Genomic DNA, 72,089 nt, shown 5'->3' with positions numbered 1-72,089 from the left:
GTCCTTTGGACATCTAACAGTCCTCTCATCTCCCCTACCATGTCTTCCTTTCCAATCTACCCGTTTAATTTTTCCTCGTTCTCCCCCACAACCACATCTCAAAAGCCTCCAATCTATGCTTATCATCTAGCTTCAATGCTCAGGTTTGAGTGCTATACAAAACCACACTCCATAACAAGTTTTAACCGATCTTTTTTCGGAACATTCTCACTCAACATCCCTGTCAACAGTTCCCTTCTCCTTGTGAAAGCTTCTTTGCCAAACGCAACTCTTCTTCTGAAGTCCCAACTACTTTCGCCATTTTGGTCCGAAACACTTCCGGTAAACAGTTCCACCTACTCTAGTTTTTGGCCTCCTGTTTTAATTCTTGCTTATCTTAGCCTTCCTCTCCACGAAAACCTAACAACCTTTGTTTTCCTTAGATTGATTCTCAACCCATAACTACTCTACTAACTTTCCAGTGCATTCATGAATGTTTGCAACCCCTTGGCTAACTGACAAACTAAAGCTTGGTCTTCAGCAAAGCTAACTAACTTTATGAATTCTCCTTCTACTTTCATTCCTATCTCCAGTTCTTCCCATGCCTCCTCAATCATTTCCTTCCCATAAATGTTGAAAAAGCCTAGGCGATAATGAAAACCCCTGTCTTGCCCCTCTTCCTAACACTGCCTCTCCATTCATCACTTATATCAGAAGTCTGAGACATACAGGTCGTGGATACGTTTCCCATCCCTCCAATCTACTCCTATTATCTGCAATACATTCATTAATTAAACTCAATTTACTCTATCAAACACTTTTTCAAAATCTACAGAACAGACCAATACATCCTTACTGTACTATAGGTTTAATACACCATCCCCACTACTGAACCCCTAGCTTATGAAACGGTTAATATTGAGATATGCAGGAATTGTAATGAGATAAGTACAAGATTTTACGGTTTAAAAACAGAAAGTATACAGCCAATAATGAGTGAATATTTCCTCTAACAGACAAATTGTGTTGCATATTGTCAGAAATATAACATCAAGGATGATGCTTCATTCAACAAATGGAAATGTGCTTTCATAGCATATGGGGATCCTGTTAAGCTCCATTACGGAGGAGAAAAAACTATATGTACTCCATCATGAGTATATGTACTTTATTACCACTAACATATGTGGAAACATCTCCCTTTTATGTCTAATGTGAAAATTCATTTTTTGCCTACAGCAAAAGCACAAATGAAAAAATTTTTAAAATTTGAGCTATATAGTCAACATATCTCCTGTTTTTTTCATTTTTTCCCTTCTTAACATTTCCATTTCATATGCTAATTTAAAGCATTTGCAACAGATGCAAGTACATAGGCCTCACCAATGTCTTCCAGTATGAGTGTAAAAACAATGAAAAAACAATGTTTTATAGTTGAAAACGGGGTCACAATTTTCACAATAATAATGATTTTATCCTCAGATGCGAGCTATCATTATGAGAGGAGAGATGAACTGCTAATTTGCAACAATTTCAGAGTGTAAAAATCATTTGCCTTGACCGGGATTCGAACCCGGACCCCTTGATGTCCGCCCAAGTGCTTTAGCCAACTAAGCTATTGAGGCATCCTCTTAAACTTTCAGAGTTTATGAGGACACCTCGATAGCTTAACTGGCTAAAGCAATCGACCGGACATTGAGGGATCCGGGTTCGAATCCCAATCAAGGCAAATGATTTTTACACTCTGAAATTGTTGCAAATCAGCAGTTCATCTCTCCAGGAGCAGTCAAGCCTGCAATTCAAAGCATGTGGGTCCCTTATTTATTTTGGAGAAAATATCAACAATTCATCCCTAATGATCAGGGAGCAATGTGTAACACAGCTGGACAAAGCAATTAGCTATACAACCAATTTCATTCAATGCTAATGCACAATGGGGACTCACCAAGCCATACATGCTGATGGGGGGAGTGGCCCTGTGAGCAAGGATCAGGCACTTGAACTCCTGATTCTCCTGTAACCACTGGCACAAGAAGGCACCCCATCACCACAGCTGCAACAAAACAAACAAACGTAAAAGTAATTACTCAACTAGACAATTCTTTGCGGAGTATCCTATCAGCTGAATTTAATCCGTCCGGAAATTAATGTGTTCACCATCCCAAATGCATGATTTGTATCCACAACACATGGTGCATGCCTTGCAAGGCTTCCATGTCATGAACTTCTTTGGAATGACTCATAGAAACACGATTATTGGTCATGGCTTCATATATATCCTCCCGCCCTGACGTTAAAGTATCTAGGAAAATGTCTCTGATTTCAATCTTGATTTTACAAAAAGTAATCATCTATCAAGAAGGAATAAAAGACGCTTAGACATTCAAAGGAACTATTGATCAAATAACAGTTTGGCCTGAGAAATTGTGCCAAATAAAGGCTTGCATACTCCGCCTGCATTACTGCATGACATATGTATGACAAATCACATGGAAGATCAGGCTGTTCACAGTTACTCCAATTCCAGACCTAAATCAAACTTTGTGATGGAGTTGTTCAGTTCCTATCAGTGATGATTGCATAAATTCAGACATCTTTGAATCAAAGCATGGTCCACATCTACTACACCAATGCACAAATAACGAAGTACCTAGCATTAAAACTATTCATCTAGCAAACTGGTAGTGAATGCTTCTGAACTGGTTTTCTATGAGATGTCTTTGCTAGCTGTGAAGCCACCCCATATGGAAATGGCAACAGTGATCGTCAACTGAAAGCCTCCTCCGATGAAGCCTATGTTGCCACAATTGTAGCAGAGGGAAGGCAAGACCAGAGACCACATGCTGAATGCTGTCAGAGGATTGTTCCTCAGGTGGTGTGAAGGTTGCAAGAGGAAAAATCCTCAATTATAAAACATGGGAAAAGACCAAATGAGAGCCAACCAAAGCACCAAAGAAACCAATAAGATTAAGCATTCGAACTACAACTTGGACATGGATGCTACATCATTAGTGCTCTTGGTTCTATGCAATATTGCACCAGTCATTGGATAACATTAAAAATCCAGTCATTGCAGAACTGTAATGTTATGGAATTTAAGTATGAATTTACTGCTACATCAGAAATTTAAAGAGGTGGTAAATGAAAAACAAGGAAATATTGTCTTCAGGGTTATTTACCTAAATATTAACCCTTCCATAGGAGGGAAAAACTCGGAATACTCAAAATTTATACATTTAAGACATAAAATTCAAGCATACTATAGGTCATAACAGAAAATCCCCATAGTTATATTCCCAAGCTAAATTTATGACCATTTCAAAAAGCAGAGCCAGTGCTTCTCTTCAAAAGACACCAATGTCCTCAGGGAAGAATTTTTATTCTTAAAGGGAATTCAGCCAAAGAACACATCCAAACAACATTTGCTGGTCATTTGAACTTAATTGTCCATGTACAACAGATCTGATGTTCATGATTACAACAAGATTAGCATATTTGAGTAAGCCAAAATCTCAAACTAATTTTCATAGACAATTTTCTATGTAAAAACAATAAGCACAGTAAAGGTTTTCTTGCCTGCAGTTCAATCCTTGACCTTCCTCCATCCCTGCCTAAAGGAAACCAAGAGGGCAAAATGACAGCATGAGAAACTCTTTTAAGTTGTGCAGGAAAGAAAAACACCCTGCCATTTTAAAGAAATACATGGTATGTGCAATAAATGCGCAAACTGGTGCATTTTGGCGGCCATGGCACCAACTATAGCCCCGCCCACTAGCGGCGCTAGTTGCCTGAGACCCAATGAGCAGCCGTCTGTGCTTGGCAGATCTTCAAGCTGTGCGTATGGTGCCAGCTATGCTAGTTTCTGTTGTCCTTGTTTTTACTGTTTGTCAAAAATTTAAATTGATGGAATCATGGAGTAACAAATCAACATCAAGTATTTTGGTGAATTTTGGTAAAAGTTATCAAGATATCACTATAAGGTTGACAGCTGTTTACGGTGATAATTCTCAGAAGAAATCATCAGTTTTCAAGTGGGTTAAGCATTTTGAAGATGGCCGACAAGACGCCACAGATGATGCAAGGCCGGGACGACCTTCAACCACCTGTGTTGACGACAACATTGATCGTGTGCGGTCCCTTTTCCTCACCGAACGTCGAAAAACTGTCCGAATGATAGCCGATGAACTGAATTTAGGAAAATCAACAGTGCACACTATTTTAACCGAACATGATGGATGGATCCTTCACCATGACAATGCACATTAACATTCAGCATTGATTGTTCGCCAGTTTCTGGCAAAAAATTCAATCGCCATCCTCGATCATCCTCCTCATTCGCCAGATCTCACCCCCTGCGACTTTTTCCAATTCCCAAAATGCAAAAATGTGATGAGGGGACATCACTGGGAAGAGGTGGACACAATATAGCAAGAAATGACAAGAAAACTAAAAAGCCCAACTGCCGAGGACTTCCAAGGGTGCTTTAAACAGAGGCAAAGAGGATGAAATAAGTGCATAGAAACAAATAGAGAGTACATTGCAGAGGAAAAATTTGATGTAGACTAAATTTTGCAAAATAAAGCTTTTTATGACCTCAGTTCGCCTATTTATCAGACAGACCTCGTACAAATTTATTGCAACAGGTTTCGATACAGTGCGTCATCATGTCGAAACCTATCACAATAAATTTAAATTTGGGTGGAATAAGCAGAGAATTATTCCATCCTACACGTCATGAAGGAGTTTTACAAAGTTATGCCTTCCACTATTGCAAACGCTGAAGTATACTTCCTCCTCATGATCAAGCACAAGCAAAGAACCCAGGTCTGGCAAACGCATGTGCACCTGGCACTTAACTTGTTCTTGTCCTCTTCTCCTTCCAACAGCAAAATTCTATGAGGTAAAATTGGCAACAGTTCAATTTAAGCCATAGGCCATTGAGATGATTTCCACTTGGGAACCAATGGCAAATATTTCTCTCTCCTTATCAGTCGATAACTAAAGGATCTAGTTGAAAATCAGGGGAGGGCCAGGAGACTTTTAGAACCCACACTTTTCTCTGGGCACTGAAACCATTATTCTTTAAACCCATGTTTTTAGTGTGGTGTGTGTTTGCAGAACCACAGATCTTGGAACCTCACATTTGACATACAGGGTGCATTCCAAAAGTAATACAATTAAATTTCCTGCACCGCTCCTATTGGTTGGAGTGGGATTGAACTACTTGGAGTAGGTGAGAGAGGCACTAAGCTTTGCCGCAAAACCGGTCTCAGTGCTCTCCAAGCTGTGGAAGTGGCAGGACGTCAGTTGTTGTAAACCTCTCTGCGCCGACCATGTCATGAAAGACCAACCCAGCGGAAATTCCGAGTGAACTTTTGCAACGTTTTGAAAATGAACCTGATTCTTTGGACAATGTCTTCATTGGTGATGGAACCTGGGTTTTTTAATACAACCCAGAAACAAAACGCCAAAGCACTGAGTGGCACACCAACCAGTCCTCAAAGTCAAAAAAGGCAAGAATGAGCAAATCAAAAGTGAAAACAATTCTCATTGTCTCTTTCGACAGTAAAGGAGTGGTCCATAAGGAGTTTGTTCCTCAAGAACGGACAGTTAACGCTGCCTAATACATGGATGTGCTGGAAAGACTCCAAAAAAGGGTCATTCAGGATGAGAAAAGACATCTCCACTACTTGGCAACTCCATCACGACAACGTACTTTGCCACAATGCACTACGAGTCTGCGAGTCCCTGGCCAAACACCAGGTGCCAACGCTGCCCCACACCCTCTCCCTATAGTCCTAATGTCGCCTCAACAGACTTCTTTTTGCTCCATCAGATTAAGGCAGCCCTGAAAAGAACCCGTTATTTGTCCATAGAAGAGATCCAATCAACTGTGAAGAAGACCTTGCGAGAGGTGCCCAAAGATGCCTTCCAGGGCACATACCGATCAAGCAGAGTCGCTGGAAAAAATTTGTAGAGGCCGAAGGACAGTACTTTGAAGAATTTCAAGTGTCTGTGCAAATCTATTCAAAAAATTACTAAAAAAAATAATTTAATTCCTTTTGGAATGCACCCTGTGCAAAACCATGCTCCATATCTCAGTTTTGATGAACCTTTTCTTAACATCCTTACTCAACATCCCAGTCATCTATTCCCTAAACCATGTGAAAGCAAGCCTCTTTGCCTAGCGCAATCCTCCTTACATCCATGACATTTTGGTCCAGAACACTTCCAAGATAGGAAAAATGTCCCACCTCCTCTAGTTAATGAACTCCTACATATTTCTACATGTATTCTCACCTTCCTCCCCAAAAACCTCACAACCTGTTCTCTTTAACATTTATTCTCAACCCATTGCACAGATTTTCTAATGTACTTACCAATGCCTGCAATTCCTTGACTGACTGGGTAACTAAAGCTTCATCATTAACAGTTCGAGACATGTACAGGTTGAGATAAATAAACCTCAAAATTTACAAACCAAAAAAATATATCCTGACTGTATTCTATGTACCTCTTTACTGATAACATCATCATCACTATGGCATCACTTATCTTAGACTGTTTCCATGGAATTTCTCTTCTTACTTATCGAGTCCTTCCAACGATCTGTACAGCACACCAATTTTGCCCTTTCTTTGTAAACTTTCCATTTCTTGACACTGGATCTTCCATGAAGGTGAACTCGTCCTATTGTATACTGACCTCAGTTTATTATTCAACTTTTGCACTCACTTGCTTCTATAATTTCCTCCTTTCATCTACTTTCGTAATCATTTTGTATTCAATCCATGGTTCACTCATCCTTTTCTTATTTGCTGTTCCTATAAGTCTGTTCATGGCTTTCAAAATTCCTTTTTTGATATTTTCCCATTTTCCTTCTATAGTATTCAGTTTCCAGTCATCATCCATAATTAACAGACTGCTGATACTCTTTTTTGTCATTGCTGTTAATTCTTCCAAATTCTATTTCTTACACTGTCTTCCCTGTTTTATCCTTTTCAATTTGATGCTACACTTCATTATTACTAAATGGTCTGAGTCCGCATCTGCTCCTGGGAAACTTATCGAATCAATCATACTGTCCCTAAATTTGCGTTGAAACATAGTAAGTCTCAACTGATCTTCCTGAATCCCTCATGTAAACCTCAGCCCGTTGTGGTTCCTAAACCATGTATATTCCTAATGATTAACCCATGTCTCCTGAAGAACTCCTTGCTTTCCCCTGTTATCTCTTGACCTTAAACCAAAATCCCCCACCTCATCACCATCTCTTCCTTTGCCTACCATCGCGTTCCAATACCCCATAACTATCAAATGTTTCCTTTCCGGAATAACAACAGTTATTTCCTCTAATTGATCATATACCCTATTCCTTTAGCCAAGGGGTTAGTTGCTGGTATAGATCTGAATAATGATAAATTCGTTCGCTCAACTTTAACTTTACTCTATAATTTTCACTCCACTAATCCCTGCTATCCTTCCACCACATCTCTAAAATAACTGTTTCCTCGCTCATTTTATACTTTCAAGTTTTCCCACTTTCAACATCATCCCAACATTACCATTCCCTATTCTGTTTGGGTGTCTTCTTAGCCTTTGTTGTCAATTCTGCTGTGCAAAGATTTAATTTGATGACAACCATGGAAGCCTTACCTTTCCTGCTGCCAGGCATGGCAATTTCCATTTTAGGTTCCATCATAAGTCCTGGAATAAACAATTGAGGTGGTTTACCGTTGCCTTTCTCTATAGTGTTTTTAACAAGACACTATTACTCAAATGGCCACCTCACTGAGGAACAGATGCAGCATGAACTACCTTTCTTCTGGTTCCAACCTATCTGGCATGGGTGACCCTATCAGGATCTGTTATAACTGCTCATACCAACACAGCTTATAACTCCCAAGCCCATTCCACCATTTCCAGGTTGTAGTCCATCAGGAGGGGTTAACCCCTCAGTGCCTTTCTCAGTACATGGTATATCGCAGTCGGCAGGCCTCATTTGCGGATCATTGTATGCTGTATGCCCTGCTCTGCTATCTCGGTTTTGAATTTTTTTCTGCAACACCAATGGATTGATATGATCTTCCTATCAAATTTCACTGGAACCATTCGTGCTTCAATCTTTCTTTTGGTTTCATCATAACAGTAGGGAGGGCAAAAGGCCTCACCACTGTCTAGTCTCAGTTGTTAGATTTCTTTCTTGAGAAAGAGAAGTATAAAAGCCTTGTGTATAACCCCCATAATTGATTCCAAGAGGGATAAGCTTTTTTTTTTGAGTGAAGATGAATTAGAGTATTTAGCAAAAGATTTGGGCAGAGAAAGGGAAGTGAGCACTGGATCTGATAATGCAAGTTCAAGTGAGGAAGTTAGGTCGAGAGGTACTTTGTTGAAAAGATAATGCCGACTGAGTCCAGGCCCCAGAGAAGATGTCAGGTGTGCTCCGCACGAGGTAAAAGGAGGGATACACGGTGTACTGGTGCTCCTACTGCCTATGTATTGAGGATTGCTTCAAATGATATCACACAAAACTGAACTTTTAGAATGGAGGTTCGAAACTTTAAGGCGAATAAAGAAGTGAAAATATAATATTTTACGTAAGTAAAATTTTTACTAAATAAATGAAGCAATTTAACATTCGGTTAATTTTTTTTAAACTTTATAATGAATATTAAAAAGATATAAATTATTTTTTGCGATGCTGCAGACAGAGATTCGAAAGAAATTAAAAACTGCAAGTACGGCCCAAGCATTAAAATTCCTGCATGGGCTAGAAGGGTTAAGAGATTAGGTAGCCTTAAAATATCACCAGCTAACAAGAGATATCAGTAGAGTAACAATATAGTGATTTCAGTATCCAACAAAAAGCCTCCTTTTTGGAATACAATACTAAGATTGCTATTCACCTGAACTGCAATTAAAATTCACTAATTGACGATGGGAGGATATGCCAGTCCAGGGGGTGAAGCGTTGGACAACTGACCAGAGGGTCCAGGTTTAATTCCCAGGTATGCCTCTGGGTACCCTCAGTTTCACCCAAGCTCTGTGATTATTTGGGCAACTGATTATCCTAGGAAACTATAGATGGCCCAGGGATTGGAACCCACCCCCCTTCCCTGCGTGAATTTCACACACCTTCGGACTTAGTACTGGGTGAACTCTTTCATCACCTAAAAAATCTACCTTCGGGTTGATTACTTTGTGTATAGTTTAATTGAAGATGATTTACCGGGAGGAAGAGTCAGAATTGACACACAGTTTGGCAAATTTAAAAAAGGTTGTTTAGTATTAACGGTGTGTATGCCATAGCTGGTCATGTCTTGCGGTAGCAGACAACGAATTGAATCTCAAAAGAAGCTGGACTCCAATATAAAAGGAATGGGAATAAAAAATATAACATTGGGGATCCAAGACAGGTTTAATCGAATGTCAAATCCACTATCAATACACAATAATCAATGGAATGATGTCATTGTGGCCACGTTATCAAAAATAAGTCAAAACAGTGCAGTTGGTGTAATCTTGTGCAATAAAATGTCGGCTAATATATTTTCAGTTTTAGAATATCCACTTGTCTTTATGCTTAAAAGAAATTGTCAAGGCGCATCCAAAGAGATGAAATAACTTAACTCATACATTCTCTTATGACCAATGCATTGAGATCTACTTGGTTATCATTGCTCAGCAATTTACTTCTCATTTTGGACTTCAGTGGGAAGGAGACAAAAAGAGGATTTACCAAAATAATTGTAATTATGATGAGTATGTACCTCAAATTGCAACTACATGCACTTGAAGGTGTATTTTATTATCAGTACTTTGATTTGGTTATGAAAAAAATATTAGCAAAATGATTGCATCTACTTACCTTTTTTTCACGAGAGATAATGAAATGTAAGCGCTTTGTACTTGAATATCCACTAAATGCACAGTATGCAATACTACAGCATCGATACATTAAATGTAGGCTGTATTGAAAATATGCCATATGATAATGGAAGTGGGTCATATTCATATTCAACTAAATTAATTTTTTAACTTTGATTTGAATCGTTCGAATGACATTCAAATGAAATCTGAATTCAAAGCATTCCAGGTCCCAAGGAGATGGTGAAATGCACAGTACCATAAGGACCACTACTGCTGGTATTCAACACTTTTTATAGCTGCTGATCTCTGGAGACAAAATCAATCGAAAAATTGCAGATTTCGAGATAACCAAAATTTAAATTCTTATTCGCTCACGTGTGTTGTTGGCACCAAAAATTAACTCAAATGCTGCCCTGCGGAAAAGACATGGTCCACATCAAGTTGATTTGCCTGTTAATTACAAATGGGCAGAGCTTGAGACAGGCACAGATATGTGTTTAGCTTGACCATAAATTAAAAATTCAATCATTTAATATCAATCTTTATGCAGATGTTGATGATTTGTAGATCATTCATAAAGAGTGACCACTTGTAATGAGTGACTAATGCAAGACTACAGTGGGTGCTAGGCTTAGGCCTTACTGTTACCAATTTAGTTTACAAGTTAATGTTAGAGCAATGAACTTTACTTCCATTATTACTTGTTATACCAATATCCTCATTCAAAGCTGCATTCGTTATATAATATTTTCGATGTGTATGGAAACTAATGATGGTTATAAGAGAATTAAGTACATTTGATGAGCATGTAACACAGGAAAAATCTTGTTTGAGGTATCACAACTTTCAGCAGCTCAGAAGAGATTTGTACGCAGACATCTTTTCTAACAGACCTGAATATATGCCATCAGTTTTTTTAATTAGGTGAGCCCTGAGATTTTCAGCAATACTCATTAAATGGAATCAAAATCAGTGTGCATGAAATACTTCTTGTATTAATGGTCCATGACATTGAAAAGGCATTGCGTCACAGGGTTCCTTGAGTAATGCAGACCGAGCCAACACAAGGCAATGGGTCCGAAAGAACATGAAGCACAGCATATTCACTGCCAAGAAACAATGCCCAGATTGAAAAGCAACAAAAAAATCAGCTCCTACCGTGAACATTGACGATTTAAAATAAATGTCATCTTGTTCAGCATGCATTTTTTATCTCAATTGTTTGATAATTTCTATTTTGCCACTTTATGTACTTGAAATTTTGTAGGCCTACCATTTCTCAGCAGTCAGTACACTTGCTTGAAGAATTTTCTGAAGAAAAAATCCCACTGAACTGTTGTAATAGGAATTTATCTTTAAGTTTACAGGTTGATACAAAACATTAACAATTAAGTGCATCCATATAAGGTTACCACAATGGAGGCACAATTGCAATAAAGAAATATACTATTTATAATTTAATATAAAAATATAACATTTGACATACCTTTTCAATTACAATAAAATGATAATCAGACTCATAAAATGGTGCCTTTGAGAAATTAACACCAAATATATATTTATATTCAAATCCCGAAGTCAGGTTCGTATGTCTTCACATAGAAGATACACCTGACCATGTGATTCAATTTGTTAAAATTAATCTTCAAATTATGATCCTAAGCATTAAACAAACTCCTGGAATAGGATGTATAATCTCAAACAGGAGGAGGCAAAACCTGCAGAACACAAAAAATGTTGTTCACCTTAACTAAATGCCATCTCCTAGTTTTTCCTGAGAACAGGGTTAATGGTTTTACTCACCCCCTCACCTCTTGCTCCTCTCCACTCCACGATAAGATATACATCCTCTCCACCACTGTTTGCTGCTTAACTAAACAATACAAAAACAATATGGGCTTCTCAAGAAATGCAACTCCCACTATTCTGCAAATTCAACGAGCCATCCCAAGGGAAACGGGTCCACTAGTGTTTCGATTAATTTCTTGTTTTCGCTTCAGGCAGACTGGTTTTCTTTTACTCCTTAAGAGTAGGCTAAATAGGAGAATGACATGACAAGAGAAACAGCCTCAAAATGCAACAAGGAAAGAAACACATGGGACAGCACTTTCCTGAAAGGGAGAGAGCTCACCTTGGGTGGATTTGTCGGGGTTTTCCAAATCTGGGTGCTTGAAGAGAGAGTATTTGGACGTGTCGTGGATCTGGGAATTCCACACCCTGTCGCATTCCTAATGACAAGGTCATTTTAAAACTCACCCATCCAGTTTGCAAAAGCACTAAATAGTAACATGAAAGGTGAAGTTAAGTCACATGTGCTTTCAAAGATGGCACCGATAATGACCAACCACGTCAAATCCGACAAGTTGATCTTCAAGTGAAGGAAATTGATAAAACAATGGCAATATTACCAAATGGTTGATAAGGGTTCTTTTGGGACGTTCTGGACATGGGTATGGCTCTTTTTACTTGGGAAAAATTTTCCAATCCTAACTAATTGGAATTCCTCACTCATGCATTTAGTTCATCACACAATGGGAAGAATAAGCTCATCCGAGAAAAAAAAATTGAATGATAATGGCACTGACAATGTAGACAGAAAAATATCATGGACTTCATTTGCCTCAGCATAAAAACATTTCAAAAACAAATGAGGACAGGCCACCCACCCTCCTGCAGCCAACCGGGCTGTATGGCACTTGCTGAAACTTTAATTCATTGTTTCCATCCCATCAACTAGCAAACTGCTGCTCCCGACTCCATCACAATGCTAACTAACATAGACTTTGATCAATGACTAACAACTAATGAAGAATAATTGCACTCTCTTCCACCTCCATCTCATCACGAACTTCCACCATGATGGCAGCCAGTTTGCCCAAATGATGATACAATAAATGTGAGCATTTACTTCAACGTATCAAAAAAATTCATGCACTCCTGCTAAATCAATTCTTAAGTTCCACGTGGAAGCACCACCTGCATCATGTTACATAGTATAATAAGAGCATTGAGTGTTACTGAAGGCTTTCGTCATGTGTCATCACGTTCATTCTAAATTACCCAACTGAAACACTGAACTTGATTAGTTTGGGAAAAGGCATTCTACAATGCACATTCACTAATTTTAGTTTTTTAATTCCCCCCCGTAAAGGAAACGGGAACATCACACGAAACAATAGCTACACGTGAATCCATGCATTATTTGAGAGACGTTTCGGAAAATGGAACTCTGATCTATCTCAGTCCAATATGGGGAGAAACAATTGAATTTCAGAACCACAACTGACGTGTGTAATCCTGCACCACCCATTTAAACCGTATATCCCAGCAATTTTGTGCTCTGAAACACGTTCCTCATGAATTATTCACCATGGACTGAGTCACATCAAGGCTCTGCATTCATCGAAAACTTGTTAATGCATGGAAATGAACCCAAAAGTGCTCTATCTACAGTCTAAACCACCACCACCACCATTTCAATGGCACGCACCAGAAGATGCCACAAATTGACTATTGAGATCAAGGCATTTTGATCATCTACTCAAAACAATTTCCATGTACTACTACAGGACTACTGTAAGGACTACTCGACAAATTAAGATAACTGAAAACTAGGGCAAAAGGAAAAGACAAAACGATTCTAATCACCTCGACCCATGACGAAGAACTTCTTGCTTCATAACCAGCACACCCACTTCTCTGACCTGGCTCTCACAGTGGAATGTTTTTCCTCCTGCACTATCGAACCCAATCCCTGTGGTCCCTCAATAAATGAATGCAGGTGGCACTTTAAGGGATTAACGCAAAGGTTCAATGAGAACATTTTGCCTACAGGCTGTTCATGTTCTTCCAGTATCGTGAAACTTCTACTCCTTCCCAGTGATGAGTTTTCAAGTCACTGAAGAACCTGAAATGAATAGTTCAATCAAAAATTTAAGTCCATAATTGAACAAAGCAATCGGGCAAGTGGCACATGCAAAATAATCAACGATAGGCAACAATGCAAAACCTCAACATTGTTATATTTCAACAATGTAAATCTCAGTTACTGTGTGCTCCGGCAGAAAATTATTTTATTTCAGCTTGTTTGCAAAAATTATTGAACCAATTGTGGTTTATACTCATGGAGTTTCAACATTATATCACATAACCATAATGCAACTATTTCATGGTGTAAAAGTCATTTGCCTTGACCAGATTCGAACCCGAATCTCTTGATGTATGGCTGAGGGCATTAGCCAGTTAAGCTATCGAGGCATCCTCTTACACTCCGAATTGTTGCATTGTAATGAATATTAGCAGATGCCTAAGTCAACAGTTACTCTTGCGGCATCTCCTGCATTTTCTTGGAAATTATTAATTACATAACTACATTGATCAAATAAAAATCTGTTCCTTATAATCCAGGATTATCTGTGATTTTCCAAATGGTTGAATCATATTTACTCACAAGTGAAATTTTGAATAACCAAAAATGTAACAAACCAATATAAAATTCAACTAATACTTCTTTTTTCCAAATCCATTCATGTTCACTCCTTGATCTTGAATGTCAATGTTTGGAATATAGCTTGATGAATAAAGCAAAATCCAAATCTGGAGCATTGGTCACAAACCGGTGGCTTTAGAGAAAATGTTGGTGGTCCACTTAGAAATTTCAAACAAGAAGCAATAAATATCACGCTCATGAATACACAGTGAAATGTCATAATGTGGATGTAATTTGTTCCATGATCTTTCTTGTCAAGCAAAACACTCGTTCAGTGAAATAACTTTTTGCACATTATTTAATGTAAAATATGAAAATGTGTTCAATACAAAAAAAAATAATAAATTATGTACAAGGTTTACTCAAATAAAATTACGCATGCATTGTTTAGGATCGTGGATCACATTCACCTTTTCTTCTATTGTGGAAGTTACTGAGTAAGTTGTCTGCTTCCTTTGACTCAGGGTCTGCCTCTTCACCATGCCTCACAATACCTAGGATGATGGTTCTTCTCGCCAACTTTTCAAATCCTTGTTTGGCCACTGATGATCCTGACATCTTATTAACGAGGTCGGCAAAAATCACTTCCCCCTTCTTACAATTGCAATTGCTTTTCGCTAATCCATATGAGAACCAACCTTTCAACATCATTTAAAATGCATAACCATTACTTAGAAACCCTCATCACTCTATTTGAAGCATTTCTCCTTTGTCTTGTCTTGTTCTTAAAGAAAAGGCCAATCGTTGATGTAGAACGAATGTTAATGGGCATACTATATCAATCAGCCACCGTCACACCTTGGTCCTGATTTTCAATGATTTTACTTTTCATTTCTATTGCTATTATTTATATTTATTCTCTTATGGCTTTCTTCTTACAGATTCATCTACAGGGTCAATTTTGACACTATGCACAAAATATTATTATGAATATTAAGCTGCACAAAAAAATCACCAATATTATGTTCAAACACATGTTTGGAAAAATGTGCGATCACTACCGATGCTAAAATGCTGGTGGAACGAGTGTCAGAGAAAAATTGCAGTAGCAGGCGTGTAATGAATCTGGGAATTAATTCCCTCTCCTCGTCACTCATTAAGAGAAAAGTTGCCCATTAAACGAGTCATTTTTTAAACCAATATTTTTGCTGCTTATGTGAATTACCTTCTGTCTGAGGTGCTCGTTAAGCAAGGTTTCACGGTGCACCTGGATAATCAACACATATGGTGCTGCAGGAGAATATTGCCAAAATATTGAAGTCATCAAAGTAGTATCAGAAATTAAAAATATGAGGAGCTTTCGCATTACTGTATGGTTCATTTGAGAAAATTGATACGGTGGGAATGGAGCACAGACAGGTGCTAATGTAGGCATTTTATTCAATTTAAAACAAGACCACACTTTTAAACTTAATTATCCTTAATACTTGAATCTTAGAACATGTTTGGTGTGCAATTGCTAACATTAATTGGCAAAAACCAAGAGAGATGACAGAAACTTTGATGGAAAAGTTAGACCACATACTGGACACTAATTTCTAAATTTGCTTCAACAACACACAAAAGTAAAAGAGGGATTTTGTTTCAGAGGCCATTTCCTTACTGAAAGTATGCCTGAAAAGAGGCAACATTTGGAGTCAGGATGCAAGACAGGGTATCCTAAAACAAGGCAAGACAATGGCAATCTGAGGTTGCGGAATAAGCAAAGCGAACCTAAAAAACAGCAGAGGAGAGAGCATTGCCCAGTCACAAGCCAATGAAGAACCATCTCAATCTACTATTTTGTGCAAATTTCAAGCAGCGATGTGAAAATTAAAGTGCTGCTTGTTTAATATTCTGAAACTTCTTCAATTGAGTGTTAAGTCCACAAGAGCAGGTTAAATGTGATTTGTTTTCTGCATATCGAATTCACATCCCAGGTTGGTTCATTCCACCATAGAAGAAAAGATGATTCAAGATCCTAAACAATGTATATACCTATAATTTTTTTAAATAAACCTTAAACATAAAATAATTATTTCAACATGAAACGCACTATCGTATTTTACATTCATTTATATGGGAAAATTGTTTCACATTAAGAGTGAGTTTCTGGAATGAATGAGGCTCATTAAAGGAAGTTCCAGTATATAATTAGTCCAAATATGACGGAAAAAACTTTAACCCCACAGATCAAACATAACAAGGGCTAAGGCCTGTACATATTTTCTGGTACATCTCACACATGAAGTCTTCAGGAGACAATGGCTTTTATGCCATTCAAGGCAACATCCTCAAATCAAATCTAATTAAACCTGAGGATGAATACCCAAACACAATAAACGAGTCTAATCGGGACATACTGTGGAATTCTTTGAGAGCTCAATGGAAATAGACTTCTGCCAAACTCACATCTCTTTCACTTGCTCCAACGCCTTCTCCTCAGCTGGTGTGAAGGGCTCTGCATTCTTCCCAGCCTTGCTCCCAATCGCCAGGCTCAAATTGGACGAGAGGATGTCCTGGTTGTTCAGCCCAACCAAATGGGTGGCTGGGCCCTTCACCTCATTCAATGCGTAGTACACAGCCAACCGCCCCAGTTCCACACCTGCCACCTGCGCAGAGCAAGGGAGAAAACTCAATATGATCCCATCACATCAACAAGAGACAAAAACAATCCCAAAGTTAATTAAAAGATGGACGGAGATACCAATGACACAAGTTTTCTCTTCATCACAAAATAAAACAAATATACAAAGAGTTCATGAAAGCCTCAAAATTGCACTGGTTGCTTTAACTACTACCCCAGTCACTCGGGCAATAAGTCTGGGGGAATGCACCTTAACACAAGCTACACCAAGAAAAGGAAAATGAAAGGCTATGAGAAGCAGAGGTTAAGTCTTCATTAATTTCACGATAAAAAAAAGAAAATGGCATAAAAAACCAACGAGCAATGCGTGGAAACCTTTTCTGAAATGAATATTACTGAGAAAAGAAAAAAATGGGAAGTCCAATTATGAGACAAAAATGTGATGCAGAGATCAACCTGCCCGCAACTGATCCATGGAGAGAGGGTACATATTGGCTGTGATTTTTCAGCGATCGACCAACAAAACCTTAACTGCAGGTTTCCTGATGAAACAGCTCTTCTTATCCTCACTTGGGAATTTGAATAAGTTTGATATACAGTGAATAGTTCATTGAAACATTAGCAGAGATGGAGGACTGAACACGGATAAAAACCTGAGATGATTTCACAAATAGAATCAATTCTACTTAGCTGTGACTCACTTTGATCCAAGGTTGAAAAGGAGTGTCTTTCAGAATACATATCTACAAAAGAGTTTTTGCTTCAAGCCAAAAACCAGCCAATTCAAGACATCAAAAGACAGTGGAACATATCCCGATGAAAGGAGTAGCATAGTCAGAAGGTTTGCGGGTAAAAATTATTCGGTCAGGTTTTAGAAAAGGGCACAATGCCATTTCAGTGATGACAACATCAGCAGTAATGAACACTAAATATAATCAGGATATCTTTGTGAACTTCGTGGCTTTGTGAAAAGGCACTTCAAAAAAGAGTTTAAGAGTGGGCAAATTTATGGAAATATTGCAGAATATGGGTATTGACTGAAGAGGATAGGCAATTTATTCAAAACCTGTATTTGAATCATACACACAGGCATAGCAATGAGAGGGCATCTGAATGTGCAATGATGCACAGGGGAGTGAGACATGATTGCCCATTATCGTTGATACTTTTCAACATACAGTAAAACTCTAAATTATTGGGGAGTGAATTATCAGTTTGGTGGATTATCCTTGCTATTCTCTCTTCCCAACACCACAAAATTTAGAATAAAATTAGAATTGTAAAAATAATTAAATGCTTTGAAATTTTTATGTAAATTTTTCAAATTAGAAGTTTGAAATACCTTTGCTTAAGTTTTCAATTTTACAAAATTAAAAGTTGTCAGTAGAATTTTTTCTTTTAATTGTACTTTATTAATTTTCGTACCATCCATTCATTCCCATTATCATTTCCTTCATATTTCACTAGCCCTAAGAATTCCATATTCTCCTTTAAGATGAGCAAATATATAGTTTTACTATGCAACAAATAAGTCATTAACTGCCTATACTCCATTATTTTAATCGGTGTATCAAATGATGAATACCAATCCATATCAGTGATCCTTTGCCAGAGAATTCAATGGTTTGAGGCTCTCCTTTGTGTAAATTCATGATCACTGAGTAAATAAACTTAGTATTTTTTCACACAAAAAAATCAATTATATCTGTATTACTACCAGTTTCGATGCATAGACAACATATTGATACTTGATGATGTCATCTATGCAGCAAAACTGGTAGCAGGATACATAAAATATTTTAGTGTAAACAAAATACTAAGTTTATTTATTCAGTGATCCTTTGTCAATCATTAGTTTATTCTTGGCTATGTGACTGCAATGAGCATGAATCATGGCATCAATTACACTAAGTAAGCCCTTCAACCCAAAGGCTGAAGTAATTAATTTATTTATTATTTATTTACACAATTACGTTGCAATTAGGCGAATTTCCTGGTGGCAACGGTGAAAGTTAATGTGACAGCACCCAACACTTTGGAGTGAGGATGCGGAAATGGAATGGTCATCTACTTCGCTGGTGCTTCAGTGCTCTTGAAGTGGCCATTGGCATGCACCCCAGCAAGCTTAAGGCTATAATTCAAATTCTGCATCCTTAAATAAGAATGGGGAAGAAAACTCCAATGGCCGTAAAAATTAGTTGCCAATCTCTCGTCAGACCAATTGTTATGTTGGTTTAACGGGAATCAGGTCAGGGAGCAACCACAACCTCTCAACCAGAATACCCTCTGTGGTGGTTTACGGGAAATTAATCCGCGTCAGGGACCAACACACAGCCACACGCACACTATCCTGACTGAAATCCTTCACGAGGCTGTGAGACCCTGTTAAAGAATTTCAGATGGAGATGGAATTCTTCACGAGGCTGTAGAGTAGACCCCGTTAAAGATTCCAGGGTATTCTCAAGCACACGCTTGGTGACTGGTACAGACCAATCACACACACAAGCACTCAAGAAACACACACTCACACACTCAAAAGGGCCCAACTTCTGGGAGAATCTGGACACAGGTAAAGAGCAACTAGGAAATGCATCCTTGATTTCTCATGCTTGGTGGATTGCCAGTACACTTGTTTCAGGGTTGTACCAAGAGAGAGAGAGAGATGAGGCACATTTATGAAAGAAACTGAACAGGAAACACCCCCAAATTGGAATCGATTTTCAACTTTTGAATTGCTCAATCCTGGTTCGTGGCCAGGAATTGAGGAATGGTTGATTGGAATTGTCCCATCACTACTACCATACTTTGTTGGGGACCTGGTAAGGCACATGAGCATTCCATTGAATTTGCTTTGGGTGCATTAGATGTCCCATCAACACTGGACCAGTGCTCACCTTACAATATTCAGCGGCCTTCCTGCAAGCTTCTCTGATCTCATCACCAACTGGGTGCCAGTCTGGGGGGCCTCCATTTGTCAAGAGACCCATCCCTGTCAAGGCTGCATTCACCACTCCGAGGCCTTTGGACTGTGGACATAGGCCAAAGAGTAAATTAATATGTACATACATTTTATTCCCTGAATTATGCAGCTGATTCATCCCAAAAATGCTCACAAGAAGCTGAAAATTGCTCAGAGTAGAATCCTAATGCATAACACAGCTGGCGACCATCAACATAAGTGTTACACAAAATCGAATTATATATTTATTTAAGCCTTATTCCGAAAACAGCACTTTTTGGCCTTAACATCGCACTATTAACAGTGACAACAATGGAGACGATTACAAACACCCAAACCCAAGGTGCAGGAAAAGCCACCCAGACAGGAATCGAACCCACGACCCTTGGATTGGCAGATGAGGACGTTACGCCACCACCACCGAGGACAGCAGAATTATGTAAAAATTGAGATTATTTTCTATGATGATAAATAATTCAACATTTTCATGTACTATCTCCACATACCTTGACAATAATTCTGCACCATTAAACATTTTGACACAACTTTTAAATTGCTTCTGCAGCATTAAATAATAGTTTAATCATGAATACCAATTCTATTTCAATACGTGAAAACACACATTTAAATGGCAAAGTAAACTGGCTGAAAAAATTCTCAGAACTAATTGGCAACATTGCCGTATCTGGAATTTTTTCAGCAGAAATAAAAGAACATTAAAAAACTATTGAATAAGAAAAAAGTGAAAGCTAGAATTTGTAATACATTAATGGCATTATAAACTATTGGACTATAAAATAGAAAGCAGTTTATTCAGAATGAATTCTCATCTGCTGCCGAAATTCCATCCAGTTTTGTCGTAAGCTTATGCAAAAACAATTTTATGCTTCCTCTAATGACCAAAATAGCTTTATGTAAAATTCTTATACCAAATTTATGTGATTTAAAACAGTAATTCCAAGTGAATACATTATAAATTGGCTAGGACTGCTTGTTCAACTGCGTAAAATCCAATTTTTCAGTATATCATGATACATTAAACGAAGATTCAACTGTTAACTGAAAAATGTTTACTCCAGTACATAATTAACATTTCTGAACTGGTGTATCAGCTGTGCCATTGAAAAGTCTTATTATCAGTAAGGCAAACAGAACTTCGGTGGAAATCATAGAGAAGAAGCATCTTTTGTTAAGATGTTCTGACCATCAAATATAACCCCCATACTTTTAGAAATAATGTTTATACAAACTATCTAAATGCCATATTCATTAAATATTGCTTCCAAGAGTAGAACTGTCTAAATTGACGGCTTCACCCATTCATTACAGATGTGACAAGCAATAAAAAAAAACCATAAACACAGTAATCAACCCGAAGGTCGGTTTAGTAGGTGACGGTAGAGATCACCCAGTACTAAGCCCTATACGGCGTGTGAAAATTCACACATCAGGGTAGGGGGGCCAGTTCCTTTCTCTATGCCGGTTATGGTTTCCCAGGAAGTCCTGGTACCCGGAAAATCAGTTTTTAGCTTGGGTGGAGCTGCCGTTGCCCAGAGTGCCTTGCCCGGGAATCAAACCCGGGACCCTCCGGTCAGCAGTCCAACGCTCTACCCACTGGACTACCGTGACCCACTATCCATAGGCAATAAAAATGTAATATAATTTTTTTAGTATTCGTATAAATTTTGTTGCCCCATAAATCCAAACCAGTTATTTCTTGTTTCAATGATGGCCATTGAGTTACTGGACTCAATACGACATCATATTTCAAAGTTGACATTTAGCACAAAGGATTTGTGGCAGAGCTGCTTCTGAATGATAACTCATTGGATTTATGGTGCTGTTGGAGACATCACCCTAAAGTATTTCATGGTAAGTTCACTGTGGGTTCGGTCATTTCCACAATATTGGAAAAACTGTCTCAAAATATATTTCTCTTCAGATGGTTACATTCCATTACATTTACAGCTTATACCTGATCTTTTACTATTTTTAATCAGTTACTCACTCAAATATCTATGTTTTACTGCCAAAGTGCATACTAATTGAGGTCTAAATAATGAATACTCATTGGACACCCAGACTTAACAGGGTAGTCGAGGCAGTCACATGCAAAGCAAAACCAAAGTATTTACAAGACAGGCCTCAACATGGAATGCAATGCAATACCATACTACCATACAAAGCAGTTGGAAGCCACAGAAGGAAAAAAAGGGTGATTGGGGCCGGGGAATCGAACATTCGTGAGAGACAAAATAAATGGACTGTAAAGGCAGAGGCACTAATGACAGAAACTTACAGTAGACAATCAATAAAACTAACCTCAAAGTAAGGCATGTACTCCTGCAAAGTATCGTCAAAAAATGTGGCCCGGGTGTAGCACAACACCATTTGGATGTTGAAAGGGGATCGGAGGGAGTCATTTAACTTGAGCAGCTCCTTCAGGGTGCAGACGGGATAGCCTGTGATTCCAATGTGGTGGGCCTTTCCCTCCTTCACGACCGCATCCAAAGCAGGCAGAGTCTCACTCAGGATGAGCTGGAGGCTTGGAGAGAACTCCACATCGTGAACCTAGAGGCAAAAAGAGTTCCACTTCAGTTTATAAATTCAAATTCAAGGTAAAATGCCGGGGATAGAGAAAAATTTTAAAAATTTAAAACAATTGTTAATTGGAACAGTAAACCGGCAAAACTTTTCAAGCCCTTTTTTAACATGATAAATTCATTCAAGTAAAAGATGTAAATAATTAATACAATAATTTGATTAATGTATTGTGTAATTCTGTATGACCGCTTCATTTTTTATATTTCTTGTTGATTGGGAAACTTATGTTAATGAGATGGGGATTTTCTTTTTTTTTGTGTTAGAGATTGAAGTTTGGAAGTTTCCTTTAAGTGTATTTTTTTCCTGACTGATTTTATTGGTTATCCAATGTGATATTGATTGGATTTGAGATGTCATGTTTTTTTCCAAGGCAAGTTTGATAATAATACTTTGGACTTGTTTGCCACCTGACATTGTCTATCTACACACTTGAGTTTTAATAATAATAATAAATCTATCCCTCAGTCTTATTCAAAAGGGCACCATTGCACAAGCACAGAAATCTTACACAAAAATGCAAACTTACACCCTTCTGGAGAAATAAAGAGTATAACCCTCCTTTACACTTGGAAGAGTGGAAAAGGAAAAAAAGGGTTAATCAAATGAAATAATAATTCACGGGAAATGGTAGCAAACTCATGATCAAATATTACATGATTTCATTTTAGAACTACAATATTAGATATAATTTCAGAACTTTATGCAAAAAGTGATGGGTCTCTGATTCATGACATTGATAATTGAACAAACCTAAGTTAACAGATGAGGGTAAAATAGAAACTTTACACTTCCACAATAAAGATTTAATATTTCATGACCATGCTTTCAGCGCTGTGCATTATGATCAGGGGATCTGATCAGGGATCATCATTAGGTCGCCTGATGATGATGCGACGCATTGAAACCATGGTCGTGAAATATTAAATCTTTAATGCGGAAGTGTAAAGTTTCTTTCTTACCCTCATCATGAAGGAATTCCACTAAGTTAAACCTGAAACTGTTATGTTTATCAAGTTAACAGAGTTTTGAGTAACAACTACCACTAATACGGGAAACAAAAATAATCTATGCATGCATTGCATGCCTTGTTTTCATAAACTGAGAACGAGAAATCATTGTTAAGGACAAATGTATAACAAAGGTGATCACATACCTAACATTTTAACAAAATACATACCAAGTGTAATATAAGATTTTAAAAAAAACCACTTGGGAGAAGAGATAAATTTTTTGGCAGGACTCAAACTTTGAAAAACTCACTGAAAGAGAAAACTGAAAAAAGTATCTATAATAATATCTTCATTTACCAATGTTGAGTTCAGCAAATTAAATAAAAAGTTCCATAACAGGAAGCTAAAAACAAGTCATTTTTGGGTCACATGTGGAAATGATTAACTACAGGATCAGCTCCAAAAAGAAGTTAATGACTTTTTCCCACTGATGTATACAGCTGGAGCGGGGTAATTTGTGGCGGGAAAAGTGGTGGAAGGCCTTGGGAAAGCAACACAACCCATGACAGTTGTCTGCAGGTCTTCATAGTTTGCACATCGCTGATACACTGGACCCCTGTTTGAGGGTCGCATCAAGAATTCATGATGCCACGTTTCATGGAGCAATGATAAACAATAATAATTTGCATTTAGCGCAGAAAATCAGGTTCGGAGATCATGACCAAGGTTGAAGATACTTATGGAAATAAAGCAATATCCCAAGGAATGAATGGTTTTCCGCTGGCATGATATATTCCGCGAGAGCAGTAAGGTGGTTGACAGTGTAGAATGCCCAAGACACCATCCATCAACAACACAGTGTGACGAAAATGCGCAAAAAGTGAGAGAGATTCTAATGCCGATCGACACCTGAGTGTCAGAATGTTAGCAGAAATGTACAATATTCCAAAAACAACAGTGTAACACATTCTTACAGAACATTTCTTCATGAGAGAGATGTGTAGCAAGATGGTCCCAAAAGTTCTATCAAAAGACCAGAATGCTGCGGAATCCCGTGGTGGCCAGATTTTTCAGTGGTATCCCAATCCCTACTTGAGATGCTTTGTGGAGAGCACTTTTAAGTAAAAACGCCATCCATCAGATCGGCCGTTATACATCCTACTCCTACCATATTGCCCACCTATCCCTACGGGTGCAAACGGCCCCTGCTGTCAGTTGCCTCCCTTAATAGCTACTACTAGAAAGCTGCGAATGACAATCTCAAGTAAAAGTGGCCATCTATCATAAGCAAATTAATCGCAACCATGAAATGTACTCCTATTGTTGAACAAGTGAATTATTTGCTTCCTGTAGCATTAGAAAATCATGATTTACAATACCATAGGAGAAATGATGAATTGTTCAAACATAGTAATAATAATAATAATATTTTCATGTATTTCCTGAGAAACTTGCAAGGAAAACATGTTTTTTGGCAAAATACTGCAGTGCATCCAAATTATGACTCTAAGGGAAACTATCCACACGATATGGTGAGACTGGTTGGATTAAGAGGACCTCAATTAATTAGTGATGGTTTACTATATTTAGTCCCTTAGCAGCGGCCATACTAGTGCCATTATAAGAGTCAACTCTTCGAAAAATAATTGATTTTATCTTCAAACAAAAGGCTTCTCAGGCTTGCTTGTTGTTTTAAGTTATATCCTCATGAGTAATTGTCATAAGTGATTACATGCAAAGAAAAACTTAAGATGAATTCTTCAAAACATGTGAGATAAATGGGAAAAGGGTGTGAGATAAAACAAATAAGAGAGATCACCATGAATTATTTATACAGAAATCAAGAGCAATTTGAATCTTTTCACCTTCATGACAACAAACTAGAGCAGATAGTCAAAATGATTAATGAAATCATCTAATTAAATGAAAACGTATGATTAAATATCTTTAAGATATCCATCAAGGGCAAAAGTTAGTCCAGGGAAAGTGTGTTGGACAACTGACTGGAGGGCCTGGGTTCATTCCCCATGCACCAGATCTTCCCGGGAAACCATAGGTGGCACAGGGAAAGAAACTGGCCTTAACTTGATGCGTGAACTTCCCATGCCATTGGGCTTAGTATTGAGTGAACTTTACCATCACATACCAAATTGGCCAGCATCCAATCATTCATTAACCTAATCCTCTGAAATTCCAAGAATAGAGAAACACCCCCAATCTTCCACGTTTCAAACGCCATTGGAGCAAGCCACAAATTTCAATAGTCCAATCAACTCAAAGATTAGCACTGAATGGTTGAGGCCTTAACTTTGTAGAATTCCATTTTTAACTCAGGAAAAATACTATCTTTGCTTTCTACGAAATAAATTTTATTGGTCGACTAGTTTCGTTACACTGTAACATCCTCAGGACTAGACCTCAGGACATCCTCAGGACTAGTCCCGAGGATGTTACAGTGTAACGAAACTAGTCAACCAATAAAGTTTATTTCGTAGAAAGCAAAGATAGTATTTTTCCTGAGTTTTCAAAGATTAGTTTTGAAGCTTTGGATAGTTTACCCAGAAGTATGTCTCATGGGATGTGAAATTCACAAGTCAATAGGGTTTGAATATCCTGGTGAGAGGGGGCAGATGGGAGGGGGTGGCTCACTCCTTACCCTGGGGCACCATATGGTTTCCCACGGTTTTATTGACCACCAAATCCCACCATTTTGATTTTAAATCTGGTGGGCATCACCCAGGATTCAAACCAGTGCCTTTCGGTCAAGAACTTAACATCCTCTATTCAATACGGTTTACCTTCCTTTATTAGATATTACATATAGAGTAATGATCAAATTTTAATATTATCTTTCAATTCAACCATCAGCACAGTCTGGCACCTCTAATATAAAGGAAAAAAGTCTTCGAAACATGGGTCACAAGTGGAAACAAAAAACATATATTATGTGAAACACACATTCTGCATTCCATTGTTATGGGACATCACAAAGTTACCATGACACATATTATCTCTTTCAGACTAATATTTTAGACCGTAGTGACCATGACATCACAATTCACATAACACAAGGTATCAAGCACTCTTTGAAATTAGATATCATGCATAAAACTACCCTTAATACTCGCATATAAGCCAGATTATGAGATATGCCAGCAGTTGTGATTATATTGACCTAGTTTCTATCTCACCAGGATCCCTTAAAAAAATGTTGTTAAAAATATCTGAAGAATTTTGGAATGCTAATTATTGCTGAGTAGATATCTGTATATGTCAATAATTTGTTCCCAATGCCCATTGGGCAATTTTTCTTAATCGATACAACAAGGTCTAGTTAATAACTTCTATTAACATTTATCATTTTGTACCATCATCTGGCCTCTAACATATACTATATTTCTAATACTCTGTTTCCATTTTTTAATTTTTGAATATTATTAAATATTGACATTTTGCCTACATTAATTAACCTAACTAGGCATGTTTGCATACCTGTATACCATGTAAAAATGTCTTTCATGTATTGCAAATCAAACTTCTTCTTTAATTTTAATTTACATTCTAACTCTCAATTAAAAGCATGTAACTTTATGTAATTTGTACCAGTTTGTAAATGTTTTATTATAATTGTGGATCCTTTGTATGCCTTTTTCCCTTTCTTCGTGTAAAAGGGTTATTCCCATTACATAAGTAAATAAATGGACACACTATAAAATTTATACCACAACGCTGCCCTTGACAGTAAACCGCTGCTGTGAACTCTCAACCTCTTTACGATAAGCATTGATTAGCATTTGTGCAAGAAGATACAGCCAGCCATGAAAAACATACTAACCTGAATTATGTCCACATATGGAAGACCTAGAAGTTTGAGACTCTCATTGACACTGCATACGGTCTTCTTGGCGGAGAAATCAAACATCTTCTCGGTTATTGGTTTGTAGCGCCCAACTTTAGTCGCAATATAGTAAGCATTCCTTGGAACACCAGCGAGTGCCTAAGATCCAAAGACAAAAAAGAAATGATTATAAAAATCAGCTTAAAACTGGAATTAAGCCATCCAGAGCCAATTTTTATAGCTACCACATTTTTCACAAAAATTTTGATGATATCAAAATAAAAACAGAAACTAAGCATAGGATAAAAATTTAAAACTATAATAACCCCATGGGGTCTTCAGAGAGAAGATTGTCATACAGCTTGATGAAGTTTTTTTGGGTCTTCCAATGGGTCAGGGGTTCCATGTTGGCCGACGATTCTCTGCTCACCCAAGCACCGCCCCCAGCCTCATCTGCCCGGAGGACAATGCTTGAGTCGAGCGTTGAAACGTCAACCAACAAGGGACCCCTGACCAGGTAGAAGACCTAAGAAAACTAAGCTGATACGCCAGGAAAGTACTCAATCATACTTCATCGTCCCACAGTATTGCATCTAAATGAATTCATGGATATAACTTCAAAACACAGAAACAAAACGGTTTAATGACATTTTGGCCCTGTTATGTTGAACTTCTGAAATTCTACAATGAATAAACATTTGGCATACATGTAGCTCCTTATTTTTCAATATAACAATTCAATTTTCTTCATAATAAGTGTTAGCAGTAAAATATTTTCATAATTTTCTACCAATTCAAGTATTTTGTGGTAAATTCTAACCTGAAAAAATCAGGGTACATCTCATGTGCTGGGAAATACACAATTGAATGGTTCTGAATGGAAACAATTTTTGTATGTTTCCACTCCATTAGAAATAAGTATCATTTAATCAAATTATTGATGAGGTTTCAATATCAGTTTTAAAGTGAAAAACCTAACGAGCTGCTATTGTACGGAAATAAGGGAAGGTGGGCAAAAAGTCCTCAATAATCAATTTTGATTTGAACATCATGAATCACCGGCATTTTGCTAAAACCTTCAACTGTCTTCTCCGCTCGATCCCCAGCAATTATCCAACTTATCCCCTGATTTCTCTGGACTTCCCTCTTTACCTTCTCCTGGCTCACTTCGACTTCTCTCATTGGTTTTTACTTGAGACATATGTATGAACCATTTGGTCTCATCTCTCTCCCAAATTTATGACACAGCACTAATTTGACTTCTCCCTGTCTATAATTTAACAGTTGAATCTGTTATCAAGTGGCAGACAGGTGAGCAAGCAAGAGCAGTAGCTACTGTCACAAAAATATCAATTCATTTTAAGTGGCACGATACACCACATTTCATGGCAATGGTTTCTTCTTTAGTACTGAAGTGGTGTACTTTCTTCCAATAATTCTTGCCAAATTACAGCCAAGACGAGAAACGCAACGATTTAGAATATTACTGCAACAACAGAGTGACGCTCACGATTGCTTTGGAATGGATGAGCAGGATTTCAAACATTTGTTCCACATTCCTAAGAATAGAGCTCATCTTGTGGAATAGCTAAGTCCACATGCATTCTTATTGGATAACCAGTTCACGTGCAGGTAATTATTCCTAATTCATGGAGTTCAGCAAAAGTATAATAAACTCTATTGATACTAATTCATGTCTTTCTTACTTTAAATTAGATTCTGATTGTCATTCAAGTTTTTTACCTCTACCTCCTAAAACTTCTACCAGAGATTTGTTGCCCAAGATTTATATTTTGCAGTTGGCTATGCTGATTTGAGCAACTGCACCGAAAAAGTGAGTAATGCAGAAGCATAAGTCTTGACTTCGAGGCTCATAAAATTCCCGATAACCTCTGGTAAGGGGCATGCAAAAACAGGTAACTGGAAAGGACAACAGGCATACATTTAGTTGTAATATTGTGTATTCGTTCAGTTTGATAATTTATTCATGAACACATATTGAAATCACACCACAGGAAAATTTTAAAAAGACTGCAATTCATAGATTCATGGAGGCGAGGGGATTTCCAGGTGTGATTGGGTGTATGGATTGCACTCGTATCAGAATGGATAAAATGGCTATAAAGGAGGAGGTATATTTTAAAAACCACTATCATTTCCATTCCCAATATCATTGTTTTGGGTCCACAGAACAGTGTGCAACTGCCTCCACTCAGACTCCATTATTCCTTTGACATCGGTGCAACTATAATGATACCCTGCGTCACACTGCAAAACCTAATGGTTATTTGCATTGAAGAATTCCCAAAAATTGAAATGCCACCGTTTCATTTTGTGGATCAGGTTGTGGTAGCTGAAGGAAACGATGAAGAGATTAGGAGAACTGTCGTTCAACAATATTTCAGTTAATTCCAAGAAACTGCAGGAGATGCCACGATGACAGCTTTTAACAGAGTCATCCACAAAGTGTTCATCACAATGAAACAATTTCTGAGCATAAAAATCATTCGCCTTGACCGGGATTCAAACCTGGATTCCTCGATGTATGTTCAAGTGCTTCAGCCAGTAAAGCTATCGAGGCATCTGCTTACACTCGGAGATTTTGGTGGCTTTAAAGGAGCAAGATATTGCGATGAAATACCATACATACTATGTCACATGCATTTGTAGTCATGCACGATGTGCCACAGTCCACAAGGTTAAAGTCAACTTTCAAACACTAGGGGTGTTTTGCCTTCGACAAATTTCAAAGAAACTCCAGGAGATGCCGCGACAGGAACTTTTAATGGAGTCACCCACTAAATATGCATTACAATGTAAAAATTGCAGAGCATAAAAATCATTTGCCCTGACTGGAACTCGAGTCTCCATCCCTTGATTTCCGGCCAAGTGCTGTTGCCAGTTAAGCTACCATATTTGAGCTAATTACGATTGGCAATAAAACAATAAAAAACGGCAACTTTTTCCCTGCATTATTAAACAATTTTTGACTCATTTCACCCTTCATATCATTTACTCATCCTTTCATTTGCCCGGAAAAATTCATCTTGGGTCTTTTAGCAGGTGAGAGTCTGAATTCTGGCTGATGTTTTAATGCTCAACTTGGGTATGGTCTTCAGGTCAAGGATACCAGAGTATCAAAACATTGGGTGGACTGACACACAATGATGGCTGTAAACGATGGATAGATGCTTAATAGTGCCAGTCATCAAAAGAGGTCATTGTCACTGTGACCATCATAATTGCACACCGAGTTAGAGAAAAGACTTCCCCTTGGGAAAGAGACCCATGGATTCCCAGGATTTAAGGGTACACCTTCCGCATGAAAACCATTACACCGAGTGAGTCACACACATCAACCAAGGGACACTGGGAAAACAAGACACCCTCAATACTTGGGTGGCCTAGAAACTCGGAAACCGATGTCGTGGTAGACACCACTGAACCTAGTGGCTAACTTTGACCAAGATTTTGAAGAAACACAAGCCCTTTGAAGTGAATCATATGCTCACTATGTTCAACCTCTTTAAACTTACTAATTTCTTTGTAGGTTTAAATTACTTACTAATGTGAATAGATATTCAGAAGGTCTACCAAATGCGGCATTAAAGTTTCACAGTTGTAACACCCACGGCTGTCTATTTTGTCATTTAATGATTTTTTTAAGGAAATCAAATAAATTAGTGAATGCTTTTCTCGTGTATGCTTTTTTCTCAGGGATATCTGGGCATTCACATGACAGGATTCACGAAATATCATGGATTCATTATGTACTTCCTAAAAACTGCTGTGAGGCATGAGAAAAGAATTTAATCAACAGGTTTGTCATTATAGACTTACCAGAATTAAGCAAGACTTCAAGAAAAAGATGGATAGTTATAATTAAAATAATAATACATTTTCCCCTATTTTATAACCACACAGCACATTGCATTTCCCTACACTTAGCATGTTCATGAGCAATAATTGGAGGAAATTGCCATTTCTATAGTCCTTGGAAGGAAGAGGGGGAGCGGGTAAGGTGGGAATGGAGGATGGATTTCCCGAATACAACAAAGTGCCATTGGAGAAGGACGGTGTTCTTATCGAGGAGGCTAATGAGATAACAAGGTTTAACGGAGCAAACGAAGAGGTAAGGCCTAACTGGGGACAGGGAGAAAAACAAAGCATTTGTTTTGGAGGATACTTGTGGCCAACAAGAGGGCTGTATTTTCGCCTTTTTATGTGGATGGCGATTTCCATTGACTAATGTCGGCAGCATCTCGATAAAAATACAGTAGCGGTCACCCTCAAAAAGTCACTTATGGAAGTCGGGACATAGGACCAAAATTTCTAGGGCAAACACATTGTGCTCCTTCATTATCATTTTGAACGATCTGCCAGTTTGGGGCAACATGCACCGAGTCACACTTTCCTGCTTGGGTATGTTAAAACTGAAAATCCTGACAGAGAATGTTACATTTGTCCTTGTTAGTTATCAATAGTGCACTATGTACCCACTTTGTTTTTGAAAAACTACCACCCTTGGAGCTCCGACGCAATCTCCAAATTAAAAATTTCTCAACTTCTACCACACCCCAACTTCCACCTTCCTCGTCTGGCCCTCACTAAAAAAACTCGTTATGTAACTTCCACCCCTTCTCGCCACTTATCCGCTACCACTGGAGGCACCGGTGCAATCAGCGAAACCAGCCCCTCTCTCTCTTATTTTCAACTTTCTCTCCTCCTCTCAATACCAAGAGCTACATAATCGGTGATTTTCAATAATTACATTGCATGAGACTATACCACAGAGCAGTGAAACGTGCTATGCCACGTATCAAGGGTGGAAAATATAGTTATTGTTTTAATACGGTTTGTCATAAGAAACCCCAAATGAAAAATGGTCCTATCACTCGAAGAGCGATAGTCTCCGCTACAAGCCCTAGAGGAGTACAGTGTGCACATATAAAAACGACGACGTTAGTTAACTACCAACATATTTTTTAAAAATTTATTGTCAATTTATTCAATTGCGCTAGAAAAAGAAGAACTACTCGCCCAAGAGTAGTTTTCTATCTAAAAGGGTGGCAACTCGTTCATTATGTTACGCATAAAGTTATATTTATCTTACTTTTCCAAGGATTGCCTCAGATTTCCCGTCGCCGTACCATGGCGCAGTATCTATGTAATTGACACCTTTGCGTAAAGCCTCCCGGACTGCCTCGATAGCTTCCGCTTCTTCGAACTCCCTACAAGCAAAAGTAAATAGCAAATTCTTAGTAACATAATGCAAGTTTGGCTTTAAGTTTACATATTTTCAGATGAGGTTTGATACTTTATTTCATCTTATGACAGCCAATCGGGTTTCAATCGTGGAATTATGAGTATTAAAATTGAGAACTTTACATTTACGGCCAGTGGCGAAATTTACGCACCCATAAAAACCACCCAAGGCTCCTCCTCCTAGGCTGAGATGAGAAACAACTAATCCAGTTTTACCTAATGTCGAATAACGCATAGCTTCAACAGCTTCCACATCGTGAAAACCTTCCACATAAGTGGGCGGTAACATTTTTCCTGGTACAAATATGTAAAGCAATTGCAGGAAAGCACTTAATAAATGCCCGTTGTGGAAATATTAAATGCCAATCAACGTTAGCTAAAGAACGACACAATAAAAAATTTTACACGCGAAGTGTACAAGCCATATATAAATATTTCTGAAGAAACAAATGAATTAAGAATGAATGAAAAAGGCGCGCAAATGCAATCAGACAACCAACGATCTCTTAAGATGCCCACCGAGTAGCATTTTACGGAGGTGGGCCAGCAAGAACATCTGAATTTCGATTTTCATCTGTTCAAAAATAGTACAAAACACCTTACTTGATGTAGCTTTCGAATTGAATTTTAGAGCCATGGTATTGGTTAAACATTTCGCGAATACGTGGCCAAAACGTCTTTTCGCCAGGTATTAGCTAAATGTGTCTCCAGTAACCTTCATTTGCTAAGCAGTCAGCTGATGGCTGTTTGTCATGAAATGCGCATAGAGGTAAATATTAGGTTCAGTGATTGAAAGGATTGTGAGGAGTAAAATAGAAAAGGGAGTTTCTAATGCTTTGATTTTACCCCATATGCAAAGGAATACCAAGCAGGATAATGAATTGAAACGAAAACTTATTTACAAAGGGGTAAATAAAAAAAAGCCCAAAATAAACGATTTTATTGGATTATCACATTTGAGTGTCGACATCAAGTAACTCCAGGCTAGAGGAACAAGAATACTCCAAAGAGACTCCATAAGTATGAAATTGTTTTAATTCAAGGTCTCGTTGGGGTAGTTGGTATGAAACAAAATTTAGAACTAATATTCGATGTAAATGAATCGAAGAGACCGGTTCGAATCTTGCCATGAGTGTTAGCTCATGGCTGGATGTGATCAACCAGAAGTAATGAAATCAGAAGTACTATGTAACTGCGGAAACGGTTTCCTAGCTCCTTCCTGTCGGGAGAAAATTTTCAATGAGTATTATATATGTACATTCATCGCTTGGAAGTAACGGAAGTCGATCGCAGCTTAGAAACTAGTGTCTAAGTAAAAACTTATCGTTCTTCGTTATAGCTTGCCAAAATTCTATCCTCAGACAACGGGCCAACATTTCAAACATTTTTGATTCGCTTTAATATAATTTATAATTTTCCATGTTCTCGACAAATGTAGCAATAGAAAGACAAGATGAAAACAAAATGGAACGATTAATAATTGCCAGTGCCAATAAGACAGATTGGCAAGAGAAACTAATGGAATATCTAGTAACTCAGTGAGTCATTCCTCACTCGGGAACAGGTATTTCACCAGCTAAGTTGTTTGCCATTGATACTAGGGATATAATTTTATCATATTAGCTCCCCACCTAATGCATCGCGGGTATTACGAACCGTTTATCGCCTACGGAGATTATCTCTCCGCCGGCTGCAGGATTCCGTCCGAAACGAGTCTCACCGCTCAGGAACTGGTATTTCACCGGCAGAATTATTTTTGTTGGTACTCAGGAGATTACATATTTCATCAATTCCGATTCTGTTAACTCCCTACGTAATGCGTTGGGGAGTTTAAGAACCATTTATCGCCTGAGGAGATTCTCTCTCCGCTGGCGGAATGATATCGCCAGAAAAAAGTTTCACAGCCCAGAGCGATAACGAATTGATTTAGAGATCTGCCGAGTGGTGTCATACCACCGGAAATGAGTCCCGTCGCCAAAAGCGATTACAAGCAGGTTTTAGGCAGGGTACCACGTCGAGCTATCCCTTCCTTTGGCTCTATTTGCATTAAGTCTGCACTTTGTTTACAGCGGTGGTCTTTTCTTGACATATTCAGAGCATTTAATATGAGTGTAGGAGGGTTTTAAACACAATTGTAGGACGTAGAAGTTCCCCTGTTCCCTACAGCCTCTAAATTTCCGTACCAAAACGCATCGGTGAGACAACTCTTTGCGGAAGGCGCCAACCTCGCAAAGCCCACAGCGGCACCATACGTTTTTAAACCGACTCGGGTAACTCCCGAGATCTTTCAATGGGTCGATATCTTAGTTCAACGAGGTATTCTGGCGATGGCCAGGCCTTCCTGCGCTTTTCCCCTGATCGCGATTCCAAAGGCATCAGGTGGTACTAGAATCATTCAGGATCTGTCCGATTGGACCAAATACTATAACAAACCAAAGTTTTCTCTCAAGGACGCCGCCAAGGCACTTGAAACTATCCCAGAGGGCTCCTTCCTTATCAAATTGGACCTCACTGATGCGTTCTGGCAAATTCCAATTCATCCGACGCAACGCCACTTCTACGGCATATTCGTTAATCACGAATATTTTCAATGGACCCGTTTACCCATGGGGCATGCCCTGGCACCTGCAATCATGCAGAGATGGGCAAGGGCGGTGGCACAGGAAATTTACGATCGCTTTCACGTGCTGATGATCGCCTATCTAGACGACTGGCTGTTCGTTTTCCCGCCTTCAACGGTCCAGCCTATCAATGAGATACTAGCCTTTCTTCAAAACGACCTGGGTATAGTTATCAATTTAAGAAAGAGCGTCCTAAGGCCCACTCAACGACTAAAATACCTGGGAGTAAATATCTGCACAAACTCAAGGGAATTGTCCCTGACGAAAGGAACCCTTGATAGAGTAAAATATATTATTGATGTCGTGCCCAGACTCAGGAGAGCGGATTTCCCGAAGGCATTAGGATTCATCTCCTGGTGCGTCTATATCCTCCGCCCCCCATACTTCCTTATGTCAGACCTAGCACGCCGCCAAACCAAGTGGGCAATGGAATTATGGGAGGCGGGGATATGGAGGAAGAGAAGGCGGTTTAGCAGTATTAACTTACAAATAGACATCTTTTCCGACGCTACTCCTTTCCAGGCAGCCTGGACCATTTCGCAGTATGGAATTCAGGAGATTTGGGTATTTGACGAAATGTTACCTATATTAGAGGCGGAAGCCTACGCTGCCTTAATGGCACTTCTACATGCCGGACAAATCTGTCCAGAAATTTGTTCATTGTTCATTTTCTGTGATAACACAGCTGTTGTATATTCAATGCAAAAAGGGAAGGGTGCACTGTTCCGCAACCCGGACCTAAAGTATATGTACTTGAAAATAATAAAAGAAATGTCACAAGTTGTGACCTGGCAGTACATCTCCACCGCCGACAATCCGGCCGATCGTCCGTCTCGGACCGTCCTTCCTCCCTATGCCAGATCGGCCGCCCATACGGCGGCTGGATGGATATATAGAAGGGACGAGGCCTGAGGCGGCAGTCGGTTGGAAAAGTCGGTCAGGAGGTGTGCTGCCAGATCTCTCGAGAGATCAGCACGATCGCGATCAGGCGATCATCAGCACGTGAAAGCGATCGTAAATTTCCTGTGCCACCGCCCTTGCCCATCTCTGCATGATTGCAGGTGCCAGGGCATGCCCCATGGGTAAACGGGTCCATTGAAAATATTCGTGATTAACGAATATGCCGTAGAAGTGGCGTTGCGTCGGATGAATTGGAATTTGCCAGAACGCATCAGTGAGGTCCAATTTGATAAGGAAGGAGCCCTCTGGGATAGTTTCAAGTGCCTTGGCGGCGTCCTTGAGAGAAAACTTTGGTTTGTTATAGTATTTGGTCCAATCGGTCAGATCCTGAATGATTCTAGTACCACCTGATGCCTTTGGAATCGCGATCAGGGGAAAAGCGCAGGAAGGCCTGGCCATCGCCAGAATACCTCGTTGAACTAAGATATCGACCCATTGTAAGATCTCGGGAGTTACCCGAGTCGGTTTAAAAACGTATGGTGCCGCTGTGGGCTTTGCGAGGTTGGCGCCTTCCGCAAAGAGTTGTCTCACCGATGCGTTTTGGTACGGAAATTTAGAGGCTGTAGGGAACAGGGGAACTTCTACGTCCTCGTCTGCCTCATGGGTCTGGGTTGGCTGTTCGTTTTCTTGAATTTCGGGCGCGGGGGAAGCGGCCCGTGGCCTAAGTCGTTCGGGATTTGTTACTAGATCTATCTGTGTAAACATATTAGACAATTGGTCCTCGCCGTCAAAGAGTTCGTCGTCGCCTGCGGGTGGTTCCTCCGGTTCTGGTGATGTGTCGCCGTGTACACTGGGTTCACTTGCAGGGGTTCAATTCAATTCAAAAAGGTGTTTATTTATCCAGGTTGTTGTACATAACATTTATAAGCAACAAATAACAAATAACAGGTAACAATGTAACAGTATATATAAAAACAGTAAGTTGTACAACAAACAAGGAAGCCCTGTTTTAGGCTGTGCGCCTCTTCAGGGTCTAAAAACTGTTTTATAATGTCTTTCGTTCAGCTATTGCATGTATCTTTTATCTTTTCGCGGGGTAGCATTGGCCTGGCATTCACCCTAGGCGAAGGGGAAACCCGAAAAACCCTTCGCAGGCCGCCATAAGGAAGTCCGTAACAGTTATGTCCATAAATAAATAATAAATAAATAAATTAACATGAATGTAAAATATAGTATAAATAGTATAAATAAATAAATAAGTAATTGTCTTTGTTTAAAACACATTATTCACTGGCACTTTTATCACTACACTGCTGTTTCCAATTGCGGCTCTTCTTCAGTCCCTTGTTGTTTTCTCCGTTTCGTTTTCTTTCGGAAGAGTGGGTACTCCTCGATGGGGCGTAGATTCTCGGGCACTGGTAGAATGCTGCCCAGTCGATAAGGTGGTAGGTGTGTCTCTTCGTAGTACAGGTGTAGTTGGTCGCTTATTATCCTTGCTGGGGAAATTAGTTTCGTCTTTGGTCGTTTCCCCAGTACTGCGTTGGCACTCTGCATTATTTCCCCTAGGAGAGTTTCGTTGCAGGTGGCAATCCGGTTTGCAGCTCTGGCGCGGAGACGGCATAACCTGTGAAGGATAGGTTCAGTATTAGAAATTAAGTATACGTCAGTACTAGGATGCATGGGCGACAGAAGATGCAGCTGCCTGAGCACTCTCCTTTCCAGGGCGGCCCATATGGTCATATGAGTGTTTTTGAAGGGAAGGATTGCTAGCGCGGCGTATTCCATAACAGGGCGGACAAAGGCCCTGTATAGGAGCAGGCAGCACTCCGCAGAGACCCCCTTCCCTCTCGCCCGGACTGCTCTCAATAGGCCACTCCGACGACTGCATCTCGACCATACATCCCTGATGTGTGCATAAAATGTAAGGTGTCTGTCTAAAGTGACCCCCAGGTATTTGACGGAGTTGGACGTCGGGATTTGTTGCTGCCAGAGCCCAAGTGTGGGTTGTCGCAGTCCCACCATCCTTCGGTCTAAGTGACTCGTAAAGATGACAAGGGTGGATTTTTTGGGGTTAGGCCGTAGTCGCCACTTTCTGAACCATTCTTCCAGTTTTTTAGCTTGTTTCTGGAGGTGTGCCATTGCCGATTCTGGTGTCCGTGCCGGCGTCCAGATGGCCGTGTCATCCGCATATTGGGCAGTTGTTACGCCCCGATTCCTTGTGGTATCTGTTGGCATGTCCCAGCAGTAGGCTGCAAAGAGCAGCGGGGACAGGACTGTGCCTTGAGGCACTCCAGCTGAAGGAAAAAAGGGATTGGATAGTGTACTGCCCACCTTCACTCTAGCAACCCTATTCGACAGAAAGGTATGAATAATTCTTGTTAATGAGGGAGAAACTTCTGGCATCGTTGATAGTTTGTACAGGAGTCCGTTGTGCCATACGTGGTCGAACGCCCTTTCGATGTCCAGGAAAAGTGCTGCCATAAATTTCCTTTGATTAATGGCCTCCGCGGTTTCAGTGGTGAAGAGTGCTAGGGGGTCTCTGCGTGCATCTCCCGGGCGGAAACCATACTGGTGTTGTGGTAGGATGTCTTTGTTTTCAAACACTGATTTCATTCTTGCTACCAGTATTCTTTCGAACCATTTGCCCAGGTTACTAGTAAGACATATTGGTCTATAGTTTTCCGCTTTCTTGGTGTCCTTCCCTGGCTTGGGCAGCATTATTGTCGTCATCTTCCGCCATTGTAGTGGGTAGTAGCCAAATGTCATTATGCCGTTGAATATTTTCAGCATAGCGGCATAGCATGATGGCGCATTCTTGATATGCCGGCTGGTGATTCCATCTTCCCCCGGTGCGGTGTTTTTCCATGGGCGGGCGAAAAGTACATCGTCTTCGTCAATCTTTCCTGTGATGTCATCTTCCTGGTTTGCGACGTGGGTTGGCTGTAAGGAGTACGGCAGGTTGGCCAGATGCTCTTCCACCATGAGTACGTTGTCTTCACGGAAAAGGTTGTCCTCCAACGGTTGGTATACGCCGTCAAGTACCCGGCGGAATTCTTCTGCCTTCTCCATAGGCGTGGCTATTGGTGTCCCGTCGGGTCCAATGAGGTTGGTTGTTCCCGTCCTTTTTTGTCCGGTCAGCACCTTGAACTTGTTCCAAAATTTTCCACCGTCCCTGTAATTTAAGGTTTTGCACGCGTTCTCCCAGGCCGTTTCCTTGTATTGCGTGGTTGCCCTGCGAATAATGGCGTTTGTTCTATTCCACTCGGTTTTTAGTGATGGATCTTTCGTTCTTATCCAATCGCGGTATAGTTTCCTCTTCCCTTTGATGAGGGTAACTATGTGTTGTGGCAGAGGGGGGCGTGTGGGGTTTATGGTTTTGGTGGGGAAGTCCTTCCTTGCCTCCCGAAAGGCATCTGTCACCGTGTCCACAGCAGCGTCGATGTCCTCTGCGGATGATGGCTCCGAGATGTTTGCAGTTGCCCGGCCGATGTATTCGTTGAAGGACTTCCAATCCACCTTCGAGTAGTCTGTCCTGGTGAATGTGTGCCTGTGTGTTCTTTTCGAGAGTAGAAACGGAAAGGAAAATGGTAGGTGGTCTGAAGTTATGCAGTCATCTACCGTGATGTCACCTAGGAGGTTAAGGATGTCGGGTGAGACAATTGCGTGGTCCGGGAAGGATGCTCCGCGGCCGATGAAAGTCGGCGTTTGTATGTCAAGTCGTATCATATTATGTTGTTGTATAAAGTGCTCCAACTCCTGTCCTTTAGCGGTTGTGATGGAGTCTCGGAATGATTGGCTTCTGGCATTTAAGTCCCCTAGGATTATGTATGGTTTCTGTAGGGATGTTATGTGTGAGAGGGCCTTGATTGGGAGACGGTCGTGCGTTCTTGAATACAGAACCCCCACGATGATTTTTCTTTTATCGACAGTGATTTCGGTGATGACTCCTTCATTTTTGTCTTCCATTGGCTCTGGGAATTGTAGTTCTATTGTTGGTATGTCATCTCTAATGAGGACAGTAACGCCGCCGGATCCGGGTTGTAATCTTGGGGTGCCGAATTCCTGAAACATGGGAATGTTGCATTTTGAGTTAGGTTTCAGGTAAGTCTCCACCAGCCCCATGATGGAGACTCCCTTAGACCTTATATGTTCTTTAAGAAGCGGCATTTTCTGCCGCACAGCACCATGTATATTTATAAAAGACACCGATGAATACTTATCCATGGCGGGCGACGGCGGCGTAGGAGACGCTTGGGAAGACCCTGTTCCCGGAGTACAGTGGAGTGACTGTGACTCCCAGGATCGCTTCTGCAGCCTCCCGGATGATGCGGGCTGTGAGGTCTCGGTTTGCGGGATGTAGGTTGGCGTTGATGACCGTCAACATCCTCAGGAGGTCCCCACGCGTAACCGGTCTCTGTACTTCCTCGTCGTCCGTCACGGATCCTATGATGTAGGAATCAGCGTAAATTGGGGCCGTGGTTGCTAGTGACGAAGGGAGTGCGGGTCTTTTTGGGCAGGCCCAGGCACCCGCGTGGTGGCCACCTCGGCAGTTGGCACAGCGCAGGACCTCTGCTTTGCAGTCGGCGGCGCTACTTGCGGGGGAACACTTTCGTCACTTTCACTCTCACTCGCCTGTAGCTCCTAAACTCCTCTGCTAAAATGTAAACAGGATTGTTCAGTATAATCAGGTGAAATGAAAGTAGCGATATTGGTTCTTCAGAAATATCTCATGGACTAAGACCTAATAATTAATTTTGTATAGCGATGACTATTATTTTATGCAGCATATATTTATTAAATTTCAATACTTAGCATTTAATGTGTTATTATAAATATTTTACTTTTCATCGCATTCCTGCATTGAGCAAAATCGGAAATTGTGAGCGAAGCAAAATGTTTATCTTAAGAATAAATTCGCGAATGGATATATGCACGCAGAATGTATGAATTCTAAGGAAAACACTGTATATACCCTAACCTGTTAATCATGATGTGAGCTGTAAAAACAATCCAAATGGAATTACCAAGGCATTCTGTGGCTACTAATAAGTGCATTTATTAATGCCTTTAAAACTCATGTGATTATCAATTATTCAACACGGGGATGTAATGGTCTAGAGGCAAGATAGAACATGATGAGTTGTCAATCAGTGGACACGTTTAACCTAACAGATGCATCAGATAAGACACCCAACTTTGTGAGTTCTCGGTACCAGCCATATCCTGGGAGAGGACAGGGAATAACACTAGCATGCCTTATCATACGTTTTCGCATGCAAATTTCATATACCATTCTAGCATTAGTGCGAGAATTAGGAGGAGCTTTAGCCCCGCTTCTGAAACCACAGTTTCAGTACTCATGTCCATGGTTTTATTGTCTTAACTTCCAAGTAAATAGCAAAAATCGCAGGATCCCTTCAATTACTGCCCAATTAACAATTAAGGAAGAACAAAGGTTAAATTACAGCCATTAAGTATCATCAGAAATTAAAAACATTTATTAAGTCACAATATGCAGGTAAATGGAATAAAAATATTTTTTCCGATGGACCCTAAGTAGCCCAAGGTTCAACACTTATCATTGGAATTATGGAGTATTGAAAGAAAACAATTTCATAAATGTAAATAAATTTAATATGCCAATCAGCTAGATTCATTTTTTGCCATTCATTGTGCTGTAAAAATTGTGCCAATTGTAGATTGTGTTCCCAGTCATTGCACGTCTGACAACCTGCAATAACTGCAGTGATCATCACCAACTTACATACAATAATTCAGGTACAAAAATCAAATGGTAAATAAATCACATAGACATTTGAGAAATATAACAATCCTGATAATTATATAATAAAATGCATATAATGGTCATTTATAAGAAAAACAAACAGCACGCAATACGTTTTGGTACACTTGTATGCAGTATACATTAATAGAAGATCAAAATGTAGTCCGTTTATATGTGGCCATAACTAATAGAGATCTCTTCTCGGGGCTCGACTTTCCATATAAAGCATTTAGAAACAATCCTGTGAACACGAATGTGGTCCCCAGCCACTGATGCATCATAAGCGAGTTGCCAAAGAGTAATAGAGACCCCAAAACTGTGAAGAACTTCCTGGTGGTGGTTATGATAGAGCTTGGAAGTGAACCGAATTCACTGACAATTACTAAGATAAAGAATTGGCCGAAAGCACCAGCGATCGCCAGTGACGCAAGGTGCCAAGCCACAGATGGATGTCGACCAACAAAAGCAGAGAACGTGACAGCTTCTCCGGTGAAAATCACAGCGGCACCGACGAACAAACAAGACCACTTGTTAACGCAAAGCAACATGTTCCAGGACCGAGTTTCGTGCTCTGCTTTCATTCGATCCTGAACAGCACCGGTCAGGCCATCCATGGCAAGGGAAGCCAACAGTAGCAATTCACCCACTCCAATCCCACTTTCGTTCACAGGTCCTGACTTACAGTCTGTTAACATAAAGATAGCCACGCCTGCAATAATAAGGACGATGAAGATATATTTTCGGAGGAGATACCTTTTTTTGCCCAAAAGTACACCAAGCACCATCACTGGAATAGGTTTGCATGATTTAGCTATGACTTGAGTAGGATAAGTCACCCACTGTAGAGCCATATTACTGCACACCATGGCCAATAAAAAGGTAAGAGCACTCGAGGAATAATAAAACGTTTTCGTTGTATCTTCTCCTTGAGGTTTTATCAAAAGTATTATAAAACGGGCGAATAAGTAGTTGGCTACGCACTGCACTAATACCAGGCATAGAGTATACGTGAATCTCTCTTCCTCCTCCCCGTTTATTCCGCCGTATTTACCGCGAGTGATTCTCTCCTGGAGCACCCCAAAATAGAAGTGAAAAATGAATATGCCAACTGCCGATATTATTAACTTATTATTTTTCTCCATCGTCGGAAGTATAACCGGCGGACGGGATTGCGTTAGTATCAATACCGGCGCATGTCATTTACTTTTAAAATATATCCGTTCGCGGCTGGGTCAGCAAAACATTGCAGACGAAATATATAAGTGGCGCCATCATACATAAACAATAGGAAAAGTTGACAATTGAATGTCGTAAAAGACGGGCAGAGCCGAGTAGGTGGGATTTCAATGGGAAGATAAGAGAAGTCATAATTATTGGAAGATAAGGTCTTAAGAAACCGAGGTATTGTCGACACAATTTAGGCGTGAAATTTGCTGCCTACGCTAGAAGTAACGTGGAAAGCATTTCTTCAGATGCTTCCCCAGCGCCCGACACCAGTCCAAACATTATTGCTACGAAAACCTCTTATTACTGTTGAATTGATTGAAGATTTGGAAAAATACAAGGATATATATGAAAAAGTGTCACTGGTATTTCTCCTTTATTCTGATATAGGTTTGGCTCTTTAACGGCTAATAGCTGTAGAAGCTGATCTATGTCAAATCATCTGTCGTCGGTAAGTGAAATCTGTTTACTATCGCACTGGGCACGAGCATCGGCCAGAGGACGTGGGAAATATACAAGTGAGGATGGAACTTCACTTTCATATGAAAACCAATCTGCCTTAAAGGAAGCGCTTTGCATCGCCCAGAGCGTTTTTCGTCGTGAACATCTTCCCAGCTTTCCTCATAGGCCTTTAACCCCTTCGAAACTTTGAAGTAGGGCAGAGGAGAGTTCCCGTAAGCCTCACGAATTATTTTGTTGGTCTTCTTAAAAGATGTTTACAGTTTAGCACAAAACTTAGTAAGTGCTTAACGTTGCTCGATAGTCGAGTCCATTTTTCTCGTGACATGGTCGCCGCTCAGAGATTTATAGTAACGGACGCCATGCCGCTTCCACAGCTTGGAGAGCACTGAGATCGGTATTGCGGCAAAGCTTAGCTTGCCCCCCACTTACTAATAGTGGTTTGATCCCACTCCAACCAATAGGAGCGGCGCGGGAAATTCAATCGCATTACTTTCGGAACACCCTGTATATTTCATGATATAAATTCCGATCGACGAGGATTTTTGATGTATATCATTGATCGAAAATCACAATATAAACTAGTTTGAAACATTTAAGGTGTATTAAAGTAATATGGAAGAAATAAAGATGCGTGATATTCCCAAATATTTGAAGAAAATTGGTTGTAATAGAATATCTGTAGTATTGACCAAATATTTTTAACGATATGCTAAATCATTTGAATGAATCAAGACCTCGGTGAGATGTAAAAACTAGGTATTTTCTGAAAATATGCACACATACACACGAAGGGCAAAACATGTCCTCTAAAAATGATGCCCGAAAGGATTACTTTGGATGAAATGAAGGATACCAAAATAGATTTTCCTAATTCCTCATCACCCAATTTCACAAGGCTGAGGTCTTAGGCGGTGGCTTACAGGTTATATATAAACAAAATAAAGAAGAAAACAACTACATCTATGGAAAATTTTGGATGCATCATAGATTGGCTGGTCAACACTAACTTTAAGGTGCTCTTGCCTAAGTAAAAATGGCCCCTTGTTCAATAATCACAATGATGGTGGATACCAAAAAATATGTGCATTTGAGGCTCTTAGTAAAATTATTTTGTTGCCTCCACCGGTGAATGATTACATTGGATGCAAACACGATCAATTAATATAATTCAAAATTTCAGTAACACTAATTAATATTTTGTTAATCCCTTTACAATTGAACCCAAGAGCACCAGTGCTAACTCATGAAAATTAAACAAAGCTGAAAGAAGACACCAGGCAATCACTGAAAGTCTGAAATCATCGAATTGATGTTAAGCAATCCTGCCAAGATTCTTATTTTTATTATTACCCTCTAACCATTGAATAGATAATGTTATGTTATTTCATCGCTGAATTTTCTGCCTTAGCACTGGATAATTATTTTAATTAATTTCCAATGTCAACATTTGATTAAGGGAACTTTCCTGTTAATAAGCCTTCGAAAAATCATTACACAGCAACAGAAGTAATTTCCAACAAAAATTCAGAATTTTCAGAGGAAAAAATGAAGTTATCTTTAAAAACTCAGAATTTATTAGGGACTATTCATGCCACAAACAAATGTGGCATACATCTAGGATTTGTGAAGAAATGATTTCATCCACTCTTTCCTCAAAAAACATTTGAATTCAAGAGATAAATGAACTAAATTCTGTTCAATGTCAGTCTGATACATTTTGGTTGTTTTCCATAATGACATTCAAGCATTATGCAATAAGTGGCTGCAATCCATGCGGTAAAACAATATGATCATTCTTCACATAAACAGGAAGAATGATCAGGTTGCGGTTGGCTGGTCAACGGATGGCAATGATTGAGAATTTTCAATTCTTTACTTCAATAACTCGCAACGCCTATGTAAATAGAAAAATTGTTGCTCTGTCATTAGATATATTCAGCTAGAGCATGCACATATATTTTTTGGATGAAGTTCTCCCAAATTCAAAACTAGTATATAAAGCTGAAAAAACTTCTTCAAAAGCCTTAAACAAGAAACAGTTGTCAAGGCAGAAAAATAATGAAATAGCATTTAGTGTAACTGCATCTCTGGGAGAACAGAGGTACAATATCTTGCAATTTTGTAAAATCAATGCCACTGCATATAATGCACCAAGAATTAAACTGCAATAATGTAAATTGACAAAATGAAAATTCAAAGAATATTAATTCTCTAGGTTGAGTACTGTGGGCACTTGTAGCCAAACCAATAAGGTAATAAAAAATTGTTTGTTGCATTTTATATGAATTCTGAGGAAAACTCTGTTTATTTCCTAACCTAATAATCATGATGTAAACTTACTAATTAGGGTGCTCATCAATCAATATTGCCAATAGAACTCTAGTAATTATTAATTATTCAACATAGGGACGTAATGGTCTAGAGGCAGGATAGAACATGATGAGTTGTCAATCAGTGGACACGTTTAACCTAACAGATGCATCAGATAAGACACCCAACTTTGTGAGTTCTCGGTACCAGCCATATCCTGGGAGAGGACAGGGAATAACACTAGCATGCCTTATCATACGTTTTCGCATGCAAATTTCATATACCATTCTAGCATTAGTGCGAGAATTAGGAGGAGCTTTAGCCCCGCTTCTGAAACCACAGTTTCAGTACTCATGTCCATGGTTTTATTGTCTTAACTTCCAAGTAAATAGCAAAAATCGCAGGATCCCTTCAATTACTGCCCAATTAACAATTAAGGAAGAACAAAGGTTAAATTACAGCCATTAAGTATCATCAGAAATTAAAAACATTTATTAAGTCACAATATGCAGGTAAATGGAATAAAAATATTTTTTCCGATGGACCCTAAGTAGCCCAAGGTTCAACACTTTTCATTGGAATTATGGAGTATTAAAAGAAAACAATTTAATAAATGTAAATAAATATAATTAATTTAAAGAATAAATTTAATATGCCAATCAGCTAGATTCATTTTTTGCCATTCATTGTGCTGTAAAAATTGTGCCAATTGTAGATTATGTTCCCAGTTATTGCACGTCTGACAACCTGCAATAAGTGCAGTGATCATCACCAACTTACATTCAGGTACAAAAATCAAATGGTAAATAAATCACATAGACATTTGAGAAATATAACAATCTTGATAATTATATAATAAAATGCATATAATGGTCATTTATAAGAAAAACAAACAGCACGCAATACGTTTTGGTACACTTGTATGCAGTATACAGTAATATAAGATCAAAATGTAGTCCGTTTATATGTGGCCATAATTAATTGAGATCACTTTTTCTTGGGGCTCGACTTTCCATATAAAGCATCTAGAAACAATCCTGTGAACACGAATGTGGTCCCCAGCCACTGATGCATCATAAGCGAGTTGCCAAAGAGTAACACAGACCCCAAAACTGTGAAGAACTTCCTGGTGGTGGTTATGATAGAACAGGGAAGTGGACCGAATTCACTGACAATTACTAAGATAAAGAATTGGCCGAAAGCACCAGCGATCGCCAGTGATGCAAGCTGCCAAGCCACAGATGGATGTCGACCAACAAAAGCAGAGAACGTGACAGCTTCTCCGGTGAGAAACACAGCGGTACCGGCGAACAAACAAGACCACTTGTTCATGCAAAGCATCATGTGCCAGGACCGAGTTTCGTGCTCTGCTTTCATTCGTTCCTGAACAGCACCGGTCAGGCCATCCATGGCAAGGGAAGCCAACAGTAGCAATTCGCCCACTCCAATCCCACTTTCGTTCACAGGTCCTGACTTACAGTCTTTTAACATAAAGAGAGCCACGCCTACAACAATAAGGACGATGAAGATATATTTTCGGAGGAGATACCTTTTTTTGCCCAAAAGTACACCAAGCACCATCACTGGAATAGGTTTGCATGATTTAGCTATGACTTGAGTAGGATAAGTCACCCACTGCAGAGCCATATTACTGGACACCATGCCCAATAAATAGGTAAGAGCACTCGAGGAATAATAAAACGTTTTCGTTGTATCTTCTCCTTGAGGCATTATCATAAGCAAGACAAAGCGGGCGAATAAGTAGTTGGCTACGCACTGCACTAAAACCAGGGATAAGGAATACGTGAATCTCTCTTCTTCTTCCCCGTTTTTTCCACCGTATTTACCGCGAGTGATTCTCTCCTGGAGCACCCCAAAATAGAAGTAACAAATGAATATACCAGCTGCCGATATTATAAACTTATTTTTTTTCTCCATCGTAGGAAGTATAGCCTGTGGACAAGACTGCGTTAGTATCAATACTGCCACATGGCAATTACTTTTAAAATATACACGTTTGCGACTGGGTCAGCAAAACATCGCAGACCAGATATGTAAGTGGCGCCATCATGCTTACAAAATAGGAAAGGTAGACAATTGAATCACGTAAAAGTTGGGAAGAACCGAGTTAGTGGGGTTTCAGTGGGGAAATGAGTAGTAGTGACTATTGAATGATAAGGTATTAAGAGACTGAGGTATTGGCGACACATTTAAGGCGTGAAATTTGTTGCAAACGCAAGAATTAACATGGAAAACATTTCTACAGATGCCTCCCCAGCGCCCGACACCAGCCCAAATATTAGTGCTGCGAAAACTCATGTTACTGTTGAACTGATAGAAGATTTGGAAAGAGACATGGATATATATGAAAAAGTGTCACTGGTATTTCTCCTTTATCCTGACATACGTTTGGCTCTTCAACGGTTAATAGCTGTAGAAGCTAATCTTATGTCAAATCAGTTGTCGTCGGTAAGTGAAATCTGTTTACTATCGGACTGGGCACGAGCGTCCACCAGAGGATGTGGGAAATATACAAGTGAGGATGGAACTTCACTTTCATATGAAAACCAATCGGCCTTCGTGGAAGCACTATGCATAGTACAAGATTTTAAATCTGTGGCTCGCATTCGTTGTGGGACTCGGTCCGATGGTCTTGCAATCCGCGAGTTGTCGATAACAACACCTGATAAATATTTTGTGAATCACTCGAGAAATGTCCTTTATAGGGTATGTGAAAGCCTTAGTCCTTCCACAGCAGTGAACCTAATAAAGCAAGTTGAGAAGGAGCGGACAGATCTTGTACGCCCTTTTCATTCTGATGCCCGTCTACTTGAAGTTTCTTTACTTTTTTGGGCATCTCATCATTTTATTGACATTCATGACAATATGCATGTGGATATTCGAAATTTGAGTCGACATTTATTGGTGAGTAATAATTGTATTAAAAACAATGTTCTAGTCAATTTCCCTGCATGTCACTTCATTATTGCTATGAAAATATGTTGAAACTTGTGGATCAAATAATATATTACTGCTTATAAAAATAGATATCGATAGGTGATAAATGGTGCAGTAATTTTCACTTACGAGCTGTTTCGTTAGAAATCAATTACAATAATGAATTCTTGGATCCTGAATGAATGCCTATGGTCATGAATTGATTTTACTGGTATTGATAGTGAAGTAGATTGTATTTAATTCATTAACATTTCTTGATTATGGATTGAATTTCCATAAAATTGTGTTTATACACAACACTTGACGTAGCTAGAACACCTATTTTTTCATTGATTTAAAGGCAGAGTGAAGCAGTTAAGCATGTAGTCTCTCATTGAATAATGCATAATACTCCCTTACTAATGTTTGAGCTAAAATTTGCGACATTCGCTCATGATAAGGAGACCAAGATGTGCAATTTTTTAACTTAATTTTTGGAACAATGGCGCTTTGTATTTATATTTCAGTATTGATGATTTGCGAAAAAATCTACTCAAATCTTATTGGGAGACCCATGATATACATTTCATTTAAGCCTGTTTGGTAAATTGTTACAGCCATTGGAGATACCATTTTCTCTTATTAATTTTTTGTTTATGGAGAAATAATTTTGAATGTCCATTGATCACAACCGATTGTGTTTTTTCATATGATTGAAATATTGGTTAAATTTTTGCAGATGCTTGGTGAAATAGGATTGGCAAAAATGCTTGATGTCCAATGCCCTTATGCTATAAAACCTGACCGAAGCATAATGGAAAGATCAATCTCCGAATCTGCTGCCAGTCAGCTACCAGAGAGCAACAGAGTTTGTGGTGAAAAAGCGGGATCATCTTTATCCATTGTAATGGATGACCTTGCTACGAACATTGAGACAGTAATGGGAACCAATGTTCAGAAGAGGCCTGACACTCACAGAGAGGCACTCAAGGACACCATAGTAAAAACATCTGTCAGAGAAAGAATGGAATGTTACAAAATGGACCCTAAGAACATGGGAACTTGTTTGATAATTAACCAAAAAAATTTTTACAGGGAAAGGAATCCATATCTGAGGGTAAGCACTAGTTCTTCGTTGTTGAAATTTCTCAATATATACTAATGTTGAGCTTAACGGGGGGAATGAATACCTTTGGATTATGATTGAGGCACAAAACTTAGATTTTCCAATAAATGTGAAACTCCAATAGCCGTAAACAGTTCACCTTTCTAAACAAAGTGAAAATGAAATTAGTTGGCTAGCGTTAAGTTAATTTTCAGCATTCTTCTTTACAATGCCACATTCCCATGACTGCCACTCTTCTTTTCTCTGCTGCTTCCATCATCATGGTAGATCATCCTTCTCACACCTGGTGAAAATAACACTCCCAACCGGACTCTAAACAATTTGTTTCCGTAAGTCTGTGCTAGGACTATTTGCTCTTAGTAATTTAGTTGGATGGAAAGCCTCCTCAGCCATTCCATTTCTGCTTAATCCTATCCTGCTGCCTAGGTAGCAAATTCCACCACTTGTTTCAGGGCAACTTTTCCATGTCTTACTTTGAGTTTATTTTACCCTTCTTTGACTGCGAACCATTGCCTCCATTTTTATCTTGTCTAGCTTGGTGTTTTACTTTTCAGCCATTTTTCCCTATTACCTAGGAGTACTCTTGCATGGTCTTCTTTCCGCAATTTAGTTATAGCTATGTTGTCCTCAAAACACAGCATTCTTAGCCTTTCTCCATGTTTTGGTTACCACATCTTATCTTGCCCTTGATGTTGTTAATAGGCTTCTCAATGTAAGCATTGAATGTGAATGGTGATAATGAGCATCCCTGCCTTGGTTCTTCCTTTATTTTAGATTCTTCACTGCTTTCATCGTATGTATGCTCCCTGATCTCTTTATAGAGCATGTAACGTTCTCCTGTCATGGAAGTTCATTCCAATTTCCTTTAGGATATGTGGCATCATATTCCAGCACACTCTATTAAAGTATTTCTTCAGATCAAGGAATACAATATAGGCACGTCAGTTGATCTATCTTTAGCTCTATTTAGTTGATCTATCTTCTGAATAGTTAGTTTAAGGGCAATAATGGCTTCTTTTGTTCCTTTACTGCTTCTAAATCCACATTGGCTTTCCCTCAAATACTCTGTTGCTTCCTTCTTCAGTATATTATTATTGCCACAATCTCCGATACATGAGTCGTCAGATTGATTATTCAGAAGTTTGCATATTTTTCTGCTGTTTTCTTTTTTTGGTATAGGGATGTTACGTTCTTAATTTCAAATTGTGTTTTTACTCTTATACATATATTTATATTACATATTAGGTTGTGTAGGCCCATGTTCTATCTTGAATTTTTCTAGTGCCAAGGTTGTATCATTGATCCCTAGTATGTGATATGCCCTTCTGTTGAGTGCAAAGTCAATTTCAGACCAAAGGTTATAGTCTCCTGTCTCATCGTTGCGAATGGGAGGCTCTTTTTGCTTACCTTTCTTTTCTGTGTAAAGTTTCTGCAAACAGATGTCTGCATCTTTTTACTTTGGCTTCTTCTTCAGTAAAAAGTTCACCATATCTATATTCACACTATCATGAATGACATTGATATTCTTTTTCATTCGATGAAATACTGGCGCATGTTTTTTATAAGTTTCTTCCACTTTTCTCTGGACAAGGTTACACTGCTTTTCTATGCACAGGGTGTTCATCCATTCTTCTCTGGCATTTCACACTCTTTTGCTGCTTTCATTTGCCAACCTATTGTGACATATCAACCCTTCCTCAAGTCTTGAAGTTGTGGTACTTTCTTCTCTCTTCTATTCAGTCAAATATGAAGTTAGTGAACCATGGTTTCCTTTTAACAAATGTCCTTCGGCGTATAGTTTTCTTCATGGCCACCAAAACTCCAGTCTTCATTTCTCGCTATCCTTCTTCAGTTGATCCTGTGTTATTATATTTTTCCAATTACTTTTCTAAATTTTATAATTAATGGTTTCTGGCGTAACTTTATGGAACCGATTCATTATAAATAAATGAAAGGACTAACTTTGTAGTTCCACACGAAAACGATTTATTCACACGAAACCTGGGTCGTGTGAATAAATCGTTTTCGTGTGGAACTACAAAGTTAGTCCTTTCATTTATTTATAATTTCTAAATTTTGTTAACTCAGAAGATGTTTGAATGAGTTCCACCGAATGGAACTAGTAATTGTTAAAAAGTACTTGTGAACTGGAAGTAGGTAAAAGTATTAAGAAGGATGGAAAGGAGATTCCCAATACTTAAGGGATATGTATAAGGCATATATATTTGGATTATGGAGGATCAATTTGTATATCTTTGTAACAAATTTAAGGAAAGGTAATTTTTTGATCCCTTCTCATTTAGAAATACATGCTGATGTGTGCGCATTACATAATTAAATGTGTACGTGTTACTTTGATTTTTGGTTGATGTTTTTGCTGTTAGATAAACAAATACACCTGTTGCATTTGGTTAACCTCTGAATAAGCAGTGAATCCTTTTAAAAATTTTCATTTGACCACTTTGCAATTGCACTATATGTTTGAATATGAAATTATCTTATGATTGATACCCTTATTTGGGTACTTCTGTAATTGTTATAACAGAATCGATAGCTTAGCTCTGATGACCAGATCAAACAGTTGCTTTGAATTTGTCAAAATTCCATAATGTCTGTAGGAAAGTGAAAAACAAGTGCAGTGCTCCTGCAGAAGGTCTGTGGTGAAACCTGAGTGTAAATGGTAGTCAACATGCAGGTACATCAGAGGTTGACTTGTAATAAACAGTTTAAAACACCTCCAAACACTTTGAGCTAACCAAGGTGGGCTTGGCATCCCATCCAAGAGGCAGTAGTAATCACAAAGAGTGGCGAGTACTGTCCCAGATTTCATGATAAAAGATGTTGTTCTGATTAAAGAAACTTTGCAGTACTTCATCAGAGATAATGGAGACTGCACAGCGATTGGAAGAAAGTTGTCTTTCAGTTGTAATGCTCTGACTGGACTGGCGAGCATACATAATGGTGACTAAATGTAGAGTTCCATGCCTTTTAATCTGAAAAACATGATGGAAATGTTATCAAATCAAGCCAATTAATGCGAAGAGAGATCAAGAGATAAACATTATTATACCCTTGAGAGAAGGAACAAACGGGATCTATGTCTAAAAGCTACATTACAATTTACAAGTCATCTGAAAAATAATGCCTACATAATTTAAAGCATTTCAAACCACACCTCTGATAAGTAGATGTGCTACATGTCCAGACATTTATTTCTTTAAGAAGGTCCTGTAGAAGTAATTTACAGGGTGCTTTTAATTGTCCTGTGGCTTCGCACAGCTAAACTTGCCCTGGAATTTTGTTCACAGGGGTACTTGCCGAATAAACCCCTTGAGGATCGGCTGGGCACAGATGTGGACAGGGATAGGCTGACTGAGGCATTCACATCCCTTGGCTTTGACATCAAGGTGATGAGCAACCTCACCCACACTCAGCTCGTGGAGGCTGCGAGGCAGACGGCTACCAATGAGGTGAAGGAGGAGCACTCGTCTGTCGTCCTCTGCGTCCTCTCCCATGGTCAGAAAGGTAATTGAGGATTTAGTCCTCTCCTCTTCTCGCTACCATTTTACCTCTTGCCATTCCAACAGTTTGACAGGGAATGTGACTTTCCTCTTCCTATGATGTCATTTTTGGTGCCAAATTTTATTATTACTTTGGATCCTGATGTTTAAGTATCATCCACCCCTCAGTCATTTTACCCCTCAACTATTTTACATGACTATCTATTGAAAAAAATGTTCTGGTCTGAAAAAATATGAATATGTAAAGTTCTTCTAATGTAATGAAAGAGCATATTATTATTGTAAGGTAATCTACCGGTTAAGGTAGGTTTTTGGATGGACACAACTACCAAATAAGTATTTTGTGACTCCTAACAAAACACAAAATCCAGAATCCTACTCTACATCAAGTCCCTCTTCATCTCTGGGTACTTTCATCCTCCCTTCATCCCTTCCAACATCCTTATCCTGTTCCTGCCCTTAACTCGTTCGCCTAACATTCTCCCCTCTATTGCAGTCTTCCACATCCCACTGCCGGTCAGTACGCCCTTCATCCATTTCTCCTGCCTCCATAGGATTACTCCCAACAAACCTCTCTCTTCGCCTACCATACCTGGTACTTCCTCATTTGTTTTCTTCTCTGTCCATTTCACCTTCAAAAGAGCATAAGTTTAGTTTTAAACTGATATAAACAACTAAAGATTTAAAAAATAATAACATTATTCTTGCAGCTAAAATTCATCGGAATAAGCACCAGACTATTTATAAGATTCAGAGTCTAGCAAAAATATTCCATAGTAATATGATTTTAAGGTGTGACTTATTCATCTTCAGCACCTTTGTCACTTTTGGATTACTCGTGCATTTCATCCAGAAACTCGAGCAAGCCATCATCATTAGAATATATGATAACATAGTTACAGTGGCATAATTTAATTTCCTCGACTAATTTTTTAAATAGTTATTGCCAGACTCTTAAGAATCTCTTAACACCTAATTTACAGGGTCGCACCCAAAAGTGGTAGGACTGATTTTTTTACAAGAATTTTATTGACGATATACTTACATCGACTTAATAATCTTCAAAGTATGCTCCTTGAGATTCTAAACACTTAGTATAACGTTGCTCCCATTCCCCGTACGCCCGCTGGAAATTGTCTTTGGGGATGCCGTTAATGACCCTCGTCGAAGCCTCTTGAACGGCCTTTATCGAGTCAAAACGTCGTCCCTTGAGCTGTCTTTTCATCAGGGGGAAGAAGAAGAAGTCCGGTGGTGCCAGATCGGGAGAATAGGGCGGGTGCGGCAACGTGGCAACGCCGTATTTGGCCAGGAGCTGTCTGACAACGAGCGCGCCATGGCACGGCGCGTTGTCATGATGAAGCACCCAACAATTTGCAATGGCCGGTCGGACTCTTTTCACGCGTTCTCGGAGGTGGGTGAGCACCTGCACGTAAAATTTTGCATTCACAGTCTCCCCTGGTGGGACAAACTCCTTGTGAACCACTCCATGACGGTCGAAAAACACAAGCAACATCGTTTTGATTTTTAATTTGCTCATGCGAGCCTTTTTTGGACGTGGGGACGCGGAAGTGTGCCATTCCGCGGATTGTCTTTTCTTTTCGGGGTCATATTGAAAAACCCATGTTTCATCACCAGTTATCACATTGTCCAAACAATTTTCATCTCGGTGCAAATTGGCTAACACTTCTTCGGAAATGCGCACACGTGTTGCCTGTTGGTCGACACTCAGAAGTTTTGGCACCATCTTGGCGCACACCTTGCGCATGGCCAAATCCTGTGAAATAATGCGTTGGACGTTGGATGCAGACAGACCCAACTGGTCTGCAATTTCTTCACTGGTTAAGCGTCGGTCTGTGTTCAGCAGTGTCCTCACTCTGTCCACATTCGTGTCGGTTCTTGCCGTCGACGGCCGTCCGGAGCGATAGTCGTCTTTAACGAGCTCCCTACCCTCTTTAAACAACTTGTGCCACTCGAATACTGTGGAACGGCTTAAGGCAGTGTCCCCATAAGCCTGCTTGATCATATCGAGAGTCTCAGTTGCCGTCTTCCCGAGTTTCGCACAAAACTTCACGGAATAACGTTGCTCTAAATTCAGATTCATTTTGTTTTTCGACGCAGACAAAAAACTTGCTTCACTAAAAACGGTGTCCTCACTCAACGACAGCCCGCAGGCGACTGAGGTTGGTGTTGGTCTGTTGCTAAGAGCCCCCTCCACCTTACCCTGCCAGGCAGACCCCCCTCCACCGCTCCGTTCGCGCCAGAGAAAATCAGTCCTACCACTTTTGGGTGCGACCCTGTATATGGGTAGAATTCTTGGTAGGCAAATTCGTCGGAAACTTAAAGATTCAGAACACCTGAGTGATTCAAAAACCTATGGCTAAGTGTGATTATTGGTTGCCTTTACAATCTAAAAACAGCTTTCCATCCCAATTTCACATTTCTCTTGGATAGTCCCTCTCTTAAATCTATAGAACTGATTGAATGTTACCTTAGGGCGTTAATATTGCACGAGGTAAGGAGAGGAAAAGGATAATCATGTTGAACTGGATAATTATCCCAATCTGAAGAGCAGATTAATATAGGGTGGGGTGTCAGGTTGTGTCTTTTTGGATGGAGCTGGACAGTGTAGCAGTAATCAATCATTGTCCAATCAAATCTTTAACGGTAGGCTGCCAATGATAATAATAACATTATGTTATATTAATGGGGGGACTTTGGGGTCCATTGGGTAGAGCATTAATTAATATTACTATGGGATGAATAAATATTACTATTATTAATGCATCTAATGTGTTTTCCTTGCACCAATTATGCCTCTTCACTGCAACATAATATCATCATCATCAGTATTTCAATCCTAAGATTGGTTTACTGCAGCCCTCCATTCTTCTCTGTTTAGTGTTGATTCCCTCGCCCTCTGATAGGTTCCCTGTGTTACGTCCTTCTAAATTTGTCCTATGTACTTGTCTCTTGGCCTTCCTTGCGAGATCTTTCCTTCAATTTTTCCTTCTTTTATGTTTCTAACTAATCCATTGTGCCTCAAGGTATGTCCAATCCATCTATTTCTTCTTTGCCGTAGAGTTCTCCATATGGTCCTTTCCTCTTCTGCTCTTCTATATACTTCCTCGGTCCTCACTTTGTCTGTCCATTTAATCTTCAGCATTCTCCTCCAGCACCATGTTTCAAATGCTTCTATTCTTTGTTAGTCCACTTTTCCAATATTCCTCGTCTCCAATCCATAGAGTGCCATGCTCCACGCAAATGTTTAGATGAACTGCCTGCCTCCTTGTTTGCAATCTTATGTTCTTTGAACATAGAAGTTGTCACTTCTCAATGAACTCCTTTGCTTGGGCTATTCTTTTCTTGATGTCAGTGGAGCTTCTTCCATCCCAAGTTATACTGCTGCCCAAGTAGATGAAGGAGTTCACTTGCTTGCAACATAATATAATGGACATAATATTCTTTTCGCAGATGTCGTCTATGGGTGCAACAGTATTCCAGTGGAAATGACTGAGTTGGTGGAGATATTCTGTGGCTCAAAATGTCCAGCTTTAATTGGGAAGCCAAAAATTTTTATTTTTCAGGCATGCCAAGGTTCCAAATTGCAGAAAGGTATGTAAATACATCACATTGATTTTTCCGTTTGCTTTGTGGGAAAGCGAAGGCACAGAAGCAAGCACCCGACTAGCTTGCTCTCCCTTGGCTTCAAAGCTGTGTGCGTTTCTATCATTTCCATCTCTATCCGAAAAATTGATAATCGATAGTTTACTGTATTTCTAAATGGTTCTGAAATAGGTGTAATGTTTCCGTCTCCCATTTGTGTTCTTACATGACTCTTGAGGGGTGTATATGTAATATACCTGATTAACATGCCATTCATTGATTATGGACAAGTACTTGATGGAAAAATCAGTTAAGATTTTACTATATTTAACAGATTCAGGCAAAGTGTAGTGGAAGTTCGTCATTATGAGAAAAACAAAATTTGCACTTTTTCACAGATTTATTTGCAAAGTACAGCGCGTTTCAGTTCATCGAACCATCTTCAGGTACAAGACGTGTTGTGCGTTACAAATAAATCTGTGAAAAAGTGCAAATTTTGTTTTTCTCATATAGTTTTTAATAGCTAAACTCCATCTAGAGATGCCATTTTTCACTTTAATAGAAGCTCTATGTACAGATTGAAATTTCCATCATCAAGTACCTTCCTCAGTCATGTTGAGGATAACTTTCAATAACAACATTTGTGAAAGAAGTATCATTTCATTAGAAATTTAAATTTTCAACAAATCACTATAACTGTAATAATGCATAATGTGATTTGTTTATGATGGCACTCCTCAGAATATTTTTTGGCCGAACAACAACCAATCATGTTACTATTTTTGCATACAGAGATGCTGTGGCATAGCAAGTGGGCTCCATTTGGATGTGGGATCACTTGTGTGTTCTACAACGTGGTCCAAAGTTGAATGCATTGTACGGGGTGCAGCGCTTAAATCCAGGCTAATTTCAATTTGAATTTCCTGCCACATTTTAGTTCCCCTGGAGGTCGCAATTAGCATTCTTGAAAGCTATAGGCATCTAGTAAACAGTCATACTCTCAAAATAGACGAGATGTTACGTACAAGTATAGAGTACAATCAAAGAACCACTATTATCGAAAGTGTTAAAAGTGGGCGTTATATTTCGAAATAGTTCAATTCTTCGGGTACCTCAGATTAACTGTTTATGACATTGTGGCTAAGTATAACATGCTTGGGAAGGTTTTGCTAACCCAGTGAGGAAATCTCATTTGAGGAAACACTTGCTTGTCTAGGTTCAAGTGTGTATTTTCGAAGTGGAAATGAATATTTTATCGAGTATTCATTTAGTGAGTGTTACAATTTTGGAACTGTCCATACCCCCTCCACTTATCAGTGCCACATCTAATTCCCTGATTGGCTCATCCACCCAGATTTTGCAATTTCTGCTGATTTATCCTCTATAGCTACCCTGCCATTCTTCAGCCATCATTCAGTGAGGCTCTCCTAAGGAATTTAAATGTCAGTTAATTTTCTCCATGATTCATTACCGAGGAGATTCACGATCAGTGTAGCTATTTCATGATTGACAACCTCATAAGCAAATACTAATAATGCAGGAAATGCCCAAGGAATACTCTGAATGAGATGGAGACTTTGTCTAATGTGCCTAACAATTACTGCATATACTAAATGTGGTCTATATAGTGTGACTGTATTTCATTTGCATTCGGAAGCTTTTACATTTCCTAATGCCGACTTTTTTTTACCATTTCAGCACCTTTCATTGCAACTGATGGCCCAGACAGATTCCTCTCTGGAGTCAAGGATTATGTGAAGTTTTTATCAACTGTTCCAGGCTATGCTTCATTGCGTCATAAAGTGACAGGTGATTAGTTGTGCTTCAATTTGATTGGCATTGTATGAGGTGCATAATGCCTTTTTATACTGTCACAGCAACTCGTGTTGCTTGGCCCTGGTGTTTGGCTACGAGTCCACCTCAGAATAGCGCAAATATTCTCCCAAATTAAGCAGAGCAGAGAATGAGCTTTGCCATTTATGAGGGTCGTTGTTTATATTTTCAGCCTATTAATGAAAAGACAATAATTTATTGTTGAAAATGACTTCACTGTTTTTCGAAGTATTCTCCGTGATAATCAATGCCTTTTTTCATGCATGCGAACCAATTTTCGTAATACTTTTCCACTCTGATTGAGGTACGTTCATAATAGGGTTTTAGAACACATTAAAGGCTATTTCAGGTGCCGAAAAAAGTTGGTCACGCAATTTTTTCTTGATAAACGGGAATAAAAAGGAGTTGTTTGGTGCTAAATCAGGGATGTACGGAGGATGACCCATCAATTTGACGTTTTGGCCTGTCAAATAGTAAGTTGTTTTAGCCGATCTGTGAGAGCTTGCATTGTCATGATGAAGAATAATCCTTGGTGGCTGCTTCTTTTTCCATATTTCACCAGGCACTTCTGGTAAACAAATGCTCGTGTACCATTCATAATTTACGGTTCCACGTTGCTCTAACGGTATAGTTGCCTCATGTCCAGTTATCCCGAAGAAACAGTTGATCATTTTCTTGTATGTGTTTCGTGCATGAATCACTTTTGTCGGATTTGGCTTGTCTTGGAAGACCCATTCAGTGGATTGCTGTTTTGTTTCGGGCCCATATGCGTAGATCCAAGATTGATCACCTTGTAGATGTTATACGCAGCTTTTGATGCGCCGTGATTGTATTTTTTGCACATATCTTTGCACCAATTGACGCGAGCATCTTTTTGAGCTTTAGTCAAATTATGCGGCATCCAACGCGAACAAATTTTTTTCACAGCTGAATGTTCATGCAGTATCTTATTGATGCTCACCATACTAATCGCCAAAGATGCCTCAACCTCACGACAAGTCACATGACGATCTTCCTTTGCTAGTTCTTGCACAGCATAAATGTTTTCTGGCACGACTACTGATTTTGGACGACCTTCATGACTTTCGTCGCTCAGCGAATGGCGGTCATGATGGAATACATTATACCAGTGTTTAACAGGGGCAAAAAATGGGGCTCTATAGCCAAAAGTGGAAGTAATTTGATCGATGCACACCTGCCTTGATAATCCACGTCGAAAGTCTTAAAAAATCATTGTACGAAAATGTTCATGAGTTACCTCCATTTTTTCGCTGAGACTAAATTTTTGAGTCACTGTAAACAGCAAAAGCTATGATCAAATGACAAAATGTTCTGAAGAAAGTTAGCATTAAAAGGGTCAAAATTTTAGATGTAAACGTCAGATGGCACCTAAGGCACTTAGTGTTGTCGAGGCTCAAAAAATAAATAGCAACCCTCGTACTGATTGGTCTTGCATGTGTGGAGAACCTCCCCTCCCCACCTCTCTCTCCCCAACGTACAGGACATTCTTGGCTTTTTTTACATAAGTCAAGGCAGTAAGTGGAGTTGGCCTCTCTCATGCTCAATGTCCTTATTTTCTCTCAGGGTCCTGGTTCATTGAGAACTTGCATGCAGAAATTATGGGGCGGGAGCCAAACAGCAGTCTCCTTGATGTCTTCACTCTCGTGAATGCTTCTCTTGACAAGAAGAGCTCTCTGCTCAGCGAAAATGATGAGCTGTGTCTTATTTCCATGATGTCTGAATTGCATTCCACTTTACGTGGGCCGGTGATATTGCCGTTGGAACCTGACGCCATGAAGAAAGCCATGCTCCTCTCTGTTCAGCGAATTGTTTTCGACCAGCTCTTCCAAGAGTTCTTTGCCAGTCCAAAAAAGTGCAAAGATGCTCTGCAGAGAATTGCTAGATCATAATCCTTCATCAGCCACACATACGGGGTTTATTCTGTTTCCTCAGGACTCATGGAAGTTATTTTCATGCTATCAGACACATTCAACAAGATTAGGTGGAGATGCAAGTTCAGGGAGGCATTGTATTTGTTGGATCTATGACAGTCATTATTCCTTAAATCAATGGAAATTACAATTTCAGGAAAAGTATTTTTAGAGGATTCGAGGTTATTGTATATATTATGGAGTTATAACTCCAGTGCGTTGCTGTTTGTCTCCTTGTAAATATTTTATATTTACACATTGTACAAATCTTTTATACAAAATTACAATCGCTACTTTTGGTTATAATATTAAAGCATTTTACTGCCAGCCATTTTAATGATGCATTCCTCATGGAATGACCAGAAAGAAATATATTCTATAAATATTACTGTGATAAATGAAAAGAGGGACCTTGTTAATAATTTGAAGAGCCAATGACAAAAATCAGTTTTAGAGATGACAGTATTTTTAACTATATGAAAAACTAAATGAAGTGAATTTTTTGATATAATATATTAAAGACAAATCTTCTAATTAAATTTTCCTAGTTTATTGTCTCAGGCATAACTTTATGGAATTTGCATAACATATTGAGTTGAAATGAAATAATTTACTTTGTAATTCCCTACACTTTATTTAAAAAACCACGACCCAGGTTTTGAACGTCGTCAACAGGTCAGGTGACTTGATGATGACATTCAACGTCAAAACCTGGGTTGTGTTATTTAAATAAAGTGTGTGGAATTACAAAGTAAATTATTTCATTTCAATTCAAAATGTTCCAAGGGTTTTTTAACTTGGTTGGACCAAGTTTTACTTTTTATAGTTTTACATACATCACACCTTGTGTGATTATATTTATTGTTATCATGCAATGTGTTATTCTATAAATATTTTAAAGTGGTTTTTGTAAGCCTACAAATAGTATATCATTGTTATCTGAGAGAACATAAAAATAACCATTTTATTAAAGATTATCATTATTAGTATTTTATGACTTGAGGTAGTGTTTGAATGGACATACAATGGTGCAAAAATGCATTTATGTGCCTCTCCATACAAATCACAACTTTACTTCCCATGCAGCAATAATTCTTTCTTCAATTCCGCATACTTCCCTCTTTGATTCATTCCATCCAATATCCTTATCCTCTTCCTTCCCCTTCCTCATTTGCCTAACATTCTCTCCTCTATCACAGTCTTCAACATCCCACTGCCGATCAGTATGCTTTGCATCCATTTCTCCTTCCTCCTTAGGATTTCTCCCAACGAATCCCTCTTCTTGCCCACCTTGCCTAGTACTTCCTCATTTGTTTTCCTTTCCGTCCATTTCACCTTCCCCATCCATCTCCACACCCACATTTCAAAAGCCTTCAATCTATGTCCATCATCTTGCTTCACAGACAATGTTTCCCCACCTTATAAAACCACACTCCATGTCAACTTTTCAATATTCTTTTCTTAAATCCTTGCTCAAATTATCATCAATTCCCTCCTCCTTTGTGAAAGCTTCCATGCCTAATGCATTTCTTCCTCTTATTTCCATACTACTTGGACCATTTTGGTCCAAAACACTTCAGAGATGGGTTAACTGTTTCATTTGCTCAAGTTTACAAACTTCTATTTTGATACTTGGTTTAAATATTCTCTTTCCTGAAAACTAAATAACATTTTGTTTTCTTTGCATTTATTCTCATCCGAAAGGTATCCCAACTGAATTACCACTGTACTCAGCCACTCAAACAACCAATTGGATGACTGGCTTACTAAAGTGTGATCCTACTCCAACCTAACTGATTTTATGAATGCTGATTTTCATTCGTATCTCCAATTCTTCCCGTGCCACTTTCACCAATTTCTCCACTTATACGTTCAAAAGCATGGGTGATATCGGACCCTTATTCCTAACACATCTCTTTTCCCCACCAAGCTCACCTGAACAGCCTGTGACATTTATGGTTGCAGATGAGTTGCCCATCCCCCTAATCTACTTCTATCTTCTGAAATGCAGTCATCAATGATACCCAATCAATTCAACAAATCAATGAATGAAATACATCCTAATTGTAGTCTTATGCTCCTCTTTGTGGGTCGCGGTAGTGCAGTGGGTAGAGCGTTGGACTGCTGACTGGGGGGTCCCGGGTTCGATTCCCAGGCAAGGCACTTTGGGCACCTGCAGCAATACCCAAGCTAAAGTGATTTTTCGGGTACCAGATCTTCCTGGGAAAACATAACCGGCACAGGGAAAGGAACTGGCCCCCATACCCTGATGTGTGAATTTTCACACCCCGTATAGGGCTTAGTACTGGGTGACCATCCAGACTGGGTACCATCACCTACTAAACCGACCTTCGGGTTGTTTACTGTGGTGTGTGCTCCTCTTTATTAGTGACGGCGTCAGGTGAGCCTCTCCCCATCCTGTGCCCGAATTGATCATCCCCTAAGTAATCATATTCCTCGCTCTCCATCCTCTTATCTGTGAATAATTTTACTTGCTTGTGAAGTCAAACTTATTGTTCTATTGTCCTCACATTTGGTTGTCTTTCCCTTGTTGCTATTTTTTCTGGCATCAATATGGTTGCCTGGCCTTATAATCTGCTCTATGTTCATCATAGTAGCTTTTAGCATATTTAATTGAGGCGGGATCCTGATGTTTTCCTTAACTGTCCTTATAATGTGAAACCATCATTAAGGGCCACCCAATCCCCAAATCCACCCAAAGGGCCACCCACCCAAAATCATTTCTGTCACCCACACAGCTCTACAGTTTATCAGAGTGAATTAACCCTTCCCCAATGCCAATGTTGCAATCGTTTTAGATATAAAAGAAATTTCATAACTTCATTGTTAATGATTGTAAACATTCATTCAAATTTATTTTGTTTTGGAATGTTTGTATGTGTATGAATGAAATTATATGTGAATAATTTTAAATGGCATAAATTATGTATGTGAACATTTAGTTCAAAATAAGTTTTTTAAATATTTTTAAACAACTCTTGCTTGAATGTCTGTAATATTATTATTACCCTGAAGTCGACTGTTGATTTTTATTACAAGAACTGAGATTTATATTTAATTAAATATTCATAGTTATATTCCTTCTGAATATTACAGTGAGAGTTAGTTGAAACAATTTTGTGAGAGTAATAAGAGATGAGTACAAGTTGACTTTTGTGGAAACTGAAAATTTATTCAGGGAGAGAGATTAGTTAATAGTTTCAGGCGTAACTTTGTGGAATTGTTCCATAATGAATAATGTTCGAAAATGAAACTGTGTAACTCCACATGAAAAATAAGCTGTATTGTGACCCAGGTTTCACTGTGGTGCAGCACCTTAAGGCAAAGAATCCAAACATACTTACACGGTGCAGCAACATAACTTACTTTTTTATAAAGCTAAACTCCTTTACAAAAGAAGAAATGTTACTGCACCCTGTGCAGTATATGTATATAACCTACATGTACATGCATGTACATGTAGGTTATATATATATAATATTTTATATATAATATATATATATATTATATATATATATATAAATACATAAATATATATACAGCCTATATATATTATATATATATAAATAAATATATATACAGCCTATATATATATATAATATTATATATATATAGGCTGTGGGGGTGGGTTGTAAAGTCTTCCGGCCAAATCCTCCCACATTAATGCTACGAATTAGTCCATAAAAACTATTCCTCCTACCTTTTCCTAAAGCTTTAAGTAGTTCCGCGGGAATGTTGTCTACCTTATTCGATTTCAATTCCCTTGATACCCTTTCTATCTCGCCATTGAGTAATCTTTACGCACATGACATTTCAAGCGATGCATATAATGACTACGCAAATGAAATTTAATGCAAAATAATTCATTACTTTAAATTTTTATCATACACTGGATCATCTACGTACTCCAAAGAATCTCCGCAAAACGAGAAGCAAAATGCGTCCAGTTTGATGTGTGTGTGGCTGTGTATTTTTCTCTTTTGCGCGAGCACGCAATTCGCGATTAAATGACAAGAGATCGGCAGTTCAGCCGCGATCCTTCGTTCTGTTTTGCTTCTCCAAACGAGACGTTATCTCCATAAGCTTGCGAAATAAGTTTTTGAAGTGGGCTGTCCATTCGGACTAATATTGGTGTTTGTAGTTGGCCATTTCATTATAATTACCTGGTTACACATTGGAAGGAGGGGGATGTGGGTCACCCCGGGCGGCACTTCGAGCCCAATGCAGTGGTCATGGACTCGTAGTGCGACCCCCCAATTGGGGTACAGAGGGAAATAATGGAAATAGGGGAGAGGCAGCACATATCCTAGCCAACGAGTACAGATATTTTTGAAACCAGAGCGAAATCAAAATCAATACTCCCTACATGAAATAAGTCATTTATCTATTCTACCTATCGCCGCCTTTCCTCCTTTTATCACAATTAACGTCTCTCGAGATGCACAATTAGCTCTGGAGATGCACCATCAGAGGTCAATAGTGATCTACGTAGACTGTACAATAAACACAGGAACTGGTGCAATCTGGCGGCCATGACGCGGACTACAGCCCCTCCCACTAGCGGCGCTGGTTGCTTGAGACCCAATGAACCGTCTGTTCTTGGCGGATCGTCGAGCTGTGCGTATGGTGCCAGTTATGTAAGTTTCTGTTGTCCTTGTTTTTACTGTTGTGTCGAAAATGGAAATAGACAAAATCACGGAGCAATGAATCAACATCAAATGTTTGGTGAAGTGCGGTAAAAGTTATCAATAAATGACTGAAATGTTGACAGCTGTTTACGATGGGTGATAACGCCCTGAAGAAATCATCCGTTTTCAAGTGGGTTAAGCCTTTTGAAGATGGCCGGCAAGACGCCATGGGTGATGCAAGGCCGGGACGACCTTTGACCACCTGTGTTGACGACAACATTGATCATGTGCGGTCCCTTGTCCTTACCAATCGTCGAAAAACTGTCCAAATGATAGCTGATGAACTGAATTTAGGAAAATCAACAGTGCACACTATTTTAACCGAACATGATGGATGGATGCTTCACCATGACAATGCACCCGCACATTCAGCATTGATTGTTCGCTAGTTTCTGGCAAAAATTTCAATCACCATCCTTGAACTTACTTACTCGCCAGATCTCGCCGCCTGCGACTTTTTCCTATTCGCAAAATGCAAAAATGTGATGAGGGGACATCACTGGGAGGATGTGGACATAATAAAGCAAGAAACGACGAGAAAACTAAGAAGCCTAACTGCCAAGAGGACTTCCAAGGGTGCTTTAAACAGCGGAAAAGAAGAAGATGGAATAAGTGTATAGCCTACGAATGGAGAGTACTTTGAAGAAGGGGACAAAATCGATGTGGACTAAATTTTGCGAAATAAAGTTTTTATGGCCCCAGTTCGCGTATTTCTTGGACAGACCTCGTACCTGGACGAATGTGTTCCACTGTTCCCGTATTTTCGAACGCTCCTCTTGGTTGCATCCTGCAACTGCTGCAACCCACTCAACCCACGCGTACTCGTCGCGAACATCACCCCCCGATTTGTGGTGAGAACACCGGAACACTCACCTCCCCCTCTCCTCTATCCATTTAGTCGCGAAATGGGGTGGGAAAGTTGATCACAATGAGTGTCTTGGCAAAAATTACGGTCGCCAATCATCTCAAGTCATCTTTCGTGCTATGCGTACGTACGGAATACTGATGCCTCTTGAGGTGTTTGATAATATATTGACACATTATTAAATATATTGATAGACTGATTCACTGATGGATGGTGCTTATCTATTGAAAGTGGTAAAGGTAGGAGATCGACCTAGATGCGTATTTGAATTAATCCAAGATTGAATTGATTCTCATGAATTAAATGAAGATTGGCATTTGATGAATTTTCCTACACCCAAGTGCATGAGGATTCATAATTACGATTTTCTACAACACATCTATTATGAAAGTTACAAATTCTCTTAAGATTTACACTCACAACTTTCGTTGTTTTATCCCAAATTTCTGCATGAAATACTTTGGAGACAGAATAGCAAAGTCGACAACAATTATCGGACATTATATATACTATATATATGCTTTCGTAGATTTCATTACTTCTATATCTTCAGATGAAGACGGATTGTTTCCGTCGAAATATCAAGAAATAACGTGTGAGTGTTCTTCTTTTTTTTGTGTTTCTATATTGTGTGTTACTGTGTATTGTACTATATATATATATATATATATATATATATATATATATATATATATATATATACACATTCCCAAGGTGAAGTCAATCAGTGTATGGTTTGGTGAATCAGTAAAATTAAATGATTCATCGTACTTATACAAATAACGTCTACCTTATTTCAAAATACTTCTATGATTATGACACTAAAATATACGACCATGATATGAATGATACCTGTGTGTTTTTCCGGATAGAAGTACCATATCAATAATATGCCTGCTTGTAATATAAAAAGTGAGTCCTCATCACAGCTATAAAATATTCAAGAAAGACATTATTTATCAAATATTTAAGAAAGATACCAAATCATAAAGGGAGCAAACTTACAGCAATGGAAAATAATTACTTCAATTTCTTTGTCACTTGCCAAGAAAAACATTTTTAAATGTGTATACCCAGCATATAATGGTACATATATGTATGTATTTACGCTCGAGATGGCTTACGCGCCTTTGATTTGTTCACCACAAACTCCTTAGAGATGGAAGCTCTGAGTTTCAATTGCAAAATGAGAGGCATTTGCAGGTGCGTGTTATGATTGGCAGAGTTGGTGCGCCCGGTGGAAGCGATGAAGTAGCAGTAGGCCGTTGGGGTCACGGGGCCCGATTCAATGTCCTCGGAGGGCGTGATGGGCCCCATAACGCGAGGTCCACGACAGCCATCTCGGATAGAAGGAGAAAAAGGGTTAATGACTGAGACGGAGAGACCACCGAATTCACGCTTCTTGTCGTTTTCACCGCATCACCAGTCAAGATGTTATCCTCACAGGTTTTTAATCCGAGGTATTATAACTGTGGTCGCTCTCCAGGGTGCATTACATTCAATCATGCCAATCTTTTCATTCCATCCTCATGGCCCCTTGAACCAAAATCTTCCATCAGATGAGGGAGTGTTCTCTGAATGGGGTCAAGGGGGGGCGGGAGAGTAATAGAGGCGGAGGGGCGAGGAAGGGGTTGAAGGGGGGGAGGGGGAGGCGGCGGGACATTGGGGGATGAACGGAGGGAGTGAGTGGTGATTGAGGAGGCCCGAGGGTGGGTGAGTGGAGAGGGGAGGAGAGATTGAAGGGGAAGTAGTGGGGTAGAAAGGAATGTAGGTTTTCGTGGGGGTATCAATCAAATTACATTAATCCCCTTTCTTTCTTTAAATATACGTGGCCTGTCCAATAAATACGCGAACTGGTGCGATCTGGCTGCCATGAAAAGGCCGTTCGAACAGTTTTTCGGACAGAATTCGAAAAGTTTTTCGTCGAATGTCCAAATGATAGCAAATGAACTGAATATAGGAAAATGAAGATTGCGCATTATTTAACCGAACATTTGGGTTTAAAAAAAAGTGCAAAAATCGTTTCCAAGTTGCATTGATTGCTCGCCAGTTTCTGGCAAAAAATTCAATCAGCATCCTTGATCATCCTCCTTATTCGCCAGACCTCGCCCCATGCAATGACTTCTTCCTATTCCCAAAATGCAAATTTGTGACGAGGGGATATCACTCGGAAGATGTGGGAAGACACAATAAAGAAAGAAATGACGAGAAACCTAAAAAGCCTAAGTGCCTAAAGGTCTTCCAAGGATGCTTTAAACAGTAGAGAAGAAGATAGAATAAGTGCATAGCAACGAATGGAGAGTGCTTTGAAGGGGGCAAAATCGATGTGGGCTAAATTTTGCAAAATAAAATTTTTATGGGGCCTCAGTTCGCGTGTTTATTGAACAGGGTATTATGTAGTGAATAATGTGACAGAGCCAGCAATTTCACATCATCAACAACACCAAACCTTAATTTAGAAGCTCTTGGCAAATATGATTCCTTATGCAACTACTTTCACGAGGTCATACTGGTTTCCACAATGGTTCTCAGTGGGCACTATAGTATTACAACAATAAAAACCGATGCTTCTGGAGTTAATGGAATTAACAGTAAAGTTATAAAGAAAATACTTCGAATGATTGAGCGAATAATAATTAAGTCTTATTTTCTATGCAATATATTCATTATTTCTACACAATTCACTCCATAAAACGCTTCCCCGATATCTACGAAACAGACTAAAACATTCTGATTGTATTATATGTTTATATTGGTCACCTCTTAATGCAATCGCAATGGTATCACGCCTGCCTCTCTCCTTCCCAAACCCCAACTGATCGTCCTCTAAGTTATAATTTGCTCTGCTCTCCATTCTCTTATTGATGATCCCGAGGACTAATTTAGCCCGTGCAAAATCAAGCTAATTGTTCTGTATTCCTCACACATTGCTTCATTTCTCTTGTTTTAGAATAGGATCTGGAACAGATCTGACGAAATCTTCCGCCCAAATTCCTCCCCCAACAATTCATAAAAACTCCTTCTTCCCACTTTTTTCTAAACCCTTAAGATTTTGACGAGAATGGTATGTATCCCGGCATCCTTATTAATTTCAATTGCTTTAATACCCTGCCTATCTAGCCATCAAATATGCTTGGCCCTACTCTATCCTCGTATACGCCATATTCTTTTTCCATATCTATGATTGCTGATCTACTGAAGGAATATACAAATAGTAGTTTTTAGGGGAGGCGACCGACAGCTGAGGTAATTTGCGCCATAGGGGATGGACAGGAAAGGATGAAGGGTGGAGAGAAACCTGGCGTCAGCATTAGCCTTCTCTTTACGAAAGGCGCCAAGGAGTCCGCAGCTTAACGTCCCATCCGACGGACGGCGAACTCATCCAAAGTGCCCTCCACAAAGCACTTCAAGTAGGGATCGAGATACCTCTGAAAAATATTGCTGAACACCTCCGGGATTTGAACCTGGGCCCTCTAGGTGGGAAGCCAGTACGTTAGCCCCCGCGCCATCTCGATCCCCAGGAATATACAAGAATGGGGGAATGTTACTTTCACATGCCTTTAGGAGTGCTTCTGAAGGTCATTTTGTTTGTGGCCTACAAGCATGTTTGCATTAGTTTTCAGCCTGCCCACGTAGTTTTCCCCATTGAATTAGATGCTCGTTGAAAAAATTACGGGGGAGGAGGAGGACATATATTAGAAGGCTGGAGCGCCCCCCCCCATACAGTATAAGGCACTTTGCTTTATTCGTCTTACACGAATGCGATTGGGTGCCCTCTTGGATGACGATCAAGTATCGCATTCAAACTCCAGAAGACAAGGACATCCTTCGGCGGGTGCGACGGGTTCCATCTGCTGAGTCAGCGCGTTCGTTTTACACCCTTTGCCCTTCTGCAGTGCACGACGGAATACACTATACTTAGAATTATTGAGTGCCCTTTCACTGGAGTGCTGCAGTCCCATTGGTCTAATCGCGAATAATTCATCGCCCACAATACCCTTCAGATAATGACACTCAAAGACCTTTGAATCCCTTTGTAAAGAAGCGGTCAAAGATTAAAGATAGGGTTTCAAATGCAGTTCACAACCTCACTGATGTTGTCCCGAGAATGGAACGCATCTCGATAATGTCTAAGGGTCATTGCGTCTCGAGACGAAGCGAAGACGAGCCCCGAGTCAGACGCCCGATGCTCAGGTGGCCAAAGTGAAAAAGATTTTGGACTCTGACAGGCGTTTAACCATCGCCCTCATCAGTAAGGAGACCGACCTTTCAGTCGGAATCGTCCACACTATTGTAACAGATGGTCTTGCGATGAGGAAAGTGTGCGTGAAGCTAGTGACAAAGTCTTTAGCGAGGAACCAAAACTGTCGCGGGTGGAAATTTAGCTGCAGATAAAATTCAGCGTGGCAACGTTTTCTAACTCCTCCTACAGCCCCAACCTGGTTCCACCTGACTTTTTCTTGTTTTCGCGGATAAAGAGGGAGCTCAAACGATATCGGTTCGACTCCATCGAGGCGGTTCAAGCGGCTACGACAAAGGCTCTCAAGAGTATTCCGGAAACCGACTTCCAGCGGGATTTTGACGAGCCGCAGACGCGCTGAACGACAGGTGCATTGATGCAGGAGGAATGCATTTTGAAGATCATTGAGTAATTATAATGATAACTGCAATAAATTTTGATTTTTGGAACCAGTCCCGATACTTATTGTACAGACCCCGTTTATACATACATACATCCACATATACATATACATATACATATATATATATATATATATATATATATATATATATATATATATATATATATATATATATATATATATATACTATATATATATATATTAAGGTTACATCTACCATTATACATATACTCAAAGTAAATGTCAGTGATTAAAAAGAACAATAAAATAAGGAAAGTCTTAGCAAAGAATGAGGTTTGTGGGAAAAGCTAGGGAGAGCGTTGCATTGCTTACCAAGTAAAAACCCACGCAGGGAAACACCCACGAAGAGAATGGGGTGTGGAAAACCTGCGAAAACGACCGCATATCGTATTGGCATGGATAGCATGGCAGTGAACTCATAATTATCATTGATAATTTGGCTATGCGAAATATCTGCGCTAAACACGTCCCAAAGGTCTTTGGACGGACGAACAAGAGAGCAAAGTCGAGAGTGTCTCCATGCAAAGAACTTCTGCAACGTCATCGCGATGATTCCCTCAATCCCATTACAATCCCGACTTGGCACCAGCAGACTATTTCCTATTCCCTAAAGTGAAATCCTCCCTCAAAAGACACCACCACGGGACCCTAATTGCTGTCAAAGAAGATGCACACTTTTACCCTTAAGGACTTTCCAAGCTTGTACCCTTAAGGGATGTACCTTGAGGGATTTTTAGGCATCTTAGTAAATCTGAAATAAATCTATCCCCCCCCCCACCAGAAACTTGTCCCGATACTTTTTATGCAAACCTTATAGAACTGAGAGTAAGGGGAAGTTGCAGTTTGACGATGGGTCCGAATGGTGAGGAAGGAATGGTGACCACAGGTGAGAGAGAGAGCAACACGGGAATGGAAACAACGCGGAGTTCAGACGAAGCAAGGGCCGCTGAGGGCACTGATGATGGCGATACTAACGATAGTGATAAAAATAATGTCCTCATTTGAGACGAGATTAAGTCTAATTATTCACTTAACCCCTAACGAGAGAGAAAGACGAAAAACCTGTTCTTAGAATTAC

General features: G+C 39.4%; 4 protein-coding genes across 4 annotated transcripts; 1 reads left to right on the top strand and 3 right to left on the bottom strand.

The window, feature by feature from the left end:
• Window positions 1-11,195: 11,195 nt before the first annotated feature.
• Window positions 11,196-32,927, bottom strand: LOC139693312 (uncharacterized). Its single transcript, XM_071591424.1, has 7 exons — window positions 32,673-32,927; window positions 32,369-32,486; window positions 27,253-27,414; window positions 22,186-22,434; window positions 19,799-19,930; window positions 16,730-16,929; window positions 11,196-13,756 (listed from the first exon to the last, which is right to left on the bottom strand). The coding sequence occupies exons 1-7, from the start codon at window positions 32,807-32,809 to the stop codon at window positions 13,678-13,680; spliced, it is 1,077 nt and encodes a 358-aa protein (XP_071447525.1). The 5' UTR covers window positions 32,810-32,927; the 3' UTR covers window positions 11,196-13,677.
• An 8,767-nt stretch (window positions 32,928-41,694) lies between these two features.
• LOC139693313 (solute carrier family 35 member B1 homolog) lies at window positions 41,695-42,982 on the bottom strand. The gene has a single exon (XM_071591426.1). The coding sequence runs from the start codon at window positions 42,966-42,968 to the stop codon at window positions 41,979-41,981; it is 990 nt and encodes a 329-aa protein (XP_071447527.1). The 5' UTR covers window positions 42,969-42,982; the 3' UTR covers window positions 41,695-41,978.
• A 3,309-nt stretch (window positions 42,983-46,291) lies between these two features.
• On the bottom strand, window positions 46,292-47,868 carry LOC139693304 (solute carrier family 35 member B1 homolog). The gene has a single exon (XM_071591417.1). The coding sequence runs from the start codon at window positions 47,758-47,760 to the stop codon at window positions 46,810-46,812; it is 951 nt and encodes a 316-aa protein (XP_071447518.1). The 5' UTR covers window positions 47,761-47,868; the 3' UTR covers window positions 46,292-46,809.
• A 109-nt stretch (window positions 47,869-47,977) lies between these two features.
• On the top strand, window positions 47,978-60,924 carry Dredd (Caspase-8 Dredd). The gene is made up of 6 exons (XM_071591423.1): window positions 47,978-48,747; window positions 49,499-49,876; window positions 53,194-53,410; window positions 56,878-57,018; window positions 58,708-58,818; window positions 60,427-60,924. The coding sequence occupies exons 1-6, from the start codon at window positions 48,070-48,072 to the stop codon at window positions 60,750-60,752; spliced, it is 1,851 nt and encodes a 616-aa protein (XP_071447524.1). The 5' UTR covers window positions 47,978-48,069; the 3' UTR covers window positions 60,753-60,924.
• Window positions 60,925-72,089: the final 11,165 nt, after the last annotated feature.

This window comes from Hetaerina americana, unplaced genomic scaffold (genome assembly GCF_022747635.1).
Source record: "Hetaerina americana unplaced genomic scaffold, ioHetAmer1.1.p SCAF_46, whole genome shotgun sequence".
NCBI classification, from domain to species: Eukaryota; Metazoa; Arthropoda; class Insecta; order Odonata; family Calopterygidae; genus Hetaerina; species Hetaerina americana.
The sequence above is the reverse complement of the archived record's forward strand: the minus strand, read 5'-3'. Positions and strand labels throughout refer to the sequence as shown.

Bases quoted from the DNA above. Each gene is read 5' to 3' on its own strand.
- LOC139693312 (XM_071591424.1), bottom strand. From the start codon at position 32,809: ATGTTACCGCCCACTTATGTGGAAGGTTTTCACGATGTGGAAGCTGTT. The intron at 19,931-22,185 runs GTTAGTTTTATT...CTATGTCCACAG, and splicing joins AGTACATGCCTTACTTTGAG to TCCAAAGGCCTCGGAGTGGT. The intron at 13,757-16,729 runs GTGAGTTTGGCA...TATTCATTTCAG, and splicing joins TTGGAGCAAGTGAAAGAGAT to GTTCTTCAGTGACTTGAAAA.
- Dredd (XM_071591423.1), top strand. From the start codon at position 48,070: ATGGAAAACATTTCTACAGATGCCTCCCCAGCGCCCGACACCAGCCCA. The intron at 48,748-49,498 runs GTGAGTAATAAT...AAATTTTTGCAG, and splicing joins ATTTGAGTCGACATTTATTG to ATGCTTGGTGAAATAGGATT. The intron at 58,819-60,426 runs GTGATTAGTTGT...ATTTTCTCTCAG, and splicing joins ATTGCGTCATAAAGTGACAG to GGTCCTGGTTCATTGAGAAC.
- LOC139693313 (XM_071591426.1), bottom strand. From the start codon at position 42,968: ATGGAGAAAAATAATAAGTTAATAATATCGGCAGTTGGCATATTCATT.
- LOC139693304 (XM_071591417.1), bottom strand. From the start codon at position 47,760: ATGGAGAAAAAAAATAAGTTTATAATATCGGCAGCTGGTATATTCATT.